General features: G+C 44.0%; 1 long non-coding RNA gene across 1 annotated transcript; it reads right to left on the reverse strand.

The window, feature by feature from the left end:
* Positions 1–45,952: 45,952 nt before the first annotated feature.
* Positions 45,953–53,057, reverse strand: LOC309523843. Its single transcript, XR_014215663.1, has 3 exons — positions 52,943–53,057; positions 49,590–49,665; positions 45,953–46,057 (listed from the first exon to the last, which is right to left on the reverse strand). It is a non-coding gene; the product is annotated as an uncharacterized lncRNA (long non-coding RNA).
* Between the last annotated feature and the right edge of the window lie 19,032 nt (positions 53,058–72,089).

A 72,089-nucleotide genomic window follows, 5' to 3' on the forward strand; every position in this document is an offset into this window, starting at 1 on the left:
AGCAGGAGTCCACAGAGCTGGGAGCTTGCATTTCCCACCATTTTCTTAAAAAGGCGGGAATGCCATTTTGTTTTAGCAACTCAGGAGGCCCCAACAGCTCCTAGAGACGTGATCACTGCACCTCTTGGTCTAGTGGCTTTCACACTCGCTATGTTCTCTCCCTGCCTTGATTGGCTGCATTACCGCTGCACCTTTGGGTTCCAGCACTAACTGGGAGTTTGAGCAGCGACTGCAGTATGCTCAGTCACATTCCTTTCCTGCCTTTGCACTGCATCAGCAGGGCAGCCGCTCTCCTCACAATGTGTGCACGATGGAGGAGGCCTATACATTTGGAGACCCCAGGCAAGTGGCCTTTCGTGATTCTCCAGGTTCTCTGCCAGAAGAGGCGAGGGTGAGTATGGGGAACTCCCCTCTGGTTCTGAGGCCTTCCTTATTTCAAAATATTTCCTCAGAGATTCCCTCAAGCAGTGTTTATGTGAGCTGTAGAGATGGAATCACATGCAGACATTCCCAAGTTTATTAAGGATACCTTCAGCATTGGCTGCAGATTCTTCCATGGACACTCTACAATTAATGCATGGTTCTTAGCTACTTCTACAGTGGCCTGCAGGACTATCTGGTTACAGAAGTGGGATTTTGACACCACCCTGCCCACTGGGCCAGGTGGAAATGGGCCTTGCAACAGGGAGCAGGTATTCCTTCCAGCACTCATGGTAGCAGCAACCAACCCCAACCCAACAAAACAGATAAACCAAAATTCAAAGCCCTACAAATTACGGTAAAAACAATTTAAAACATTTTAGCCAATTGCCTCAACCCAAGAGTTGTTCCAGCATTGTCCCTCCAGCTGTTCAGGGTGAGTGTGGGCCCCACCCCATAGGCCAGGTGGAAAAGGGCCTTGCAGCAAGGAGCAGGTCTTCCTTCCAGACTCACAGCAGAAGCCCGAGGTGAGTGATGGACAGAAGAGAATCAACAGCTTTTCTCCATGTTCACAACAAACCCGAGCCAATCCAGCCAGAAGAGAATAAGAATCATAGACTGATAACAGCAATCCTGAGACGGAGACCTCACCAGGATAACATCCAGATGAGGATGGATGCAGATTCAGTTCGCTCTTAAGAATATGACATGAACCCCCCAGTACCTTGGTAAAAACCTGCAGGAAGTGGTGGTGAGCCTTCCTGATTATGAAGATAAACCTCCGAGAGGTTGAGAGAGGTCATCCAATCTCCCCTCTTGAGAGCAGAGACAATGGTGTTTCCATTTGAAGTGTTTTTTTCAGGAGTCATTTGTTTAACTCCTTGAGGTCCAGAATGGCTCTGGACTTGGCGTTCCTTGGGGAGGGGGGCACCAGGAAAAAGACTGAGTAAACCCCTGACTTCCTCTGCAAGTGACCCACTGGTGTGATTGCTCTTATTCTCAACAAATGACCTATTGCCAGTAGGAATATCTGGTTTTTCTCTTGATGCCTTAAGCGAGGAGAGAGGATGAAGATATCTCATGGACCAGAAGAGCATAATCCTTCAGTACAATCTCCAGCACCCCCTGTCTATGGTAACCTCCTTCCATCAGTGAACAAAGGCTGGCAGTCTTGCACCCACTGGGAAAACAAATGGACTTGGGGCCAAGTTAGGTAGAACAATTTTCCTTCCCTCTTTTTGGGGCCTTGAGAAGGAAGACTCTCCTGATCTGAAGAAGGAGGGGTGAGTAGCACCCCTATCCTGCTGTTCCGAATGGAAGAGAAGGATCGAGACTTGGAGAGTTGTTGGGTAGTATGAAAAAACTGAGTTTGGCATGACTTTTTCTCAGGCTTGTTGGAAGAAGGTAGGGCATTCTTCATATCCCTAGTCTCTACCAGGTAGGACCGGGATGGGGTCCAAACTCACCTTGAACAGCTAAAAGAGGCTCCTAGAAGGCTGGAGGTACATTGCTGGAACAACTATTGGGTTGGGGCAGCTGGCTAAAATGTTTTAAAATGTTATAAACGGTTCTAATTTTGGTTCCTTTGTTTTGTTTTTGTTGGATTGGTGTTGGTTAAATGTTTAGTTGGGGTTGTTGGCACTGGTGGAGGAACGGGGGGTGGCGGGGGGAGTGCATCGCCGCTGGGACCATCTGGGAGGGGGTACCATCATGGCTGGCCCCCACAGACACAAGCCGCACACCCACCCAACGTGTCAGGCACCAAGCCCCCATAAGCGGTGCACCACGCCCCCAGGACACATGCCACACCCCTGTGGGCGGTGTGCCATGCCCCTGGGAGCACGCTACACCCCTGGGTGGCATGCCATGCCCCCACAAACACTGTGTCATGCCCCCGGGACATGCACCCCCCCCAGGATATGTGCCGACCACACCCCCGCCTGCTCTCCGCCTCTGGTGCCAGAGCATGCAGCTTCACCACTGGTTGGCAGTTATTTTAATTTGGGTATAATTGCAAACTATTTATTATTGTTGTTACTATTGTTATTGGTTTCTGTTTGTTTGTTTGTTTGTTGCTTATATAGGATGTTATGTTTTAAAATGTTTGATGTTTTGTTGTGTTTTATATATGTTGTAAGCCACCTAGAGTGGCTGTGGAAACCCAGCCAGATGTGCCAGATGTATGGGTTATAAATTATTATTATTATTATTATTATTATTATTATTATTATTATTATTATTATTCATGCCTCACACCCTTACCACCTGCAAATAGGATAGAGAACTTTGGTAGACTAAAAGCACTTAGACCTGATTAGGCCATCTTAAACCTGGAAGTGTCTTTTAAGCTGCGGTCATCTACACAGGTTAATCTGACCCTGATACAGAGAGAGTGTCTGAGATAACCGAGCAGCAAGGAATTATGCCCAGAAAACAAGCTCATGAACAGGAACTAATATGCATTAGTTTAGAGGCTCTCCTTCCCCAGAGGAGACATATGTTCTGATAGGAATCTATGTTAGCATTTTCTGTCTCTCAGAAAAAAATCCTATAAAACATACATAGGGCCCATTCAAGAGGGATCATGCTAACAATGTAATCAAAATGATATTATGCGCATAAGCAAAAAGCACTTCTGATATCAGCCTGCCTCATGCTTTGCAAAAAAGAAGGGTGTCTCCTCTATGCAGCACCACATGGCAATTTTCTCATACAAGGTTTCTGTCATCAAGAACAAAACCAAAAAAGAAGAAACTGTGAGAGGGGGATTAAAAAAAAAAAAACCTCTCTCTCTCTCTCTCTCTCTCTCTCTCTCTCTCTCTCTCTCATCGAACCCGCATTTTTGTCCTGTGAAAAATATCTTAATTTTCACTTATATTGCTCGCCTGTAGCTAAAGGCTATTAAAACTAATAAGACTAAATCATTTGTGACAGATCTTAGAAAACAGTTTCTGCTTCATGCTACACTCTCGAATGCTCATTAGAAAGAGTGGTTCTCTTTTCAGCAGAATGCACGGCGAATACTTAAAAACGTGTTCCCTCTAACTTTTTTGACAAGTGGCATAGGCTTCTCAGGGCGGGTGGGGAGAGAGAGAGAGATTGGCCCAATTGCCATATCAAATATGCCTGGGGAGGGGGTGGGGAGGAAGCATCAAAGCAAAAAGCATTAAGATGAAATGTGGTGGTAAGAAGAAAATCAACACATTTTGTTTCTGATTTGTTAAACTCTTTCCTGGCATTGGTGTAAACAAGCAATTTGCATGTGTTTGGAGGTTGGATTTGTTACTTCCACAAATTAGCATGAAATTCAGCTCCTCTTCCAACAGTCCTTCCAAAAGTGCTAGGAACATTGTGGGAAAGCGTGACTTATCTTAACACTGCCTGAGGGTTGGGGCAGCAAAGTGGCGTAGCAAGGGGGGCTGAGGGAGCCATCACCCCAGGTGCCATGGGGGGGGTGCACATCACAGCACCCTGCCCCATCATGAACAGTTGCATCCTTCTCAGTGCCCTTAGCTTAAGGGCAGCTGAGAAGGACACAACAGGTATGCACCCTGGCCCTGTGAGCCCAGCGCTGCTCCAATTAGAGGGTGCCGTTAGAAGGACACAACAGCTCAGAGCGCCCTCCCTACGAGCCCAATGTTGCTCACAATAGTAGCGCTTAATTTGCAGGGCAACCTCCTGCTCATGGCACCCCCCAAACCCATTGTCATTTTTGCAGGTCTTACAAAGCGACTCTGGGCTCGCAGAACACCATGAGCATATCCCGCTTTGCAGCAGTGGGCAGGGGTTGCTCCTGCAGTGCACCCCACCCACATCCATGTCTCCACGGTGCACCCTGTGTGCACCCTGGTGAATGCCCACCCTGTATACAAGCAGAAAATGCTATACCACTGGGGCTGCATTATGAGTCAAGCTTTCAACATTCTCTGTCCACCAGCACAAGGCCTCTTGCCCTAGCACAAGGGCAAGCTTTTATTAATTCATATTTGCATTCATTTAAACATTGATAAACTGCAGTTTCATTAAAAATACCACAAGGCAGTGTACTGACTAAAAAGACAGTACAGTGGTACCTCAGGTTAAGAATTTAATTCGTTCTGGAGGTCCGTTCTTAACCTGAAACTGTTCTTAACCTGAAACACCACTTTAGCTAATGGGGCCTCCTGCTGCCACCGTGCCGCCGGAGCACGATTTCTGTTCTCATCCTGAAGCAAAGTTCTTAACCCAAGGTACTATTTCTGGCTTAGCGGAGTCTGTAACCTGAAGCATATGTAACCCGAGGTACCACTGTATTACAATAAAAACATCAGACACATCAATAAAAGTTAGTTGGCAAAGAATCTCAGGTTTCTGATAACATTTTTTATTAGTTTTCAATTACAATCCAATAATAGCCTCATTATAACAATACTAATTTATCATACAATTACTAATACCAATCATTCAAATACCGAATTATATAATTTAGGTGGCCCACCATGTGCTAGAATTGATGGCTTGATGATTTTCTTTGTTTCTGCGTTCCAAAATCTTATTAATTTCAATTACATTCCGATCATAATAATAATCTTATACAACAACTGCAATATTAATAACTTCTATTTGTGTTGACACATTAAATGATTTATAGAACTACAAGTGAGGTACTCAAACTATATCCTCATTCTTCCTATGTGTGGTAATTATTCTGTCTGTAGTATTTCTTCCTGTCCTAGTAAGATGTTATGTCTTTCTTTCCCCTGGTTGTTGCTGTTATTCATCATGACTTGGGCAGAGCTGATATTCCATTGTTGTTCTAGAAATTTCTCCCTCACTCTGTCCTGTGCTTCATTGTTTTGTAACTTTAACAACAGCTGCAAAAATCACTCTGTCCCAATAAATAACCTGTTTTCACCATTTTTCCTCTCAGCCTGGGAAGAAGAGTCGAACTGCAGATGCCTCAGTAATGAACCTTATCAGTTCCTTAGCAAGTTCACAGACTCCTTTCATCCTTCTGTCCACCTGAATATATATGAGCAATTATACTTCCCTTCTCACTTGTACATATATCATTTGAACTAACATTCAAAGGAAGGTTGCCAAATCATAAATGTAGAGAAGAAAACTTTATATAAAGAAACACTAGGCTCCCCTCCCCCTGCACTGTCTTTTGCACTGAATGAAGTCTTCTCTCAAGTTCAAACCTTAATGACCTTGCAGCTGGTTCTGTTCCGCAGTTTGTAATCTCATCTCTTCTAGTATGCACCTGTATTTTAAGAAATTAAGCTCTAATTAACAAGAGAACCTTTGCTTCTTAATGGCGGCGTAGGAGAGTTTTCGGCAGGCGAAGTGCTTTTGCACTCAGCCCTGCCTTCCATATTCCATGCCGGAGTGAGAGCCAGGTACCGAGATGAACTGCAAGTGAAGCCCATTTCTCCTTGTCCCTGAGGGGAATTTACAAGGATGATTACAACAAATCATCCTTGTTTCTCCTTTGCCAACTATCTCCTGCTGTCATGGGAGCTGCTTCCATTAAGGCAAACTGTAACCGGAAGCCAAGAATCTCAGGTTTGAAAGGCCTAGTGCCATTTGTAGAAGACATCTAAATGAACAGAGATGGCTCCCATCAAACCTTTATTTGCAATGAGTTCCACTTTTTTTTTTAAAAAAGGAATCCAATGCAACATCTGCACCACTAGAAATTTGTTGCACAACACATTGGTCACCGTGCTAGAGGTGTGCAAGGGCAGCAGCCCATATGGTCGCCATGTGAACAGTGCCCATACTGACTGCGAGCACCCTTGGCCACTGTACAGCTGGGGGGAGGCAGGGACCATCTTGTCACCCCCCCAGAGTGGCACCTGGGCTGCTCTGCCCCTTCTGCCCCCCACTTTGTACGCCCCTGCTTGGGCTAGTCACACTTCTCTGAAGTCTCTCAGCCCCACTCACCTCACAGAGAGTTTGTTGTGGGGGAGGAAGGGAAAGGAGAATGTTAGCCGCTTTGAGACCCCAGGTCAGGGGTGTCCAAACTTTTTTCAAAGAGGGCCAGTTTTGATGAAGTGAACATGTGTGAGGGCCTACCAAAGTTGTTGACCTTTTTTAAGGATTGAAATTGTTGAGCTTTTCTTGCAATTTTACCCCAAAGTTGTCACGCTTTTTATATGATTGAAGTTGTTGAGCTTTTTAAAGATTCAAGTTGTTGACCTTTTAAGCATGCTTAAGGGGAGTGGAAGGCAGGATATCAAATCCAAACTCCTCCGCCGCCTCCTGCCCCTCCTCCTCCTTCTTCCTCCTCCTCCTCTACTTCAAGATACATACCCTCCAAGCACCCTGATTTTCCAGGGAAAGTCCTGGAACTACGAAAGCTTCTGATTTGATCCAAGTATGCCCCTATTTCCTCTGCCAGCATTGCCACCACTAAGCTCAGGGAGGAGGATAAGCCAGTACTTGTCCTGAATGACAGCGTCAGCAGCAATGATGAGGGAACATGCGGTTGCTTCTCCATGGCCACCACTGCCAGCCTCCTTCCTTGGGCAGCTTGTAGTGGCTGCTGGAGAGCAGGAAAGGAAGAGTAGAGGCTGTCTCTGTGGAGGCTGAGCCCCATGTGACACACTGGCTCTAAGGGGCAGGCAGAGCGCAGGGCTGTCCTGGGAGGGAAGAAAGGGAGAGCACAGCAGTCTCAATGTATTTATTTTGTGCATCTGATCAAATCTTGCCCCTTTCTAAAATGTATTTATTGGTATGTGTTGTTGTTGTTGTTGTTTGTAAGTCTACCAAAGAATAAAATAAAATAGGGAATAGATTATGGGTTTTTCTCAGGACGGTGTGCTGTGTCCCATTGGCGTGGTGATGGTGGCACTTGCCCTTCCTCTGATAGGAAATGATCTACGGGGATGGGGAACAAAAATCGGGGGCAAGGGGGTCATTTTGGGGACAGCAAGAAATGTCCCTATTTTCATCTGAGGAATGTTGGAGGGTATGGAGATATAGTGATAACCACCAGTTTGGGTAGCTTCTTCCCCTTCTATTTGCCAGAAGGTGATGGGACCAGTGGCCATGATCTTTTTTTTTTTATGTTGAGCCTCAGACCATATTTTACACTCTCCTCTTTCACTTATATATGTTATTTTCACTAATACACACATTTCTGCACACATTCTTTGGTTGAAGAATATCTGTGACATTCAGAGATGTACACATTTCCAAGGTGAGAGGTATTTTGCTATCTGTATAGGTTCAGGAGAAGAGACATCACCTTGCCAACAAAGGTCTGTATAGCTAAAGCTATGGTTTTCCCAGTAGTGATGTATGGAAGTGAGAGCTGGACCATAAAGAAGGCTGATCGCCAAAGAATTGATGCTTTTGAATTATGGTGCTGGAGGAGACTATTGACTGGAGGAGACTCCCATGGACTGCAAGGGGATCAAACCTCTCCATTCTTAAGGAAATCAGCCCCGAGTGCTCACTGGAAGGGCAGATCTTGAAGCTGAGACTCCAATACTTGGCCACCACATGAGAAGAGAAGACTCCCTGGAAAAGACCCTGATGTTGGGAAAGATGGAGGGCACAAGGAGAAGGGGACGACAGAGGTTGAGATGGTTGGACAGTGTTCTCGAAGCTACAAACATGAGTCTGACCAAACTGAGGGAGGCAGTGGAAGACAGGAGTGCCTGGCGTGCTCTGGTCCAGGGGGTCACGAAGAGTTGGACACGACTAAACAACTAAACAACAAAATTGGTTCAGGAAGTGCAAACTTGGGGTGTTCACACTGAAATTCCCCATCCGTAACAGACACTGACCTGCAACTGCCCACTTTATTGTTTTCTGCTGGAAGCAGCCCAGAGTGACTGGGGAAACCCAGCCAGATGGGTGGGGTATAAATAATAAAATTATTTATTTATTTACTTATTTATTTCAACTTTATATTCCACTTAACACAAAAGGGGTAATATATATATATATATATTTGCAAACTGAGGGCCACATTCCCTTCTCGGCAACCTTCCAGGGGCCACATGCCTGTGTGGCGTAGGGCCAGAGATAAAAGTAGGCGGAGTCACTAATGTAAATTTTACCTTTCTACAATAGGCTAGTTTATACAAATGTACACACCGCCTATCATCCATCCAGAAAAGCAAGATGCATTACTAGAGTTCAAGGGCACATTCCAGCCAGGGAAAAGCATTCAGTTGCCAGAAGGAAGGATATAGCCCAGGGTGATATCCAGTTAAAGAGAACCTGAGGACAGTGGCGTAGCGTGGGTTGTCAGCACCCGGGGCAAGGCAAGTAATTTGCGCCCCCTAACCCGTGGATTTGCACCCCTAACCCCCAGATGTTGCGCCCGGTGCGGCCGGCCCCCCCTGCACCCTCCACGCTACGCCACTGCCTGAGGATCCCCATTGTTGGAGAAAAGCAAATAGATTTCCTTCTTTTGAGTTTCTAGTTAATGCATTCATTACATTAAACCACATGAAGGTGCTGTTTGTCTAGTGATCTAGCTACCCCTTGCTCATAGTCTCCCTAAGTTAACTCCACCCCTTAAAACCTGAGCCATTTTGTTGCTCTCTCCCAACTTCTGATAAGGTAACTGCTGTTTCTCTCTCTCATTACTAATCATCCTGTAAATAGTTCCTTCTAAGATAGCCCTGTTCCTGCACAAATAAAGCCTTTGAACTCCCGAAACTGTAAGTGATTATTCCAATTGAATTCACCCAAGCTGCAGAAGATACAATGATGATGATGCCATTGGGAGGTTACAGCACCTACTGTGGCCTTACAGACTGATATGGGAGAGAATACTTTGTTGCAGCTGGGTCAGATAAAGGTGTCCAGTTGTGTTGCTGCAGATGCACCATGGCATTTTTTCTCTCTGCACTCCTTCCAGAGGTCATTCCTCTTCTGGTCACTTGTTTGGAATGCATGACATTACTGTCTCTTGACAGTGTAGTCACCTGCAAGGGATTCCTACATGGTGAGGTTGATGTTGCCAGCCTTCATGTCATGTTTGCAGACATCTTTGTAATGCACAGTTGTCAACTCTCTGTAGAGCAGGTTCTTGGAGATCCTGCCACCTTCCATGCTGTGGACATGACCAAGCTTCTTCTTCTTCTTTGGTGATCACTCGTAGCCAAGTAGACTGTTTTAACAATGAGTCCGTAAGTGACTGTGGAGGCCAATTCTGGATCCACACTTCCTTCCACAGTGGGGACGTTGGTTTCTGGGTGGGAGTTGATCACAGTGTGGATTTGCTAAGTGTGCCTTCCTCTTAGCACATTTCTCCCTTGCGTCCTGAGTTTGAGTGTCTTCAAAGCCTATGACACCTTTGGTAAAAGCTGTTCTCCAATTGGAGCGCTCGCAGGCAAGTGTTTCCCAATTGTTGGTGTTTATACTACATTTTTAAAAAAATTGCCTTGAAACAGTCTTTAAACCTCTTTTGTTGACCACCAACATTACACTTTCCATTTTAAAGTTCAGGATGGAGTAGTTGCTTTGGAAGAGCAGGTCTGGGAAAATCCAGACATATGGAACCCTAGTTTCTTTCTCTTGCTTTTATCTAGATCTCAGCTGAGGAAAGTGGGGGCTTTTTTTAAAATCCAGAAATGGGTGGAACTCTCGGGTGGGTTCCAGCACCTTTCAAGTGGGTGCCATTGCCATTCTAAGAGAACATGGGAGGTATTCATGGTGAGTTCCGACACCCCTTTTTCTAGAAAAATAGTATTGACAAAGGTAATTGTTTGCTTTAAATACCACTGGCAGAAAAGGAGTGGGAAAGAGAGCAGTTGGTGAGATTCCTTGGTGGGTTAGTTAGAAGCATGCTTCGTTAATCTTACAAGGCAATTTAGTTAAATAAATTTTGAAGTGTGTTTTGGATTCCATCTGCCCTGATCCAACAAGAGGGATGCACAGTATCTCCTGTGAAAGAATTTGGCAAACATCATCACATAAAAATTATACCACGGAAAAAGAGATATCAGCTGGAGTTGTTTCCAAAAATTATTCTAAACTAAAATCCCCCTCATAAGTTTTAAATGTTCTGTAGTACTTGGCATTTGCATAACAATAACAACCTTGTTGGGTAGGATAGAGCAAGAGATAGGGATTAGCAAACCTGATGCTGGAGATTTGAACCCAGGTCATCCTGGTTATAGTCTCAAGGACAGAGAATCTGGATCCCTCCATATATTGTTGGACTCCAACTCCCACTATCCCTGTCCATTGGCCATATTGGCTGACAGCTGATGAGAATTAGTACCCAACAACACCTGGAGGATCATAGGATCCCCATTCCTGCCTCAAATGGTTTAGGAAATGAACCTGCTCACTTCTTAAGATTGTCTTCAACCATGTAGCTGATTCTGTTGACAATGTCTCAGTTCGTATCTCAGTTTAACAGGGCTCTTAGGTTGTTGAGGGGATAAAACTGGGAGGCAAGGGGAGAGAAGAATTATGTATTCCACTCTGGGAGGAAAGGTGAGATATATTTTAACAATAATAATAATGACAGAGTTGTTCCAAAATAATTCTGGTGGCTCATAGAGACAGATGCAAACCCTAATAGAAGCCAATTTATCTCCTGATTTTAAGCTGTGGAAGTTGTTTGTTCCCAGGCCTCTCACCCCAGCTGCCCATCCATATTTTATTCCCTTCTGCTTTCTCCTTGCCTCACAGTCCCTTGTGAGCTCTTAATCAGTTTGTTTCATGGTCACTGAAGTCATGAGGGTGATTTGTTCAGGCTAAAACAGGAAATTGAAATAGAGCAGGAGCATGGACACATTTTCTGCTCCCCTTCTCCCTGACTAACTTTCTTGTCCACTTCAGCTGTTCCTTTCTCTTCTTTTCTTTCGTGGGCATGAGTTGAAATAAATTAAACTTCCCAGAGGCAAAACGACTCTGAGATAAAATTGGAATATATTGATTAGGCTCTTTGAGGCTGATGGATTGGCCTCTTCTGTTTTATAAGCACATTTACCTACATAGCGCTAAAAAATAGTTACTTAGGATCTGGCAACCAATTGTGTTTGTTTACATCAGTGACACTGGCATACACCTGTAGTTGTGTGCTAAGGCCCCATGACTTGCAGTTCCCTAGTGATTAATAAACACGGACACAAGTGTTTTGGATTATGGACTAAAACAGGCCACAGCTCTATTGGTTACAGATGTGAGTGGTTTGACTTAGGCATTGGGTTAAACCAGGCTATATCTCAACTCCTGCCCATCTACAGGGAGTCCATGGAAGGGTAAACCACCAGTAGGGGGAGCCCTATGACTTACATCAAATAGGGGCACCCAAGAGGTCCCCTTTGGGGTTGTGGCATGGTCCTAGCCTATGTCTGGGCATTACACAGGATCCCCACACCCGGATCTCTTTAACAGGATACCCTTAATGGGGATGGAGGTGGAGGCTGCAACCTTCCATTCATCACACAAAGGCTTACCCAGTGCCTAACTGCCCCTCAAGTACAAACAGCTTGTCGCCAACACCATCACATTTGCAAACAATCTCTGATGATCTCTGCAATGCCATTTAACCAGACATCGTTGCCAACATTGGAAATATGTACCCTGTCATTATGAAACAAGGCCTCCTGGTCGAAGGTGATGGCTGCGTGATGTATCACATGGCCTTTCAAATGTTGCACCTTTTGCACAACTGCACAATTAGCTTTCTTTATAGCTCTCTTAATGGCAACTGGGTCAGGGCAATCATGCCAGCAACACCTCTCCAATAGCTGGGACCAGATTATGGTTAGATCAGAGTACAGGGCAGCAAGCTTATCAAAGCCCTCTTTAATGTTCCAGGTTAGGTCAATGCCCTTCCTTAGAGCCAAGTTGTTTTTGCCCAGCTAAATGACCAACGCATAAGCCCAACAGCCAAATCACACAATAAAATGAACAGAAAACAGTGAAGCCTGTCCTGTGTTACACAAGCAAAGCAGCCAAATCAAACACACACACACACATTTAAAAATCATGCACAACCACGCACACCTGAGAGCCAGGCAACCACCAAGGAGGAAAGTCGATACCAGGGGGAAAGCCACCGACTCCCCAAGCTGTAATAAAAAATTCACAACTGAAAGCTAACACACACTGCTTTACAATATTTTTAAGAAGCTAAGATAATCAGGGGAAGCCTAGTGGGTGGCCGTAGCACAGCTGATCAGTGTTCCAATCACAGCTCACAACCCAGCTGCTGCCAAAAGCATATGAAAAAAACACACCCACCCACCAGGCAGTCCCAAAAAATAAATAGGAACCAAATCACTGACAAGCGGTTTCACCCCAACCGACCACGCCCACACACTCCCTTGTCTTTGAGGCTGCAGGCACTGCATAGACGTCCACTGCACAGCTGATGAGGGAGTCCTCGGCTGCCCTGCGTTGAACCGACTCTTCAGTGGCTGCAAAGGGAGAGCCCTTGATGATTCTGCTAGACAAAACCATACAGCTAGGGAAGGAATCAGCGACTGAAGAGATCTGGTACAGGGGCGAAAGAGGAGAGCCCCCTGGCTGCGCTGTGGTTTAAATTTCCCATGGCCATGCCCTCTTCTGGTGCTGATTGGCCAGCCGAGACACACTGGGCATGACACACCTGGGGTTGGCACGAGGGGGGCATCAACTTCCCACCCTCAAGCCAGATCGTTGCAGGGACACAGATGCCTGGCCGCTGCATTGTCCAACGAGAAAGATGAACGGACTTTCCATGCTGTCCAGTCTCATGCAGCTGCTTGATTGATGAGATCAAGGTGAGGCCATCTTGTTTTGTGGCAACCAGAAGATGGTCCCCCAAGGTTAGTGGATAGATAGCATCCATTGGGAAACATCTGGACTGATGTGTGAATATCTGATTTGTGGGGGTTGCCCTAGAGATAGGATGGGGGCAGTGAAAGGGAAAGATTTGCAAGTGCTTGTGATGACAATGATTGGAACGGCAGTGGCGGCGGAGGTGTCTATGTGGCAGGTGGTGTAAAATAAGTCAGAAAACTAATACATTTCATATGTGTCATAATTAATAAATGGGCGTACTTAGTGGCCAGATGGATCCAGAAACAGGCATTCAGATGAGTATATAATGCAATGAAATATGGATTCAGTGTAGGACAACTTGGAAAGGAAGCATAAGAGGGACTGAATGATCTATATATCTGCAAGTTAACAGTACACCAGGGCATAGTTCTTCTCTGGTTCTAGTGTCTGATTAAACCACGTGCAGGCCCCTAGGCAATCAAAATCTCACCCCCACCCCCACCAACCACTGTGCATGAGCTCTAGTGGGATAATATTGAACTAAGAAAGCTTGATTGTAATTTTCTTTCAAAATCATATCAATATCATTTTGATCTGTTGTTTGATCTAAAAGGCATGGGACCCATAGACCAGTGCCTACTCTGCCTATTTGGTAATCTGACATTGTCTGCACACCAGGCCACACCTCTCACCTTGACCCATACAAAATGGATCTTGAGAAGTGTGCATGTTGCTCCTCTGCATTTCATCACAATCACCTATCAATGTAGCCCAGGCTAAGATGGAGTGAGGAAACTTTATCACCCTAAGGGCAACCTTCTGGGGCAGGGCGAGGGGCACTAGCTAGAGGCAAAAGTGGGCAAATGTGAATTTTAACTTCGTACATCCATAAAAGGGGTGCTAACTTGAATAAAATATTGGGGGGGGGGCAGTAAGGCCCACCCCACATAATCAGTCACAAGGTGTGGCACATGAACACAGTTTGAATGGCAATGCCCAGCAACCTTTTTTGGGGGGAAACCCCTCATATATTTAAGGCGGGGGGGCATAGGGACCTCAGCCCCTAGGAGCTGGCTCCTATGCTCAGAGGTATGCTGCCTCCAAAGAATGTAGGCAGGAAGTAGCCATCAGCACTAGTAGCCATTAGCTTTATTCTCTATGAATTTTCCAAATCCTTTAAAAAAGCCATGGCTGGCACTACTATCTTGTGGGAGCAAATTCCACAGTTTTAACCACTGTGGTGTCAAGAAGTACTTTACTTTGCCTGTCCAGAATCTCCCAACATTCAGCTTCATTGACTGTCCCCAAGTTCTACTGTTTTGAGAGAGGGAGGAGGGGGTTAATTTCTCAAGAATAGAAACCTGCAAATAGGGCTGGCCTCTGAAACATGGGGGTAATTGCACTGTATATTAAACCAGCACCAAAACATGTGCCCAATAGCTAATTGTCAGCCAGTTCAATTATTTCAGCAGCAGAATAACATGATGGTGATATTTTGCCCTGGTGAGCGGTTGAACTGCTGAGCTTTGTACTTGCTGCAGCTTCCAGGCCAAGCTCAGTGGTGGCCTGACATGGACCATATGGCTTTACTTTTTATTTGCAAGCAGCTCAGCAAATCTTCACTATTGAATGGTTCATAAATGAGGTAAACAAACAAATAAATGGTGCTGGCGAGGATAGGACATGGACAGTGATCTGCAACATGAGAATAAGGATATTATAGTGATATCCCTAGCGTCATCAGTGAAACACTTGAGAGATGCTGTGGGATCCCTGCTCCCATCACACCCAGTCAGTATGGCCAGAGATCGGGGACTATGTCAGTTGCAGTCCAGCAATACGCAGTAGGGCTGCGTGCTGGAATTGGCCAGTGCCTGAACCGAATCTGATTTGGGTAAAGTGATGTTTTGGACACGTTGGATGGAAACAGACCAGGGTCAGGGTTTCTGGAGCAATCTGTGGCTGTCCAGGAGCAGTGCTTTAGGTGGGAAGAAGGAAGAAGAAGAAGAAGAAGAGTTTGGATTTGATATCCCGCCTTTCACTCCCTTTAAGGAGTCTCAAAGCAGCTCACAATCTCCTTTCCCTTCCTCCCCCACAACAAACACTCTGTGAGGTGAGTGGGGCTGAGAGACTGCAGAGAAGTGTGACTGGCCCAAGGTCACCCAGCCAGGGAACACATTCACAGCATCAAACTGAGCAGAACTGAACCCTCTGCTCACTAGCTAGTGAGTGGAGCCTTGAATCCTACTGGCTGCAGGGAGCACACTGGCAAAACAGCACCCAGAATAATTAACCCTACTGCTTTCTGCGGTGGAGTCAAAAGAGGGGGAGGAGATGTAGTGGTGTCTCCTTGCTTCTCCCCACTGTATGTTTATTTAGGGTTTTGAAAACCCCAGTTAAGCATTAGCCTTGTCAGCCCATTCCCCAACAGTTATTCAAAGCTAGATCCAGATGAGGTATCACCTGGCTTAGTGCTGATCAGGGCCCACAGAAAGACCAGGCAGGGAACAGCCCTAACATTCAGAGGCCACAGGTTCCCTTCCCCTTCCTATATATGAACAGAGTGGATATAAGTTTCTCACACCATATTTGATGTGGGGGAAGGGAAGTTTGCTTTTGATTTTGGTCCCTAAAATCAGTTCAGATAGCCTCCAGCCAAATGTCACAGCTGAAGCACAATAGCCTTTTAAATGTGGGCAAAAAGCATAGACGAGGATATTTGTTTTACGCTTGGGTTCCAGTTGCCAAGAGAACAATATGAACTCTCTTCATGCTGGTACTGTTCCACATTATTTTCATTTGTGCATTGCAAGGTTTCTTAGATATATTATTGTGTGGTGTATTTGTGTGTTACATATAAGAGGCACTGTTAGTGTCTTTCTGCAGATCTGAGGCTTGGAAATATGGAGGCATGGAGAAAAAGACAAAAGTGTTAACGTTTTGCGACTCTGATCACACTGCCCAAAAGCCTTGATTGCCATGGAAACAGCCCTAAGCTTCATCGTATCTAATGTTGATTTCCCACAACAAGTCCTTAAAACCCCCTTTGTTTCTTTCAAGGAAGGAAGGAAGGAGGCACAGGACAACCTGCAAAGGGCCAGATGCCAATCATGGCTCTGACCAGAGGCAAAAGTAGGTGGAGACGTGGATGTAAATGTTACCTTTGTACTGTACATTAGTCACAAACCTATCTCTATCATCCGTTCAAGCAAGCAAGAGGCATTATCAAAGTTCAAGGCACATTCCAGCCAGGCAAAAGCACTCAGTGAGGGTGCAATGAAGGTCTGTTGTGGTGTGTGGCTGGGGAAAGAGGATGTGACCTGGGAAAAATTTCAAGGGCCCAAAAGAAAGACATGGAGAATCACAAGTGAGCCCCTAAGCATCACATTCCCTACACATGGACTAGTGGATTTATGAGCCTTTATTAGCCGGGGGGGGGGGGAACCTTCGTAGATTACATGTCAGGGGTGGCTGTGACCAAAAGTGCAATGTGCCCCCCCATGCATGCAAAAATACTAGGAGGTGGTCACCCGGTGGGGTAATAGCCTTCCAGCAGTCACTACCACTTATTGGAAGGGGCAAGGGGGCAGCAAGGTGAGGGCAGGGCATAAGAGAAGAAGTCCTAGGATTGACTCTGCCAGTGCATCTGTGCTCTCCTCACCTTGCTGCCCCCTTGCCCCTTCCAATAAGTGGTAGTGACTTCTTATCAGGAAGCCATTGCTGCCACTTTGCCCTGGCAGGTAAGCCTCTCTTGAGACATGGAGGATGGAGGGTTATTGCTCCATCTTTTTTTTTTTAATTAACCAAAACCATGAATTAAGTTGGTGTGTGTTGTTGTGGACATTCCACCCAATGTACATTTTTTACATACAGTTTCATATGTCCCTTTTGCACAGTGGTGGCTGGTGTCCATTGGGACTGGTCATGCAGGAGGCAGGGAGACCAGCTGTAGGTGGAGATAGGGAGCTAATAATAGGCAGAGACAACTAATTCTAGTTATGTACCCATCTTCCTCTCAACTAAGTTCTACAAAGCCAACACTCAGTGGCACCCCCTATGCAAGTTTTAAGTAAAAGGGCAAGCTGGTGGAGGGGCTAGCCATGGGCAGAATGAGGTTGGTAGGTCAGTTCCCCATTCACCCTAACCAACCAGCCTCCTCTGCATTTGTTTATACATTTTTGCAAACAATTCTCATAACCTAATGCATTTTTAAAATGCATGCTTTGTGTGTGTATATGCACTGTTCTCTGATGTACATTCCTTTTTAGATGTGCTTTATCTCACCTGATGGACTGCAAATTTGGAAGGATAACTAAGGCTCATTTCACATATCTGTTTGAGAAACACAAATTAGGTAGGCACACATCAAAATGTTCACTGAACCCACTCTCAACCCCCATATCCCTGGCAGGAACTGCTTCTCTCTCTTTTTTATTTTTTAGGTTTGGGAGGTTCACTTAAGTTAATTGTTGTACATGAGTTAGAAAGAGGGAAGGAAAGAATAGAGGGAATTCGTATAATGCAGGTGGCTGTTAGAGAATAATGGTCCCAGTGAGTGGCATGTGCAAGTCCTTCCATTTAGTGGGCAAAGGAAGCAGCGGTGTTGGACTGATATGTTTAACACACAGGCAGCTAATGAGCAAGCAAGCATCACATTTATCCACCAAAACCTGATTTCCCCCCTCCTTTGCACGGTAGGAGTGATTGCATTATGAAGGGCTTCAGCTCCATAGTTTCTAATTTAAGAATAAATGACCTAATTAGGATTGTTGCAGAGAATCAGAGTGAGAGGGAGCTGATTGTGCACCGGGTATCATCCACATACAATGTGCAATGTTCAGTTTCACTTTGAAAAGCTGGTGCAATTTTCAGATGGGAGATATTACCCCAGGATTTGGGGGGCAAGGTGGAAACAGTCTCTCACACTGCTTCAGAGTTTCTCCCCCTTGACATTTCCTGCTGAATTTGCAGGTTTTAATTACCTACTGCCTGGTACCTACTAAAAAGGGGAGAAAGGAGCTTCATGGAATGATAAGCTTCATTTCACCCCTTTTAGTTTAATCTAGAGCTAGAGGTTTCTAACCTCCTACCTGAGAGTCCAGGATCCATCTCATCCCAGGGACTATTCAAGCAGCTAATATACATTGGGAATGTCCAACTAAGTCCTAGTTAAAGTAGACCCACTGAAATTGATAGACCTATCAATGGGTCTGTTCTGAGTAGGACTGATATTGGCTGCAGACCATGTTAAACTTCCCTATACTGGACTCTCATATATCCTTGGGGGATCTCAGCCGTAGACCATCTGCTTTTGCATACAGATGTTCCCAGGTTCAATCCTAGGCATCTCTAGGAAGAGCTGGGAATGTTCTCTGCCTGAGGTCCTGGAGAGCCACTCCCAGTTCACATAGACAATGTCAGATGGACCAGTGGTCTGACTCAGCTTAAGGCAGCTTCTTATGTTCCTATGACTCCCCTTCTATGCTCCAGTTGTTCCTTCTAGTTTCACCTCTCAACTTTGACTGAGCTGACACTAGTTCCCCACTGAATCGGTCACCTGGATCCTCCTAGTTTCAGTCCAAAATGGAGTTCCTCTTACTGCCCTTGGTCTCCAGTGTGGTAGTGCTCTTTATCGCCAAAGCCCCTGTTCCTAATCCTGTCCTTCCTCCAGTGCAGTTTCTGGCTTGAAACTGCTGCTTTCTGTCTGCCACTGTCTGCACCCACTCTTTGTATGGCCACAGTGTGGATAAGAGTGTGACAGGCATACAGCTGCTACCACACAGCCCCAGCATACTGGTCTATTCTTCTGGTGGTGCTGGAAGATACAGAACATGGAGAATGGCACCACCAAGTGGAACCATCCATGGCTCCCCTTTTCATTTTCTGAATGTTGCAGCAGCCACTGCGCATGCCCAGTCTGCTACACCTTTCCATCCATCCATACTGATACGTATTTGCAATAATGATAGATCAAACACTGCAAAAAACAAAAACACACAGAGAGAGAGAGGTTTCAAGGCCTGGTCTGACACTTTGGAGCAGCTGCGATCCAATCCAGAATTACCTGGGGCTGACCCGACACCAGCGGCAGAGGAAGCCACTCAGGCGCCTGGGGCAGTGCGACCAGGGGCGGGGCGAACCACCCATAGGGGCGGGATGCACCGCGGGGCCTCCAGAGTCTGCCCGCCTCCTCCCACTCAGCCGCCCTACAGCTGGGGGGGGAGGCAGCAGGAGAAACCCGTGGCTCGGGTGCGCTGCAGGCCCGTAAGTGCTGCCTGGCATTTTGTCACCCCCCTCAGTGGTGACACCCAGGGCAGCCTGCACCCACCACACACCCCTTCCTCCGCCCCAGGCCGAAACATATCTGGGCCCTGAACTGATTCAGTTAAAACATAATAACTTAATATTTGCCAACAAAAGTTTTTAATGCCAAGCCAATTCTGAATCAAGTCCATCACTAAAGAGAATGGGTGATTTTATATATGTGGAGATTAAAGTGGGGGAGTGGGAAGGAAGCTGGGAAGTCTCCAGTGCCTGCTCTCTCTTGTTTTCTGGACATCTATTTTATACCATACATATACTCAATAAGCAGGAAAGTCAATTCCGTGAGTACAGTGGTACCTCGGGTTACAAACACCTCGGGTTACAAACACTTCAGGTTACAAACTCCACTAACCCGGAAGTAGTACAGTGGTGCCTTGCAAGACGAAATTAATCCGTTCCGCGAGTCTCTTCATCTTGCGGTTTTTTCGTCTTGCAAAGCACGCCTATTAGCGGCTTAGCGGCTTAGCGGCTATTAACGGCTTAGCGGCTGTAAGAAAAAGGAAACAAACTCGCAAGAACTCGCAAGATGTTTCGTCTTGCGGAATGACTCAAAAAACGGAAAACTCTTTCGTCTAGCGAGTTTTTCGTCTTGCGAGGCATTCGTCTTGTGGGGCACCACTGTACCTCAAGCTAAGAACTTTGCCCTAGGATGAGAACAAAAATCATGCAGTGGCGGCAGTGGGAGGCCCTATTAGCTAAAGTTATACCTCAGGTTAAGAACGGTTTCAGGTTAAGAACGGACCTCTGGAATGAATTAAGTTCGTAACCCGAGGTACCACTGTACCAATCTCTCTATCACCAAAACACCATTCACCCCAGTTTGTAGGAGACAGAAAATCTTTAAGAGGGGGTACCTAATGGTGTGTGTGTGATTGAGATTGGTGGGGCAGTGCCTCACCAGCCCCAATGGACCAGTCTTCACTGCTGATGGATAATGTGGGGGTCGAGAGTCAGAATGGAACATCTTGAACAAAAGCACTCTACACTGTGAATGTTGTTACAGTTCCCACTTGTCCAAAATTGAACTTTCCAAAATAGAAGTTTCCAATCCCTACGTTCCAAAGAGGGCTGTATTCAATGTTAGTCCTGTCAGAATAGAACCAATAAGATAGAGGGACATAACCAACTTAGGTACGTTACTTTCATTGGGTCTACTCTGATTACAACTTAATTGGATACAACCCTCAAGTTGCCTTCTCAGTGGGATCTTTTGTTTTTCATTGTGTGTGAATATGCATACACACATGCAAACATGTGCTCACATGCACACATACCACATAGATCTTATTGTGAGGCACAGAAACAGGAAGCATGAGGTACATCCACTTCCTGGCTTCACCCACAGCTCTGACTGTGAAACACTTGCTACAGCAGAGATACAGATTTATTTATGTATTAAAAAACCCTTTTTGTAAGCATTTAGCTAATCAATGTTGAAACATGCTTCAGGTTTTATGCAAAAAAGAAAGAAAGAAAGTGCCAAATCTCCCCAACTTCTTGTATTCATAGCCTGGCACTATCTGATATTGGAGGAGGAGGAAGTAGATAAAAGGGCTTATCAAATGAATGTTTATGAGAACCAAACTTGAAAGAAAATAATAATAATAATAACAATCTGAAGACAGATTGAAAAGAAAGCCAAGCTCCCTGTTGTGTTTTGTTTAATGTTTTTCCAATTTTGATCCATTCATTTGGCAAATGGCCTGAACTCACCGTGAATTAAAGAACTATGTGTGCTGTGCCAAATGTTTGAAGATTCCAGACTGCCATGGGGAGAGGAGAGTGGGCCTCTTATGTGTGGATTTGTGTTCCAGATGAAATTGCCTGGTTCCGTGGGGTTTGGGTGAAGGACACTGCGAAGGTTGAGGGCTCTTCTTCATTGGAAGTTTTTAAGCAAAGGTTGGTTGGCCATCCTTCACGGATATTTTAGTTGAGATTCCTGTGTGGCAGGGGGTTGGACTAGATAACCCTTGAGGTCTATGATTCTATGGTCTATTTTCTAGGTGTTCTGTACAATAATGAGAACCAGTGTGGTGTAGTGGTTTATCAAATGTGTTGAACTAGGACCTGGGAAGCCATGGTTCAAATCCCTGCTCAGCTGTGAAGCTTACTGGATGACCTTGGGCCAGTCACTATCTCTGAGTTTAGCCATCGCCACCACCCCAGGTTGTTGTTGGAATTAAATGAGGAGAGAGAGAACCATGTATACCACACTGGGGTCCTTGGAGAAAAAGTTGGTATATTAATGTAATAAGTAAATAAATATGAAGTTGATACATGTGTGCTGCTGTGCCACTGGAAATCATATTTGTATACCAGCCATGGTACAGAGCTGCTTGAAGATCCATTTGTGCAATGAACACTGCCTAGGGTTTGTCTTTGCAGGGGAGGGTGTGGAGCAATCCAAGTGATTTTTATGGAGAACAAGGGGTGAACAGCACAGGACTGTTATTTTCTTGCATGCACCCACAAAGCAGTCTAGTTAACCCAAGAACAGACTGTACATGTACAAAATATCAGTTCACATCCTGAACTGGAAAACAACCTGTAGGGGAAATGAACTAGAAGGCTCTGTGGCATTAGACTTCTAGATTAATGCTAGATCATTCAAAGTTTGTGGGTTCAAGTTCCAGCAGGGCCATGGTTGGGAGTGGGCCATGGCTTAATGGTAGAGTTTCTGCTTTGCATGCATAAGACTCCTGGTTTAATCTCTAGGTAGGGTTTGGGAGATAACATTCTCTGAAACAGCTGGAGAGCTGCTGGTGGTCAGTGTAAAGACTACTGAACCTAAATTGGGCCAGTGGTGTGACTCAATTTAAGGCTGCTTCTTATGTTGCTACAGCACAACCACTAAGTTTTGTTTGAAGATTTTTGGGAATGGCTGTAGCTCAGTGATAGAGTATTTGCTTTGCTTGCTGGAGGCCCCAGATTCAATCCCTGGCATTTCTAGGTTGGGCTGGGAGAGAACCTTGACTGAAATCCTGGGGAATCTTCTGCCCATCAGGCAATGCACTGCCAGCTGATCCAATGGCCTGACTTCCAATAAGGCAGCTTCCTATGATCCTATGATGTTTGATTAGCAATACCCTGAGCATTACAATCTGAATAAACTCTGAACAAGGCGATTATGAGCATTGGCAGCATTTCTTAGTAGTCTTTCCAACATTGCAGCGACAGAGCTACTGGCAAAGGTTAGGGGAAAGCAACTGAGTGCTATGGGATAGCTTAGTCAGTGAAACCAACTGCCACTCTTCCACTTATACAAACATCTTGGAGACTTTTGAACAAAACTGAACCGGGCAGGTGCATTTCTTCATATGCAGACATTTATGATGAAGTGAGCAAAAGATTCCTTTTATTAACCAGCCACAATCCCTGCTCTGGGTGTGAGAAATGTCTCATTCTTTCTTTGTAGCCTGGAGGGTAGATTTAGCTGCTGACAACAGGCGCATACAGAGACAACCCCTCCTCTGCGCTGCTTCTCCAAGCTCTTTACCACACACAAAAACCACTGACATCTTAGGTGGCATTGTGATTCCTTGTTCATTGCTCCTGCCAAAACCAGCTGTGCTGCCCCATTGCCTGTGGCAGGTGAAACAAGGCAGTGAGGTGAGAGACAGCACACCTAGAGACAACCATGCAACTGTCACTGCATTAGCTCTTTCCTCTTCACAAGCTAAAGACTGGGTCTTTGGGAAAACTAATGCCAGAACAGGAGACATTTTTTGCTTGCAGCCCAAACCTAGGAACATTGGACTCTTATACTGTGACAGACCATCCATCCCTCAAGCTCAGTGTTGTCCACACTGACTGTCATCAGCAACCCAGGGTTCTTTCCCAGTCTTACTTGGAGATGCCGGGAACTGAACGTGGGAACTTCTACATGCAAGACATGTGCTCTACCCCTGGAGAACCTCCTAAAGGACACACAAAGGCCAGGTTCCTCTAGGCCTCTCCATCTGGCTCTTGGCATTCTGCCCAGGACATGCCTCTTCCCCCAGGTCACACTCCTCAATGGGCTTGCTCTGAATCTTAATCCAGTGTGGTGTAGTGGTTAAGAGCGGTAGTCACGTAATCTGGGAAACCGGGTTCGCGTCTCCGCTCCTCCACATGCAGCTGCTGGGTGACCTTGGGCCAGTCACACTTCTGTGAAGTCTCTCAGCCCCACTCACCTCACAGAGTGTTTGTTGTGGGGGAGGAAGGGAAAGGAGAATGTTAGCCGCTTTGAGACTCCTGAAGGGGAGTGAAAGGCGGGATATCAAATCCAAACTCTTCTTCTTCTTCTTCAGTGTTTTTTTTTACCTAGCTGGAATGTGTACTGTGCTAATACACCTTCACTTGCCTGGATGAAGAGTGAAGTGTTGTCTGGCCACACCCAGTTTTGCCCTGGCGGCACATGGCCCCAAAGAGGTTGCCCACAAGGTACTGTGGCCCTTAGACTGAAAAAGCTCCTAACCCAGGATGAAGAGGACACTACTGGTAGAATCAATGCTTCTACCACAGTCAACCAAAGTTGTTGGGATCTGGCCTATAATATGATTGACTGATTTCCATTTGACAGCTAGCTAATCTCCTCTTGGATTCCGGGAGTGCTTGCAATAATCAATAATAGGAAAGTCCATGTCCTCAAGTTTACAATTTAAATGACACGACACAATCTGGCACCATCTGTTGCCCAGAAAAGGAACAACTGCAGTGATCTTCCTGTGAAATGCCCTGAGTATAGGGCGGTATATACATTCAAATCATCATCATCATCTCCCCACCACCACCATCCTGTATGATAATAAACACTTATAAGAACATTGTAATGAAGTAGTGCCTTGGTTTACTTTTTTCCTTCTCTATCTCAATTATTTTATCCTTTTGTATTGTGTCATTCCCCTTCATGGATCACTGCCTTGCCGTGGCGAAGGGGCTTGAATAACTCAGAGAAGCTATGAGCTATGCCGTGCAGGGCCACCCAAGATGAACAGGTCATAGTGGAGAGTTTTGACCAAACGTGATCCACCTGGAGCAGGAACCGGCAAGCCACTCCAGTATCCCTGCCAAGAAAACTCCATGGACAAAGACAACAGGCATATAAATGGAAGACAGAAGTGCCTGGCGTGCTCTGGTCCATGGGGTCATGAAGAGTCGGACATGACTAAACGACTAAACAACAACAATTGTGACATTTAAATTGTGAGGACTTGCCTATTATTGATCATTGTAAGCATTCTGGAAGCCCCCTCTTCTTTTGGCCAAAGAAATGCTTTAAGCAAATAAATAAACACACTTCATGCCTATCATGGTCTGGGATATTGAAAGGGTTTCAGAAGCCTTCCAAGGGATAAATAAAACCATCTGTTACTCTTCATTTTGCCTGCTGTCCCTCAATTACATCAGGATCTGAGTCATGATTTGCTATCCTATTGGGTCCAGAGAATGAGCAACACCTGACTTTTAATAAACTGTGACAATCTGCTATCAGCTGTAGGCACTGTAGATCAACCTTGTGTGGATAAGTGACTCAGTTTCTGGGAGTGATGAATCACGAGGGGAGCAAAGATATGAAAATCCTTTCAGTCCATACAAATAAAAATAAGATGTGATTTTAAAAATGCTATGTTTGGGATGTATGAGCCACACTCCCATAATCCATCACCCAAAATAAACCAGTTTTATTTAGCATCTGCGTGACAGCAAAAGAGGACCAATATATATGTGTGTATTTATACACAGTGCACAGTGGCGTGTCTCACTCACTCTATTCTTCCTCTTCAATTTTCTTTTGGATTGGGAGGGTAGTTTTCTGTTCATAACCCCCATATCACGATGGAATGAACACAGAGACTAAACTGAATTAGAAGGGGTGCATGGCTTTTGTAACTTGGCCTTGAACAGAAGTTCTTATTGACCCAGGCCTCTTAATTTTAGTTTTGATCTGTCTCCTTCTATCCACAGCTATGTATCTACCCTTTACTCACAGTTGCTCTCCCTCTTTTTCTGATCTGGGATAACCTTCAGTAACCCATGCACCATAAACAGGGAGACTTGGTTTCTTATTCTCTTTGAATAAACTCCTTATATAAGTTTGGCCCCGTTTCCTTTTCCCATGAACCTTATGGGGACACTCCACTCTCTAGAGCAAAGTTCCTAGCTTACTCAAAATGTGCTCCTGCTGAGTTGGCAAAAGTGTTAGATTCTAAGGCAGCTCTACTGGACCAGCAGGAATAGAATCTAGTTCTGCAGAGAGGAGATGCCCCAATAACCTGCTCTTTCTGAAGGGCTTACTCCCCAAACATTGCTATGTTCTAACTTAATTATCAGAGGCAGTATGTCTCTGAATACCAGTTGCTGGGAATCACAAGTGAGGAGCATTGTTTCATTCAGGTTCTTCTTGCAGGCTACCCAAAGGCATCTGGTTAGCCAATGTGAGAAGAGTGCACTGGGCAATATGGCCCTTTCACCTAATCTAACAGGGATCTTCTTATGTTCTTAATATGGAAGTTGGTTTGACTATTTGTTTGAGATACAAGTGCCAAGCAAATGTGACAATGATGCTCTGCTTGTGGGCTTCCTGGAGGCCATCTGGCTGACCAACAGGATACCAGACTAGATGGACCTTTGGTCTGATCCAGCAGGGTTCTTCATCTGTTCTCCTTAGAGTCAGGGCACAGAAAGGAAAGTACTTCTAATGGTGCCAGATGGATTTTTCTATGCACAGAGCTGTTGTTGCTGTTCCTTCGGCAATTATCAGCTCTTTGGCAGCATGGAGTAACAATGCTAGAAGCAAGAAAAATATCTCCCTTTTCAAGTAATGCTATGCAAAGATCATCTGTTTTATTTGGGTGTAATAATACAGTTCTTCTGATCTTTTAAGGCCCTTTGAAACTGCACACCTCAAGGAATGTGTTTCCCAACCCCACCAGCCCACTGCTTTATAAGATAAGGGAAGCAGAATATCTTCCCCCAACCCAACTGCTTTAGGAGAACCTAAGTGTTTCTCTCTATCTCCACTAGATGGCATCAGAGAATCTCTTTCTGTCCCCTGCCTCTTTGCCCTCCCCCACAAGGAAATAACATATGTATACCATACAAAACCCATTTTTTGCCTCCAGAAAAGTACCTATTGTGCTGTCCTCACAATTGATTTCTGCTGAATTGATAAATTGTTGCTCTCTGAGGATTTGGGACAGGGTGGTGGGGCATAGAGGATGAAAGAGAAAATGTCACCACTATTTCAAGTTCCTCTTGAAGGGGGGGGGGGAATCAGTCCTTGAACCCAACCATGAATTGCATCTATTAATCAGATTGCAGTAGAAAATCTTGCACTACCCAGTGCACATCTATCCTGTAGCCCATCACTGAAAATTTTCCATGATGCACCTGTAATCATGTTCAGGAGGTGCCAATCTACAGCCTTTGGCTATGTTGTTAAGCATAGTTACCCACTCAATTACCCCAGAGGCCAGAAGACCATCTGGGAACTAACCATGCAGTATTGGTGGTTCTGGCAGATGCCGTCTACATTAACATACAGTATTTACAGATGAGCAGATTTCAGTGTGATCTAGCTGCTTGAGTGTTGGACAAAGGAGAACATGGTCTGCAATGATGAACACTCTGCAATGTTGCTACATAGGTGACCTTGGGCAAGTCACCCTCTCTCAGTCTAACCTACCACATATGTTTTTTGTCAGGTAAAATGGGTGTATGAACCTTGTGAACTACCCTGGGCTCATTTGATGAAAAGTGGGATGAATATCCTGCCTTTCATAAGATCATAGAATTGTAGAATTGGAAGGGACATTGAGGGTGATCTAGTTCAACCAGCCACAAATCCACCCAACAGTTACCTCCTTCAGCCCACATTTGTTTCCCATTTTTTTCTTGTTGTGGTGGCAACTTTTGTGGTTTGCTTTTATCCTGCCAGTTGAGAGAAGATAAGAGCTGAAGGTAAGAGCTGTAAGAGCTGTTCGACAGTGGAATTTGCTGCCAAGGAGTGTGGTGGAGTCTCCTTCTTTGGAGGTCTTTAAGCAGAGGCTTGACAACCATATGTCAGGAGTGCTCTGATGGTGTTTCCTGCTTGGCAGGGGGTTGGACTCGATGGCCCTTGTGGTCTCTTCCAGCTCTATGATTCTATGATTCTATGATTCTATGATATTGATGTGGTTGAGGACAAGCATTAGCATTAAATTTATGTTGTGAATTAAAAAGCAGGGACATAAAGTAGCAAGAATTTTGCTTCTTCTGGGGTTTCAGAGAGGTAGTGTTACTATGCCAGCTCCATGAAAAGTGCCAGGAATGTGCCCCAGTAATGGCTGTGCTGTATATCACAGGGAGTGTTTAATGCAAAGAAGAAAAAAGGTGTGGGGATAAATGAGACTATATTAGAGTCAATAAAACAGAACCCAGTTAAGAGGCAGTCTTTCTTGCAAAGAGTTGACTGGAGAAGTGGCAGATTAGAGCAGAATCCAAGGAGTTAATGTCATACAACGATGAGGGAAGACCTTGCTTCATAGGTACATAAATGTAGGATGTTGGCTTATGCAGGATCAGACTGCTGGTCCAAGTAGCTCAAGGATGGGGAAACTATGGCCCTCTAGATGCTGTTGTACTCCCATCTGTCCCAGCAAGCATGACCAAGGGTCATGGATGATTGGAATTGTAATCTAGCATCATCCAGAGGACCATATGTTTCTTAAACCTCACCTAGCTGAAAAAAATGTCTACATTAATTGGCAGTGAATCTCCAAGATTTCAGGCAGGGGATATTCTTAGCCCCTACCAGGAGTTGCCAGGGATTGAACCTTGCTCCTTCTGTATATAAAATATGTCCTTCACCACACAGGTGTAGCCCTTCCCTTTATAACACAGGAATATGCCTTATAGTGAATCTGACTGTTTACCCATTGTGGGCTTCCAGTTCCCATCATGCTGCCTGAACCTGATGGGAGCTGTAATCCAAAGCACTTGGAGGGCATCAGTTTGGGGAGGGCTGGTCTATTTCAAGTGGCAGTAGCTTTCCAAGGTTTCAGACAGGAGTCTTTCTCCACTCTACCTGGAACTGCCAGGGATGGAGCAGGGGACCTTTTGTATGCAAAACACCAGCTCTATCACCAAACTACGGCCCTTCCTCACAATGACATAGGAAAATAGGAAGCTGCATAACACCAAGTCAGACAATTGGTCCATCTACCTCAGTATTAGCTACACTGCCTGGCAGTGGCTCTTCAGAGTTTCAGACTGGGTTTTTCCCCAGCCCTACTTGGAATTGCAAAGGAGTGAACCTGGGATCTTCCACATGCAAAGCAAAAGCTCCATCACTGTGCCACAGCCCTTTCCTTGATTATTCTGGGATGTTGAGGTGCACTAAGAACTCGTGTCTTGGGTTAACTGGGAAATATAATATAGTTGGGATGTTGCAGATGCCTGCAGGAAGCCTGCAAACAGGATCTTTCCTGGGAGAGTGGTTTCAGATCAAACAGAAATGAGGCTAGGCAATTTTCAGGCATCTTGAGTAGCAAGTTGCACAGACTGAAGAAACCAGCCTGTGGACCAACAGTTATATCCAGCCAATAAGGTGCCTACTAGTTCCATAGATTACCTGGCATGTCTGGGCTGATAATCATCAGACCTATAAGGTGATGTCACAGCACAACCAACATCAAGTCACTAACTCTTTCACTAAGAGCATAAGAAGAGACCGATGGGGTCAAGCCAAAGACCCATCTAGTCCAGCATCCTGTTCTCACATTGGCCAACCAGATGCTTCCAGGAAGCCCCCAAAATAGGACCTGTGTGCAACAGAGCTCTCCTCATTTGTGATTCTCAGCTGCTGGCACCCACAGGGATACCACTTCTGACTGTGGACGTAGAATATAACAATTGTGGCTAGCAAGCAATGGTAGCTTTATCCTTCATGAAGTTGACAAATCTTCAGCTTAGATCTGTGCTTTCCCATGTTCTCATCTGATACATCCTCATCATATACCGCTACAGACTATATGAATATTGGAGCTTTGATGTCAGTGGAGCTAGTGTGAAGTTTCCAAGGTGGTGAGGAGGGACTTTACGAAGTTGTGTCTCCCTCTCTGAGGGCAGAACTCTCACTCTGGCTTTGGAGAGGAAGAGCCAAAAGATTCTATGGTTCTTAGGAGCCTATCCCAGGGACGACAGAATTTCTGGGTTAGTGCGCTATTTCACTCTGCCCAACAGGCTCATCTATGATATAGCAAAGGTGGTAATTGATTATTTTCTCCCCCACCCCTTTAAAAAATATTTTTAAGATAAAAGAATTGTTCTAGAATTCTTGTTGTAAGGTGGCCATCTTTTTTGTTGCTTTTATTTTCAACTTTATTTCAGTCTAAAATAATATTTAATCCTCCCACAAAACAAAGTATGGGGATATAAATACAATTAATGAACTGATAAAATATTCCATGGGTTCTATACATCTCAGGAGGCTGATGGTCTTCACAGATGGGACAATGTGGAAATGTATAATCACATTTCAGATAATAAAGGTGATGGAGCGTAGAAGGATGGAGCATTATTCCATAAACATTGCCCTTTGAAGCTAATGAGGAGACCAGACCTGCTTCCACATTTAAACACTTTAGGACAAGGCAATCAATTCCTGGGTCTGAAACAGTTCAACAGGATGGTAGGACAAAGTACAACAACTAACAAAAGAAACTATATTCATTATAACCTGCTTTGATTTCTGTAGGCTGGAGGGTGGTCAATGCTGTCTCCATATTTCTTTAAAAGCTACGGCAAACGATCAAGGAATTAGATCAGCTGCCAAAGCTGAACTTCAATGGCCTGAAAGATAATAGGGAAATTGTTGAATCCATTGAGTTGTGTTGCCCTCAGACACTCAGGTCAACCAGCAGGAGGTCTCCCACAGTAAATTGCTAGGCTTTTGGAGCAGGCTTTGTTTGAAATCATTACAACAAATGGATAAAGGTGGACCAGTGGATGTGATTTATTTAGATTTCCTTTCAATAAGCTTTTGATAAAGTACCTCCTAAGAACCTGTTAAGGAAAGCCTAGCTGATTGCTAAGCTGCAAGAGGTGAAAGGACATATATATATATAATTATATGGCAGGGGTGACGAAGCAATACTAAATGTCCAGTTCTCAGCATGGAAAAATAGTGAATAGATAGCTGAGAATCATTTATTCAGTGGAATGGCCAATGGACAGCCATTGGTGGAATGCCAACCTTTGTTCAACAACTTTTGAAGTTAACTTAAAGGAGTGGTGGGCATGTTGGGGGGAGCCAGTGATGGAAGTGAGCCAGGCTTATAAAAAGTACAGAATAATACCCTTTGTGTGGATTTAAAATGGAAGGTTCTAAATTATATGTAACTTTTCCCCAAAGGGGCGGTGGGAAAAGGGAGGGAGAGGATAATAGAGTCATAGAATTGTAGAGTTGGAAGGTTCCCAAAGGGTCATCTAGTCCAACATCCTGCAAATGCAGGAATCACAGGAAAGGAGAGGGAGGGATGGAGGAATATTTTTATATAAGTGGATACATTTTCCCAACAAGTACCGTTTGTCAAAGGACAGAAAAAAAGCACCCAACTTTAGGTAAGTAGAGCCTAAGGAAGAAGAAAGGAGTTATTAAATGGTGACATTTATAGAAATCAATGGTCTGGCTTCTGCATGCAGTCTGTGCCTTCTTATGCGCATTGCCCTCAAAAGGTCTGACAGAACAAACCAAATGTGTTCAGAGTGAGGTAATAACACTAATTAGGAGGATGATGGATCTGGGGGAAGGTGATGCTTTTTCATTGCAGGTTTTGTTCAGGGTGTGGAATAATGGGCTCAGTGAGAAGACTGGGCTTCATCAAAATATTTCTTGAACTGTATTCATGATGAGAGCAGATTACATGGGCAAGGGAAGGTTGCAAAGGGGAGGAAAAATGAGAACGAGCTATAATTGGAGCTGGGGAATCTGTCAGTAACCAACCTGCAGTCTTTGGATTAGTTGAAAAGGAGTCTGAATGCGACAGGGCCCAGTTTGATTAAGGGTGAGCAGATTTCTTCTGTTCTGCTATTTTACAGTGCTGTGAATTTGCTATGCTTTTATCTGAAAAACAACCACAAAATGGAGAAATTGCTACTGGCTGGGGGGGGGGGAGAGGTGGATTATTGTGTTTGAGATGAAATTTATTTTGGGTTTGGCATATTTCGGCATTGGTTCGGCATGGGTTTGGCGTATTTTGGCATTCCCTGCAGGGCGAGGGTGGTATTGATGGCAGTGCTCATCAAATGCTTGGCACACTGGAATGACTTCTATGTTTCAGGTGTAATTGTAGTATTTGTCTGTTTGTTTGTTTATTCATTTAGATTGATTGATTGATTGATTTCTACCCTGCCTTTCCTCCCAGAGGTATTATTTTTGTTGTTCTTTGTGGTGGTATTACTACTATTATTATTACTGCAACTCCCATCATCCTTGATCTTTGGCTATGCTGGTTGCAGCTGATGGGATATAGACAACATTTGGATGATGAAAGGTTCCTGTGCTAGGAAACTTTTTCCCAGGGGAAAATATGAGGTATGCATATGGTGTGTTGGGGGAAAAGAAGCATGGTGGGAGAGAGCGAGAGAGAGACTAAAAGCCATAAGTGGATTCAAAGAAAGAAGGGAGTAGAACTTACCAAGTCCAGGAATGTTTGTGGTGTTCTGATACAAGGCTCTGGCAGCCAGCCAGCTAGCTTTACATGGATCTGGAAAATGCAAAAGTAGTGGTGAGGAGCTTATGGTCCTCTAGGTGTTGTTGGACTACAACTCCCATCATCCCTCACCATTGGCCATGCTGGGAGTTGAAGTCAGTGATGGCCTTGCTACTAGGCAGAGTGGCAGTCTCCTTAAGTGGCAAGTGTTTGAGGTGAGAGTGATGGGAAGTAGTGGCAGCTTATCACAGCAATTCCTCCTGATCCCTCCAACCATTACCCTCAGTGAGATCAGAGCTACCTGTACCACAGGTCTACCATACACCCTCTGGGCTAACTCACTGCCCTTAGGTTCACTAGAGGACATTGCCCCAATTGCTAGTGTTGAAGTAAGATTCACCTGCCTGTCTAGACATTTTCTCTACATTGAATGAAGGATACCAACTTGTCCTCTAAAATGCTCTGAAATCTGCCATTAGGGAGAGAGAAGGAGCTGCTTCAGGGAGTAGATGTTGGTTTCCAGTTGTGTGACCTGAGCAATAAAGAAGGGGCTGGTCTGTGATAGTTGAAGATCAGAAAGGAGTATCATGCAATTTGAAGAATTGACTCCTTTAAGGTTGCCTAAAATGGATATAAAGTCACCACCAGGATAACTTAGTGACTGCTCCCATCATGCCTTGCCCCATATGCTGCCACGTTATGATCATTGTTCCCACCTAGCCTGACAGACAGCATGCCTTGGCAGTGAGGAACTGTGCAAATCCTGTACAAAGTATGGCAAACAGGATGTGTTTGAGGGAATTCAACTTTGAGGGGAAGTTCTGTGACTTGTGGTGTATGTGGGCACTACAGGGTGAAGCTGTGCAAGTGTGTACTGTAAAATAGTAGTAGGGAGGATGCAACCCTCCATATGTTGTTGGACTCCAACTCCCACCAGCCCTAGCCAGCATCAGGGATGAAGGGTATTAAGAGTTCAACAACATCTGAAGGGCCACGGGCTCCCTGTGCAAAAGGAATGAAGGAAATGGAAGGACAGAGGTGAAGAGACATAACCTGCATCATCCTTTATTTGCAACTCCTTGGAACTTAATTGACTCACAAAGTGATTCCCATGTTGCCTCAGTGCTCCTTGGAGTTTGCTGCAGCAACATTTTAAGAATTTCAATCCAACACAGCAAGCCATGCATGACGACTGCTTTCAAAGCCCAATTTCCTTGTATCCTCTCTCTAAGAGAAGAAAGAGAAGACAGAGCATTGGCAGGGATGTGTCAGCAGTAATTTTCAGTTCTGCCTGTGTCATCTGTTATGTCACTCTGATAGGCAGGCGGCCTGGAGGAAGTGCTCCTGGTCTGTTGGACCAAGGTTGCTTTTGTGCCCTCCATTGCCTTCCCCTGTCAATCTGGGGATGGCTGCTAATCTACCCTTTCTCTGCACGTCAGCCAAAGCTGAGTCTCCTTGTGGGCATCACCCTTCCCAAGGAAATCAAACTGAATTAAGGAGACGAGGACATAGAGAGGTGCTCTATGCTACTTTCTGTGCATGCAGAATATTTTCCTAAGAATATTGCACTTGCCCTAAGATAATGCTGGGGGGCATATAAGAAAAAAAAATCTAAGCAACTATGCATCTTTAAACATGAATTTGTTATACCTGTGGTCAGGGGTGCCAACTTGAATAAAATATTTGGTGTGCCCAGGTAAGCCCTGCCCCGCATAACTGATCACATGATGCGGTGCATGCACACCATTTGAATGGCAATGCCCAGCCCCCTCAAATATTTTATTGGGGGGGAACCTCTCGGCCCCTAGGAGTTGACTGCTATGCCTGTGGTGGGGAACCTCAGGGGCCAAATGCAATCCTCTAGGTCTCTCTAGCCCTCCCCAGGATGAACTCTTGCTTCACATCATCCTTGAGCGCTTTTTCCTGACTGGAATATGTCCTTGAATTCTGATAACGACTTGCATGTCTGGATGCATGTCAGGGACTGGCTGGATGATGAGGAGTAGTAGGAGGCACCAGCTGGGACCCCCCCCCAAGGGAAGTCCCAGAAGAAGTCTCATAGCCCGGGACTGGTGGTGGGACAGAGGGTGAAGGTGGGGAGGAATGGTTGGATGCTGAAGAGGCAACAGGCTTTAGTGAGCAAATGGAGTCAGATGCAGAAAGCAGTTCAGACTCAGAAGATGAAGCAGAGGAGAAGGGGTCAGAGGTTGCAGAAGCAACCACTGAGCTTGCCTCCAAGGACATGAAGAGCTATGTTTGTAGCAGAACAAATAGCACAGGTTCTTCCCTCCCCTGACGTAGTTTAAGGCTACTTAGGAAACATTTGGCTGAGGAAGAGGAGTCTTAGGGGGAAGTAGGAGACAGGAATAATCAGTCCTAGCAACAGTTTCATATGGGCCAGTTCTGTGAGGAGGCATTGTTGCCTTGTATGCTGGTTCCTTGAATAAAGAGTTAACTTTTCTGCTTGTCTCTGTGTTTTGAGTGCTGACCTGCATCTGAATCAGCCTTGACAATGAAGAATAGAGAAGGGCATGGGAGTGCATGCTGGAAGTAGTATTCTGTACAAAGATAAATTTTGTATTACAGTGGTACCTCTGGATGCGAACGGGATCCGTTCCGGAGCCCCATTCACATCCTGAAGTGAACGCAACCCATGTCCGTGCATCTGGGCATGCGCAGGTTGCGATTTGCCACTTCTGTGCATGTGCGTGACATCATTTTGAGCATCTGTGCATGCGTTAGCAGCGAAACCCGGAAGTAACGCACTCCATTACTTCTGGATCGCCGCAGAGCGCAACCCGAAAATGCTTCACCAGAAGCTACTTCAACCCAAGGTATGACTGTAGTTCCTCCACCCACCTTCGCCTCTGGACTGGCCAACCATTGGAATATAACTCTCTTAAGGGAATGCATCCCTTAGGCTAAAAAAGTTTTCCTACAACTGTTCTACACAGTTCTTCCACACATGTGGCTTTCCCCATGAAGCACTGGTTGGATTTTGTGAATGAGAAATACAAATTATTGGTGCCTCATCTATGTCTAGTGATTTTACTTTAATGCCAATGTCAACTGAGATCTATTGTCCAATGTTTGTTTGGAACTATAGACGATTGCCCAATAAAAACTGCATAAAGAGCCATATAACATCTTGGCCAAGCTCATATCTTGGCCAAGAAAGCATAAGTACTGACAAAGCCTGTAACCTTCTATCATTCATGGTCTATTGAATTGATCCAATGAGACAGGATAGGGTCAGGAATTCTGTTGGCTGTGACACTTTGCCAATTACATAGTGTTCCACTTGGGAAGGAAAACGGAAACACTCAGTGTGCCAATATCTTTCAAGATAACATTGAATGGGAAATCCAAATGAACAGTTCTGTCCGTAGTGCTGAAATGGTGTTCTAGCAGTAGGGGAACCAATGTCTTCACAATCCATGAATTTTAGGAGCATCTCATGACTGGACATCTTAAAAAAAACTAATGAGCAACTTTAAATCAGCTTCTAATTTTACAAGGAACATGGCCAATCCATCTTGATCACTCTATTATGTGTTGTTTGTTTGTTTGTTTGTTTGTTTGTTTGTTTGTTTGTTTATGCATTACCATCACAACTTTGTGAGGTAGGTCAGGTTGTGAGATGAATTTCATGACCAAGTGAGGATTTAAACCCCTGGTCTGCCAGATCCTAGTCCAACATTTTAACTTCTACACTACACTGATTGCATCAAAACCACAGTTGGCCACACTTGCGAAAAGAGTAAAGGTATCTGTATTTTCCCTCACTAGGGCTAATACCAGCTTCTGATGGGCGCACAATTAAGGTAGAAGGGGGGAGTTTAAACAACAATTCCACTAATCCACCATAAAGTTTGTGTGTTGTATCCAATGTTAGTCTTGGCCATTGAAATTGATCGGTGTGACTAACTTAGGTTCATTCATTTCAGTAGTTCTACTCTGAGTAGAACTTCGTTGGATAGACCCCCCCCCCCTTTTAGGTAAGGTGATCCAGTGATGAATTTCCTTCAACACACATAATTTGACCAAAACTTCCTAGATATAAGGCTTTCTTTCTTTTTTTGCAACCTGTGTCCTTCTGTATCTTGAAATTATTAGTAATGATGCAGAATCATGTAATTTTCTTTTGCATATAAATAACAAGCAAACAGTATATTTTGCAAGGTTAAAATCAAATGAGAGATTGTCCAGGTAGTAAACAGTATATGAATGTACCCATTAATGCTTGGGACTTTTTTATTATCCAGGGGGAAATACAAACATAAGATGCAAACGGGAATCATAAGTGGACTGGCCAAACAGAACTAGGACAACTTAAGCAAAATGTCCCATCCGAGATTTTTCCTATAGGAAAAATAAAAAGGTAAAGGTAAAGGGCCCCTGACAGTTAAGTCCAGTCGCAAACGACTCTGGGGTTGTGCTGCTCATCTTGCTTTACAGGCCGAGGGAACCGACGTTTGTCACAGACAGTTTTCCCGGGTCATGTGTCCAGCATGACTAAGCTGCTTCTGGCGCAACCAGAGCAGTGCACAGAAACACCGTTTACTTTCCCGCCAGAGCGGTGCCTATTTATCTACTTGCACTTTTTGGCGTGCTTTTGAACTGCTAGGTTGGCAGGAGCAGGGACCGAACAACAGAAGCTCACCCCGTCACGGGGATTCAAACCGCCAACCTTCTGATCGGCAAGCCCAAGAGGCTCAGTGGTTTAGACCACAGTGCCACCTGCATCCTTTATATGCAATATAGATTGTCAATAATAGTATCTTGAGCTGTGACTACAGTGTTTTGCACGTTTTCATTTAGAAGGACAGTGAGAGCAAGTGGGTGAACACACAATCTTTCTTTCTTTCTTTCTTTCTTTCTTTCTTTCTTTCTTTCTTTCTTTCTTTCTTTCTTTCTCTCTCTCTCTCTCTCTCACACACACACACACACACACACAGAGTTTTAAACGTCAAAGCCTAGGTGGAAGTTCATTGAGCACAGACAAATGGGGGCAGACATTTTACACCTCCCCTTACACTGAAATATGCATCCTGTCCCTAGATTTAGAGCACAGTTGGGGAACCTTAGGCCAAAGCACTGAATGTGGCTCTCCAGGCCTCTTTATCTGGCCCTCAGCACTCTTCCTAGCAACACGTTTACAGGCCTTACCCCCCTTTCCTCCGACTACACCTTTCAGCATCCTTGTCCTGCACCTTCTTAGAGTGCTTTTGCCTAGCCAGGGGTGCCAATAAAACATTGTGGGGGCCCAGGTAAGCCCCACCCCGCATAATCAATCACATGACACAGTGCACACACACCATTTGAATGGGAATACCCATCAACTTTGTGGGGGCCTGACCCTCTCAAATATTTTACCATGGGGGTGGAAGCCCCCACAGTCCTTAGGAATTGGCTCCTATGTGTGTAGCTGGAATGTGTTATTGAACTGTGACAGTGTTCTGTGGTTATCAGGATGAGGTAGGGAAGAGAGTGGTAAATATTTGGCAATGTAGCCTATTTTACAAAGATAAAGCTCCTATCTATTGCTCTGCCTTCTTTTGCTTCTGGCCCTGTCCACCACTGGCACGTGCCTTTTGGAAGGGTGTGCAGTCCTTGGGTTGAAAAATACTCCTTACCCCTGATATAAGGTAGGTATAGAAGGCCTGCTCTGTGTGTGCCTGTTGTGATGGTGCATGTACTGTAAAGCAATCCTAGAGAATCAACAGGAAGACTTTTAGCTCTTTGGAAAATGCCATACCTCAATGGCAGAGCACCTGCTTTTCTTACAGAATGTCCTTAGGTTCATATCTTAATGGAAGATTATATGCCTATACAGACATACCTCTTGTTACGTTTGCTTCAGGTTACATCTTTTCAGGTTGTGCTCCACAGTGACCTGGAAGTACCAGAAAGGGTTACTTCCAGGTTTCGCTGCTTGTCGCAGGCATGTGCAGAAGCGTTGAATCGCAACCTGTGCAGACGCTGGTTGCATTCTGCTCATGTTGCAAATTGGGCTCTGGAACAGATCCCGTTCACAACCAGAGGTACCAATGTATATATGAGGACTGAGGCTGAATCCTACAGCTCCACTTCTTGACAATGTTTGGGTCCCTAAAGGCTATCACTCCAACAGCTGTTCTCCCATGAAACACAATGTCACATCAGAATCAATCCTCCTCCTCCTCCTCTCTCTTTCTTACTTTTTAAAAAAGTTGCATATCTCTTTTAAAAAGAAGCAATGTGTCATTGAGCAAGAGGGAAGGAACACACACATGCACACAAGTTTTACAGGCATTTTTTTGCGAGGGAGAATTAAGAAATAGGATGAATGGAAAGAGAGGCAGTTCCCTGCTGAGAGCAATTTCCATGTATGCCGAGATACTCAGCTCAATTGCTAGGCAAGATGATTGCATGAATTAAGACCAATTTTACCAAAAGAGGGGGAAATCTCTCTGTTTTGCATGTTATTCCAGCTAGTTGCATTCTGCCCTCTCTCCCAAACCACCATCCAAAGGATCCATGTTGTCTTGGAGATCTACTTTCAGGTGTGCCAACTTGAATAAAATATTGGGGGGGGGCAGGTAAGCCCCGCCCCACATAATCGATTACATGATGTGGTGAACGCACACTATTTGAATTGGAATGCCCATCAATTCTTTGGGAGGGCTGCCCCCTCAAATATTTTATTGGGGGAGCAAAGCCCCCTTGGCTCCTAGGAGGTGGCTCACCTCTATTCAAGGAAGTAAATGAGTATGCATTTGCTATACCAATACGTTTTGGCAACTCTGTTCCTATTGCCATCCCCAGAAGACTAGAGCTTCCAGGACTCTAACTCAGGTCCCTCAAAAGATCAATGGGAAGTGTTGCCTCCACCACGACCCAATCCTTCACTTCCATGGTCTCCCTCAGGCCACTCCAGGCCGACACTGTATAGCCTGGTTTTAAAACAGCCTGCATCCTCTCTACCAGCAGCTCATACTTCAGCTCTTCATCCATGTGCTTCCTATGTGTGTCTCTGTGTGAGTACATGTGCAAGCTGGTAACACTCACCGTCATTTTAAGTGTTTGTACTAAAAACAAAACAAACAAAAAAACCTAGTAATTTCCAGGTTTTGCAGGGTCCTTCATAGAATAATAGAATTGTAGAGTTGGGAACCTGAGCATCATCTAGTCCAACCACTTGCACAATCACAGCAAAAGAATCCCTGGCAGGTCACCATCCAAGGAAGGGGAGTCCACCACTTTCTAAGGGAGTCCACTCCACTGTAAAACAGCACATTCCACGGGCTTTCCTGCCCCCCTCCATCAGAAAAATCTACTACCTAGGGATGGTCTGATCTGATAATTTCAGTTTATCTCAATTTCTCATTTTTTAAAAAAATAGTTCCTCACATTTCTACACCAGTTTGTACTTTTTTATGTATTCAGAAAACACCATCAGCATTTTAGTGCAGGTTTCCCCTAATAAATATATTTCTGCAAGCAATTTCCCCAATATTGTTCATGCATTTCTGTATCATATGGTCATGAACATATGCCTTTTCATGCACACTTCCCCTGAGACAAATATCTGGTTGGAGAAGTGCATTGCAAAATTCAGAAAAGTGTGAATTTCTTTTTTAAAAAAAATAAATTTCTATTGAAGGTTTCAAAAGTTTTTTTATCACAACAAAAACAAAACAAAACTATACAATAAACAAAACAAACATAAAGACATAAAAACACATATAATTTCGACCCTTAATTTCTTGTATCTTACTTTCTCGACTTCCTCATACCTCCCCTTTCTGTATTCCAATTTCTAATTAATTGTTCAGCAAATCCTTACTTATTTTTGTCTTAATTTCAATCTTACTATTTCTCTTTAACATATCCATTACCGCTTATAACCATATATTTTCAAATCCAGCATCATTTTAACATTCATTGATTTTGCAATATTTCTTTAAATAGTCCTTAAATTTTTTCCAATCTTCTTCCGCTATTTCTCTTCCCTGGTTTCGGATTCTGCTCGTCATCTCTGCCAAGCCCATATAGTCTATCACCTTCATCTGCCATTCTTCCAAGGTGGGTAATTCTTGTGTCTTCCAGTACTTTGCGATGAGTATTCTTGCCGCTGTTGTCGCATACATAAAAAATGTTCTGTCCTTCTTTAACACCCCTTGGCAACAATACCCAAGAGAAAGGCCTCTGGTTTCTTCAGGAAGGTATATTTAAATACCTTTTTCAATTCATTATAGATCATTTCCCAGAACACCTTAATCTTTGGGCACGTCCACCAAAGGTGAAAGAATGTACCTTCATTTTCTTTGCATTTCCAACATTTGTTATCAGGCAGGTGATAAATTTTTGCAAGCTTGACTGGGGTCCTGTACCACCTATAAATCATTTTCATAATATTTTCTCTTAAGGCATTACATGCCGTAAATTTCATCCCGGTGGTCCACAACTTTTCCCAGTCAGCAAACATAATATTATGACCAATATCCTGAACCCACTTAATCATTGCTGATTTAACCGTTTCATCTTGTGTGTTCCATTTCAACAGCAAGTTATACATTTTTGACATATTTTTGGTACTGGATTCTAACAGTTCCGTTTCCAACTTTGATTTTTCCACCTGGAAGCCAATTTTCCTGTCCATCTTAAAAACCTCCATTATTTGATAATAATGAAGCCAATCTCTCACTTTTCCTTTTAATTTCTCAAAACTTTGCATTTTCAGTTTGTCCCCTTCTTGTTCTAAAATTTCCCAATATCTCGGCCATTTAGACTCCATATTAAGTTTTTTAACAGCTTTTGCCTCCATTGGCGACAACCACCTTGGAGTTTTGTTTTCCAACAAATCTTTATATCTAATCCAGACATTATATAGTGCTTTCCTGACAATATGATTTTTAAAACCTTTATGAGCTTTAACCTTGTCATACCACAAATATGCATGCCCAGAAAAGTGTGAATTTCAAAGGATAGCCATGTTTTGGTTTTGTGCTGTTTCAAGAATGGTAATTAAAATGTGGAGCCCCTTTTTTCTGCATTGCTATGCATTTAAGGGAAGGCCCAGTGTTCAGTGATAGAGCATCTGCTTTGCATGCAGAAGTTCCCAGGCTTGGGAATATATCCAGCCTCAAACCCTTGGAGACCTGCTATCCATCACTGTAGATAATACTGAACTAGGTGGACCAAAGTTCTGACTCAGAATGAGTCCTATTGTTCCTATGGAGTGCAACAGCTCTGATGTATAGGATTGTGGACCCTGGAGATATATCTTTCTCTAATATGTGGTGATCTCTTGTTTTGTCTGCCATATACAGATTGGCAGAGGTCCAACTGCTCCTTTTTATTTATATAGATAGAATTGTGTTACTGAAGTAGAAAAAAAGAGAGAATCCGGTCAGTGAAACCTCTCTAGGAAATGGATTTTGTCTTCCCTCCAACCAGAAGTTGATTAGCTTTTTGTCCCTTTCGTATTACAGAAATTCAATTTTATCTTTGCAAGGGTAGAGTTTGCACAACACTATAGCAGCAGATGGTAGGGAATTTCTCTTTCTGTTGCTACCTGAGCATACATTTTCCTTTTCTCCAAAGCAACACAGGGCAAGGACAGGGGAATTAATGGCGCATTACCAGAGGATGGCAAACAGAGGATCAAGGCTAGGGATTCCAGCGAGGCAGCCGGCACATGTGACATTTGAAATGGGCCATAAAGTCTGTGAAAGTGGCAGAAACAATGTAGGAAGCCATTTTATACTTTGGCCATTTGGATAATCTAGCTCAGTATTATATACAGTGATTGGCAGTGGCTCTGCTGGATTTCAGGCTGGGGTCTCTTCCACACCTACGTGGAGATGCTTGGGATTGAAACTGGGACCTTCTGCATACAGTGTGGTGTAGTGGTTAAGAGCAGTAGTCTCGTAATCTGGTGAACCGGGTTCGATTCCCCGCTCCTCCACATGCAGCTGCTGGGTGACCTTGGTCCAGTCACACTTCTCTGAAGTCTCTCAGCCTCACCTACCTCACAGAGTGTTTGTTGTGGGGGAGGAAGGGAAAGGAGAATGTTAGCTGCTTTGAGACTCCTTAGGGTAGTGATAAAGCGGGATATCAAATCCAAACTCAAATCCAAACTCTTCTACAAAGTTGGGGCTCTACCACTGAGCCATGGCTCTTACCCAAGATGTGGACCCAGCAAATGTACTTGAAGAATGTAAGAAGATTGTATCTATCAATTGGACCATTGGTACATCTGAGTATTATCTACACTGGCTCTCCAGCATTTTAAGGCTGGGGACACTCCTAGCCCTACCTGGAGATGCCATAGGATGAACCTGTAGTCTTCTGTGTTAAAAGATGATGCTCATCCTATGAGCTCTGAGGTGGCAGAGAAGTGTTTCTAGCAGTTTCTGGATGGCTAAAAGGGGAACATTTTCAAGGGTGTGTGTTAATCTGGTTAATATGAGTTATGTTGTTTCAGTTAATACTGAGTACAACTGTACTGCCACTTCATATTGATAGATGCAAAGGCCAATGTGCTAGGATAGGATAATTGGAAGGTCAGGAGCTCTCTCTATCTCCAGATACAAAACTGCACCTCTTCAATCATAGAATCATAGAACTGTAGAGATGGAAGGGACCCTGGGGCCCACTGCAATGCATGAATCACATCAAAAGAATCCCTCACATATTGTCATCTAGCTGCTACTTAAAAACCTTCAATGGTAGGAGAGTCCACCACCGTTTGAGGGAGTCTGTTCCCCTGCTGAACAGCTTTTACTGCCAGAAAGTTCTTCCTGACATTTAGTCCGAATCTCATTTCTTGTAACTTGAATCCATGAATTATCTCCTACCCTTTGGAGCAGCAGAAAACAAGCTTGCTCCATCTTCTGTGAGGCAGCCCTTTAGGTATATGAAGATGGCTTCCCCATCTCCTCTCAAGTCTTCTGTTATCCAGGCTCCCTCAACTCTTCCTCATATAAGGCTTGGTTTCCAGACCCTTTGTCATTTTTGTCACCCTCCTCTGCACACCTTCCAGCTTGTCAGTATAGAGCCAATCTGCCTTTGAGCATGGGAATAAACAAGGAAGAACATTATTTTTACTAAAGAAACTTCCAGTTGAGCACCATTTTTTTAAAAGCATGGAAGGAACTGAAGAAAATGTGTCTTGTATATTTGTAACCTGTTTGGGCTTTGCTGGGACTGAGTAGCCGTCATCTGCACATGTTCTAGCCTGCTAAAACTAGGAAACCCTGGTTTTGTTTGTGTGGATTTGTGTGTCTGGGTAAAGAGGGAGTGAAGTGGCATTGCAATTCCAATTGGAAATTGCAAGGCTACAGAGAGCCAGGGCAAAGCCAGTTGCTGGCCCGCTGGCCCACCATCAAGCCCATGGACTGTCTGCCATCACAGTTCTCTGGGGATCCCCTTTGAGACATTGCTTTCACCAGCAAATGAAAACCAGTAATTCCACTATGGCACACATGTTCTCTAGAAGGCAGCTTTTGTGAGAGAGGGAGGAAGCGGAGGCCTTACCCAGAAATGAATGCAATAAATTTTTAGGCAATGGTCAAGGGATGCCAGATGGAAAGTTTTGAATTGGTCTATCCCAGTTGCCTGTTTTGTGGGCTTTGGGAGGAGGAGTTGAAAGATGAAGAGGTAACAGGGCTTGGTGAGAAGGGAGAGTCTGTGGCAGAGAGTCAAGAGGCAGAGTGGAGGCAAGCTGCTGAAGAAGCCAGGGAATCTACCCTCCTGCTGACTCTTCCTGACTCCGCCTCCTGACAGGAGAGTTCCTACTCCAGAACTTTAACCACTAATATCACATTCATTGAGATAAGACTGAACACACCACAACATAGTGCCTCTAGCTCACATCCGAGTCAGTCCAAGTGTTGTTGTTATATCACAAATCTCAACATGGGGCTCATCTGGATCGGAACCATAACATACAACAAAGGATTAAATCATCCCATCCCCTTTGTGTGTGTGTTCAATCAAAATTGGCAATTAAGAGCCAGGGTGGTGTAACATTTAAAGTGTTGGACTAGGACCTGGGAGAGAAGCGTTCTAAACCTAAGTCAGTAATGACACTCACTGGGTGGTCTTGGGCCAGTCAACATTTCTCAGCCTAACCATCCTCACAGAGTGGTTTTGATAATAAAATGAGGATTAGGATAACCGCATACACCAGTTTGAGATCCTTGGAATGAATGTGACATTCATGGCTAGCTGGCTGCATTATTTTCTGTCTCAGATACATTCCAATCTGTAGGCGATTCTCTCTTTTGTCTTATTCATCATTGCTAGCCAAAAATTTATCTCGGGCAGTCCTTCACCTTGCAAACACCTGTAAGTAGCATAGGTTACAATGCTGGCACATGGGGATTTGATAGGATGGAGGATTACACTTTCCTTCCCCCACCTATGTCCCCCTGATATGCTGGGTAGCAATGTGCCAAGGTCCAAAGCCCAAGTTCTCTTGGCAGATGCAGATCTTCCAAGTACTATTGCGATTGCATTCCAAATAAAAACTTTGGAGAGTTCACCTATCTGCGCCCTGTAGTGTCAATTTTTAAAATGTGGAAGTTCCTTGTTTTGGTTCTCATTTTTCTGTACAGTGCTATTCACATTGGTTAACTAAATAAAAAAATAATACTTTAAGAGATAGAAATCAATAGCTTACAATACAGGAAGATAGAAAGCTTCCACATACCAAGGCAGACCATTGGTTCATTTAACTCAGTTAATGGGGTGCACTGGGTGTTAGTGGAGAGGTAGGTGGGAGACACGTCATGCACCTTCAGGGATACTTTGTCCACCTTTGGTCTCCACCCTGCACTCAGCTCTCGCTTGTGGCTCTGAAAAGCTGCCAGCGTGTGACAGCAACCACACCCCAGGAAATGGCTTTGACCTGCCACCTAAACCAAGTGAAGGTAGCTGATGGGTCTCAAACCCTTGATGAGTTAGGGACTCATCAATGACAGGCTCAGGTGGATTGAGTGGAGAAGACCAATGGTGGGGCAAGAAGGCGGTTTCTTCATGTGCTGTAGGGGGGCAGATGGGGCTCCTCAACCTGGGAAGGTAGCTCATCTAGAAGAAGGAAGACTGATCCTAAACCTCTACTGCCTTGTGGATATCTTCAGAAGAAGAAAAGGCTAAGGAGTAAATCCTACACAAGTCTAAAGTTGAGTCCCTAAGATGGTTGGATGGAGCCTAGTACACCTCCTTCTGGCAACTCCTGCAGCCAAGCCAATTCTAAACATCTTGCTTTGCTCTCCTTTGGACCACATCAGCAAGACTGAGAGAGGGGGTCTTGCCACCAGGGAAGCCCAGGACCTCCATACACACTACCCAGGCTTGTGCCCCAGAGAGGTCACTTCAGAGCTGCTAACACTATGGTTTGAATTCATCCCCAGAGGCGCACTGATGGATGCCTACAACATCAACATCTACACAAGAGATGGAGAACTTGGGACCCTCCAAGTGTTGTTGGGTTTCAATTCCCATTAGTCCCAGCTCCAAACCATATTTAGGGATGATGGGCCAGTAGATGAGCAACATTAGGAGGAACACAGGTTCACCTCTGGTCTACCTTGACTGGTTTTGTCTCTCCAGGGATTCACATAGAGTCTTTCTCACTCCCAGCCATATCTGGAGATACACTTAGAACTTTTGCATGCTAAGCAGACACTCTACTATTGAGCTACAGCCCTTCCCCCAAAAAACATAGGAAACTGCCTTACATTGGTTCATCTAGCTTAGGAACTAACTGGCAGCTGCTCTCCAAGGTATCACATGGGGCTCTCTCAGTATCCTACCTGAAAATGCCAAGGATATAGTCCACGTTGATGTGAGATGGATATCCCCTTTCTGTTTTACCCACTCCATCACCTGGATCCCATCTGGCAAGATGTCTCAAAGCTCTGGGATGAGAACAACACAGGTTGTATTGATCTAAAATATCAGCTTCACTCTCTTGTTGCATACCGTCTCCTACCACAGTATTAATTGCCAAGCCTCTGGCCCAGCATGTCATTTGTTATCCAAATATAGCCGCACTACAGACTGTCATGAGGGATCCATTTTTCATTAACTCGAGTGACCAATCCCTTGATAAGCTGCCTTCAAGCTTTGGGATGACGTTCAGTTAAACACTGTCTCGTAGATCGTAAATCATTGCCGTGTTATAGAAAAATATCCTTCTCAGAGCTGCGGGGAGCAAAGCTCTGGCTGAAGGTTTTTAATTGAATAAAACAAACACAGATGAAACCCTCTTTAGATACTCTCAAGCCATTTCTGCTGGATTATATTGAACTGAAGCCACAGAGGCCAAACTGAAGGAAATGTATTGCAACATGTTTTCCCTCCTGTTTCCATTTCCCTACCTGCAGAATGGTTACAGCAACACCATGAGGATATAAGATTAGCCCCTCAGGATCAGACCAAAAGCCTATCTCAAGTCCAGTAATCTGTTTCCTATAGTGCCCAACCAGATGCCTCTAGAAAGCCCATAAGCAGGACACAAAAGCAACAGTCCTTTCCAGACCCTCCAAGTGTCCCTGTGTTCCCTGATTTAGAGAAGCCATCCAGGTTTCTTATTTGATCCTGAAATGTCCCACTTTTCCTTAATATGTCCCTACGTGAATTAGAGAAATGTTGGAGGGTACGGCGTTTGCAGACAATTCTCTATAGAGAAGCTTTTTATTGTTTAATTATGTTTTTATATATGTTGGAAGCTGCCCAGGGTAGCTGGGGCAACCCAATAAGTTGTGTGGGGTGTAAATAGTAAAAATATCATTATGGAAAGGGAAAGGGACATTTCATCAGAGAAATGTTGGAGGGGATGCCTTTCTTGCTGTCTTTCCCCAGCAACTGGTGTTCAGGGTCTTCTGCCTCTGATGCTGGAAGTAATTTGGCCATCATGAATAGCAGCCACTGATCTGCTCCGTTAATTTGTGCAGTCTCCTGTTAAAGTCATGCAAGGGCTCTGTCTGATGTGGCTTTATGGAGTGGTAGAGCCACTGCTATGTCCAGAGTTCTACTGCTCATGGGGCAGGCAAAAATCACTATGTTTCAGGGACTGGCTGGATGAGGAGGAGTGATGGCAGCCAGCTGTGTGTTAAGATCCCCAGGAGCTTCCCAATAATAAAGACACAATCGACATGGAATTTAGTTTTAGGTTATTGGCATAATTTTGGTCACAACTTTATTGATATAGTGAGTGGTTTGTTTAGGCATTGGTTCCCGACTAGCTGCACCTGACCTCAGCAGGACAGCACTGACGACTGGGCCCCACCATATCGTCAGTACAGGTAAACATCGTGGGGGAGCATTGGTAAGGTCACGTGACTCAAGCTCACCCCAAAATGCTCCCAGGAACTCTTGTGTGGCCCTACCCCCCGAAAGGGGTCGGCAAAAGCATGGAAAGTCCCTGGATTCCTTTAACGGAGTACCTGTTGCACATTGGAGGGGCCAGGTTCTCTGACCTCCCCTTCAGACTACCTTGAACCAATGCCTAACTGCCAAACCTTACAAAGTTGTGATGATTTGCTACACAGCAGGCGAAACCCAAGTGGCACCAGCCAATCAGGCAAATGGGAAAATTCCTTCCAGGCCCCTGCCCCAACAGCAGATGACCCATGACGGCATAGATAGGTCATAGCAAGACCCTAAATATAGGGAGGGTGGGCGGGTGATCTGGTGCACGAAGTGAAAAGAGGAAGCTCTACGCAATGTGCAACGGTATATATAAAGGTCCCTCGGTTAATACACAAAAAATCCTATTGGCCAGATCTGCCCAGCAACTGAGGGACCACCAATCGGGTTGTTGTGGCTATCCAATCGCTCCCACACACACAACAATGAGGTCAGTCCTGATGTTCTCACCACAACATGTGCCCTCTGTGAGGAGGACCCGATTTGCCAAGGAGGTGCCTGAGTGACACTAGGAAAGAAGATTTTGAACCTGATTCAGACTGGTGGGACAGGAAGGAGCCATCGACAGAGGGAGCCAGCAGGGAAGCATTGCCGCCAGAGAGTGTGGGTGCAGATTCTGACAGGGAAAGAGCAGGGGCTGCATCTTCTGCTCTGCAAGACAGTCCTGTTCTGGGCCCCTACCCTCCCACTTTCACAGCTCAAGAAACAGAGGGCAGAAAAAAGAGCAAAGCAATTGAGGAGGGCTGAGTCACAGCAGAAGAATGCTGGGAGGGAAACATAAACGAGGGGAGATGGGGCTAGAAACCTAGCTCCTACAACTCACTTATCTAAACCGTGTTTGTGTGTGCTGGCTCTCTGAGTGTTAGGCAATAAAAGTTGATTGCCATCAAGTCACTTGCCCGCTTCTGATTTACAGCATCAGACAATGGTCAGCAGGGCTATTCTGGCAGCCTGACACTATGCTGGCATTCAGAGGGCACAGCAGCTGGATTGAAATTGGCCCAATGCTGTCACATAGTGGCAGTGGAGCTGGATCAGCTCCTCCCCATCCCCAGAATGCCCCAGTAGTGATACTCTAGTGGCTGGAATGAGGACCTCTGGCAGCACTCTGCAGGCAAAGGCCAGCTGGGCAGAGCAGAAGGACATCTCTGTCCAATCCAGTCCCCCAGTCTGGCACAAAGCAGGTTTAGATTACACCCTAGGCAGGTGCAGGGGCATAGCATGGAAGGGGCAGGGGGGCCATGGCCCCAGGGGTGGATTTCCAAGGGGGGGTGAAATAGGCACCCGCATGCAAGTGCCCCCAGTGCAGTGCAGCCCAGCGCTCTTCTCCCAGGGTTGGCTGGCCGGGCTCCCCCCTGTGGGAATGGGCAGGCAGCGCAGTTCAACCCTTCTTGGCTCCGGTAAGAGGCAGGGTCATTGTTAGAGGTGAGGACTGGCATGCCAAGGGGGTCTCCTTCACCCTCTGCATTCCCCAAGTGCACAACCTCCAGAGCACCTTCCCTACTCCCTAGTACATGTGTGTCATTAGCTCACACAACGCCACTTGGCTGGTGGCCTTCCCATATGTTGCAGAAATGGATTCCATAGTTTAACAAAACACACTGTGAAGAAGTCATTCCCTTGGTTTGTTTTGAAACATCTAGAATCCAGTTTCATTGGATGACTCCAGGTTTTAGCAGTAAAATCAGCAGCAGGTTGGAAACAACCCCTGTTTTGTATCATTATGCTTTTTATATTCACCATGGTATAGCCAGTTTCCAAAGGGCTGCGTTGTCCCGTTTGAAAGGGCAGCATATCAGAGCACAAAAATAGGTTGGCTGGTGAACCTTCGGAGTAAACTAAGGAGGGATAAATAACCAATGCCACCCAAGAGAAATAAACTAATTTGCATAATGATGCATTAAAATTGACCTCTACAGAGTTTTTTTTATTTACTGTATATTTATTTTAAAGGTTTAGATACCATTTGATTGTAAAAACAAACCCTCAAAGCAGTTTACAAAACAGATTTAGCAGTACCTGATTCAAAGCCATCCATTTGGAATCGTCCTATTCATCTGAGCCACAAACCAGCTCTAAGCATGTTCCTATGAATCTGAATTCAGACGAAGAGACTTATTTATTTATTTAAAAGCATTTTTAAATTGCTAATTTTATTTTTTTAAATATTCAAGGAGTGTACAAAAATGCAAAGTGAAAAATAATAAAACAGTATGATAAAAACAGAGATTACAACCTAAAAAATACTACTGGGGAGGCCAAAACAGATTAAAAACAGGCATTCAGTAATAATAAATCAGTCTTATGGCATGGCTTATAATTGCTAATTTCATTTAGATGGCTATTAGGACACATGGGCTGCTTATATTAATTTATAAGTTTACATTTGAATTGATGGAATATTTTTACTGCCAATGTGAGGCAATGTTCCTTCCTTCCTTCCTTCCTTCCTTCCTTCCTTCCTTCCTTCCTTCCTTCCACAATCTCTCTCTCTCTCTGTTTGTGTGTGTGTGTAAAAGGTAAAAGGGATGTGTGTGGCGCTGTGGTCCAAACCACTGAGCCTCATGGGCTTGCCAATCGGAAGGTTGGTGGTTCGAATCCCTGCAACGGTGGTGAGCTCCCATTGCTCTGTCCCAGCTTCTGCTAACCTAGCAGTTTGAAAGCACACCAGTGCAAGTAGATAAATAAGTACCACTGTGGTGGGAAGGTAAACGGCCTTTCTATGTGCTCTAGCTTCCATCACGCTGTTCTGTTGCACCAGAAGCAGCTTAGTCATGCTGACCACATGACCTGGAAAGCTATCTGTAGACAAACAGGAGCTCCCTTGGCCTGAAAGCAGGGTGAGTGCCACACCCTCCTTTGACTCGACTTAACAACCCAGGGGTCCTTTACCTTTAACATATACACACTAATAGTAGTAGTAATAGTAGTAACAACAACTCCCATCATCCCCAATAATGGAGGCTGATCCATTTGGGCAAGTGGGACACTGCCCCACCAAACTTGGGGTGCTCACAGCAAGCCCCCACCTTCCAGCTCTCTTACTTAAAACCAATTCAGACTGGTAGCACTGCCTATCTGCTTTCTCCTCCTTAGTCTTAGCATTGTCTCTTGTAGAACTAAGCAGGCGAAAAGTTGGGGCTAAAACTTGAATTAGTAGGCTCAGTCTGTCCTTGGCTCTGGCTCCAACTACTATTGGGCTCCCTGTCTTATCCCCTACCATTCCCAATGGCCTCTAGTCACAACTGATCCCTAATCACTGGCTACACTAACTGGAGATGATGTTCATATGAGAGCCAGTGTGGTGTAGTGGTTAAGAGCAGTAGACTCGTAATCTGGGGAACCGGGTTCGTGTCTCCGCTCCTCCACATGCAGCTGCTGGGTGACCTTGGGCCAGTCACACTTCTTTGAAGTCTCTCAGCCCCACTCACCTCACAGAGTGTTTGTTGTGGGGGAGGAAGGGAAAGGAGAATGTTAGCCGCTTTGAGACTCCTTAAAGGGAGTGAAAGGCGGGATATCAAATCCAAACTCTTCTTCTTCTTCTTCTTCTTCTTCTTCTTCTTCTTCTTCTTCTTCTTATTTCTGGGTTTCTAAAATCTGAGTCACTCTGATAGTTCTTGGTTCATACTTTACTCTGAGCTGCTTTCTTCAATCAGAAGAATGATCTAAGAGATCATGGGGTCCTGAGCTGACACCATTCATGAACTCTGAAATAACCAAAATGTAACAGTGAGGTCTCCACTAGTGAATACAGAGTCACTTGGGAACGGAGTATGGCAATTAAATCTAAATTTTGTCTCAAATATGAGATTGTGAAATACTGCAGATGAGTGTTGACCTGGTATGGTCAAATTAAAGGAGAGATATGTCCCCTTACCCTTTTGCTTCCTAGTCTTCAGAAACAATAGCTAGTTTTAGAAGGCTGGAGTGGGGATAATAATTCCTACTTCCAGTCTGCATATTTTCCAATGTATCTTCACTTCAACATGCATATTTCACTTCACTAAGTATACCTGAAGGAGCATCTACCCCATCATTCAGCCTGGACACTGAGGTCCAGCTTTGAGGGCCTTCTGGTGGTTCCCTCACTCCGAGAAGTGAGGTTACAGGGAACCAGACAGAGGGCCTTCTCAGTAGTGGCGCCCGCCCTGTGGAACGTCCTCCCATCAAATGCCAAGAAAATAAACAACTATCTGACTTTTAGAAGACATCTAAAGGCAGCCCTGTTTAGGGAGGTTTTTAATGTTTGATGTTTTATCGTGTTTTTAATATTCTGTTGGGAGCCACCCAGAGTGGCTGGGGAAACCAAGCCAGATGGTGGGATGTGTGGAGAGATCAGAAGTATCCAGTATAATGGTTTAATTGACATAGAAGTTTAAAATGGTATAATGTATATTTTAGAAGGTTTAACATGTTTTTTTTTTCCATGAGCCTATACTGAAAGCAAGGAGAGCAGTTTGAGCTCTTGCTAAGTTAATGACTAACTAACTGATTGTTGTTCTCTGGTAGCTAACATGTGAGAGCTGTAACCTTGGATCATGTGAGAGGTATTGGGTTGCAAAATCTCCATTTTGAAGGGAGTTGCCTTTGGGTCTTTCCCCCCAAATTCAATGGAGTGAAGATGTAAAAAGGAGCTCTCCTGAAGGGAGAGCTAACAGCCTGGAGGCTTGGAGCAGGCTAGAGAGAAAGAGAGACCTTTGCTTTTATGTCTATTTGGATCATTCCATATTTTTTTAAGATGCTGAGTCTGTGCTGGGCAGCACAAGAGATTGTACTGATATTTTGGATGTATCATTTGATGTATTCTATTTTATTTTTAACAGTTCTGTCAGTAAAAGTTTGGACAATGATTTATTCCAAAAGGAGTCAATTCTTATGCTTCCAGTTGCTTCAAAGTGCAGAATATTAATATCTGCAACAAGACGATGGTTCAGCCTTGCCTCATTTCACCTGGCTCAGTTTGCCTTCTAGTCAGCAAAGTGCTGCATTGATGCGTTCATTTGGAAGCATCTGCTTCTGGATTCCGAGCGGCCATAGATTCTTGCTTTTCTCCTCCTTGCTTCCTCCAAAGACAAATAAAAACCCCATCTGTCTCCTCTTTGCCATAATCAAAGCCTGTATCTCTGAGTGGGAAAAATGGAAGCCATGGCTGAGAACAGCGGTCTCCCTTCTGAAGTGCCATTCAGCAGCCAAAGTAAGCTACGGCTGGCTGTTGTGACAGCTTCTTTCTTGCACGATATACAAACAGTTTGCACAGACACATCTCTGTGTAGATCACGGGGGGGGGGGGGGAGAGAAAGATCAATGGCAGGAATTTTCCAAAAGGAAAAGAAAGTCACAGGTTTGCTTCTCCCCTCTCTTAAGTGGCTCACCTGCCTGCTCAATCACCACTAACCGAACTTGCTTGGAAGGTAGAAGGTGGAACCTCATGATTTCTGCTCTTCTTTCAGTGCACGTGCATGCATTTCAGGGCATGCTCTTCCCATTCTTGCCAAAACAAGCCGCCCTTTCATTCTCCAGTGGGGACACATGTGATTAGTAGCTTTGGCTAGAGACTCAGGGAACACAGCAGGTGATGTGTTGTGACAGATGCCTTTTGTGGCGGTGCTTGTTCAACACAATGCCCTGTCTGCCTGGCTGTGTTTTCCCGAATCTGCTTGCAGGATCTCAAGACCTAGGCAGAAGGCAAGGCTGGTGATGGGGGTGGGTGACAAATAAAACCAGCAGGGCTGCAGAGAGGACAGTTGCTAGCAGGAGCACCAAGTGTGGAGGGCCATGGGGGCCAAGGCTCCCACAAATTTCTAAAACAGAGGGCTTTCCCCCAACTTCTGTGGCATGCTGCAGAGCATGTGCAAGTGATGTCAGCACACTGCCAGGTGTGCACATTTGACATCAGTACACCCCACACCATGCATAAGCGATGTTACCATGTCCTGCAGCATGTGCGTGCAATGTCAGCATGCCCCAGGGTTGTGCACATGTTGTAAGGCATGCACACACAGTGCACTGACATCACACAGCTCTGGGACCCCTCTATCATGGGGGCAAGGTGACACACATAATTGCTATTCTCCCCACCAGCTCTTTCTGGGGAGGGCCAACATTGGGGAAGATCCATAAGCTTAGAGGTAGAGCTCATGCTTTGCATTATGGGTTGACAGGTCAGCCAATCTCCATTTTCTGTCAATTTTGGATGTGCTCAGCTATATCTCATCTATTTATTTATTGTGTGTGTGTGTGTGTAAAATACCAAAACATGTGTTTAAATTGTATGCATTGTTGTATGCCCTGTTGCTTAAAATACACATTTTTTTACACATTTTACCCCCAAATATGCATTTATGTGTGCTTTCTCCCTGAAATACATATTTTATATGCATTTCCCCCATAAATCTCCCATAAATTCCCCCCTTTTTGAAGTGAAACCAAAATTTGTAGTATTTTCACATTTATATACTGAACCAGTTTGATGCAGTGTTTAGACCAGGGTTCAAATCTTTGCTCAGCCCTGAAATTCACTGGGTGGTGAACTTGGGCCTGTCACAATTTCTCAGCCTAACCTGCCCCAAAGGGTTGTGAGGATAAAATGGGTTGGAAGAGAACCATGTATGCTGCCGAGCTCATTGGAGGAAAGTTGGAATATAAATGTGATAAATTTAAAAGAATTCTTGCTTGCAACCTTGCATAATATGCATACATTTGCAAGCAATTTCTCCTAGTGTAATGCACTTTTGCATGTTATTTGCACAAATATATCTATTTTATGCACACTTTATAAGCACAGTTTTGTGCATATTGTTGGGTTGGAGAACTGTGCCACAAAATTTGGAGAAGTGCAGATTTCAAAGCATAGCTGTATTACGGGTTGATGTTCACATTAAATAGGTTGATGTTCACATTAAAAATGTGAGTTAAATTAATTTCTCCCCTGCTCCTACCTCAGAGGTATCTCTCGTTTTAAATACTGACTGACTTGCTCCAAACCTTGAAATATACGAAGGAACAAAGAAAGAGGGATGAAACGACTAGAGCTGATAAGCCAGCCATGTACCTTTCCCGCCTCTCATCCTCCCAACCCCTGGCCACCTCCTACTTTAAGGTTCAGCATATGCTGGGAACAAGCCCCCAGGGCAGATGAAAGCCAAGCATTCCTGTGCTTGTTGGCACCATGGAACAGATGGTAATAGTAAAATGAAGTGTGTTAATTAGTGCTGTTATTTTGAATGGAAACATATTGCACGTGGTGTGGCTTTTGTGAGCAGCCTGGCCCCCACAGAGTGAGTGTGAAGTTCCCTAACTAGTTGGGAGACAGGAGGAACTGGCTGGGGGATCAAAATGCAAGAGTGGGGCTTCTCAGGTTGAACACAGTCACAGAACCCCACAATACAAGAATGCAATGAGGTTGACTTCCAGACCTAAGGCAGACTCCTCCATCATCTGTGTTTGGTGGGGAATGTGCCATAATAGGCAAACTGCTGCAGTGGAATAGAATCCCATAAAGGGCTTCTTCCCAGAACATTCTCTGACACATGAGACACATACTCCTAGGGATCAGTTAGACAGTGTCACTGAAGGAATGCGCAGCTAGAATAGGAAACTTCCTGACAAGGATACAATGGCCAGGTAGTGTGCTGGGGTCAATTTGGAAGAAACTGCAGTTCAGTGATTCATCACATGGGACAGCTTTACACAGATCTAGCAGTGGCTCTCCAAATGTTGTTTGTCTCCAGTCCCCATCAGCACCAGCCAGTATGGACAATGGTAAGGGATGGTGGCAGTTGTAGTCCAGTAGCATCCAGTAGACCACAGGTTATCCATCTCAAGTCCACTGTTTAGGACAGGAGCTCTTCACCACCTGCTACCTGAGATGCTTTGTAACTGAAGTGACAAGGGACTGAACTCAGGACATGCAAAGGTGGTGCTTTACCACTGAGCTATAGCCCTTCCTACTAGAAAACACAATCAAAGCAGAGTTTTGGAGGTACTTCACTAACTGCCAGTGAGTAACTGCGCAGAAGCTCCAATATAACAACTAGAGAGACAGCAAGACAGCAACTTGCTTGAGGTAAAGCTCTGTATGCAGAAGACCTTCGCTGAATTAATCAGAATAGTCATGAGCAGCTCCTGCAAAAAAACATGATAATAATAATAATAATAATAATAATAATAATAATAATAATAATAATTCATTGAGCATATTACTCAAAGCAACCCGAGTAATGCGTTCATCAGATTCTGCTCAATGACCTCTGGTGGCTTATTTCTGTTTTCTCATCTAATTTCCTCAACCGGAAGTCTGCCAAAAATGGTAAATGATGCTATTAAATAAAGGAGACCAAGGTGTCAGTGGGGCTGTAGCCAAATGGCTGAAGATTCTTGACAACACAGCCACTTAGCGGTAACTTAAGTCAAGGGCTGGTTTTGTTTCTGGGTTTTTTTTTGGGGGGGGGTTCAGTTTAGGGAGTGATGGGTTTTGATTGGACTGGGGAAATGGGGTGGAGAGATGTATTTGGCAAAAGGTGGGAATAGACTCAGAGGTGGCTTCATTAAGATGGATGGATGGGAGGTGGCAGCTCCTCTATGCTGAGCTATTCAAAGTGAAATGGGATAATTGCCACCGTTGCAACGAGGCTGATCAAGCTGAGAGAAACAAGGTTTAAATTGTACCAATCACTCCTAATCCGGCAGAGTTATTAACAGAGTTCTACCCTGGTGAGACTGCATCTGCTAACTTGAGATAATGATTTATATCACAATTTATGAAAGTTCCAATTTATCCTAATTCAATAAGTGAAGAGGCAGCAAGCTCTGGGGAGCCACAGATGCCGATTCAATCACGGCCTTTCTCCCCTACCTCCAATGACTTTCTCCAGCAAGGAGGAGGAGGGGGAAGAAGCAGCACTTCCTTCACATTACATCTTTCCTCTTGGTAAACCCATGAACAACCAAGTATTTGGAAAAGGATGCATTTCTAGGGTTTGGATGTGGGTTGTTTTAGGGTAAATGTTTTGGCATAGGAACATACGATCCATCCTGCTGGATCAGGTCAGAGGTCCATTTAGTCTCACAGTGGCCAACCAGATGCTTATGGGAATTATACAAGCAGGAGCTGAGTTCAACAAGGAGAGAATGCAAATTTCAACTAGTAGAAACGCTATTCGGCTTACATTATTTTTATGATTTAAGAATAAGGATGGAGAATCAATGGCTGTGTGTGCATGTGTGCGATGAGGAACCTGTGGTGACCCTCCATCAGACCTGATCAACAGGCCTTAGAAGGCTGGCTGATAAGAATTAGGGCCCAACAACTTCTGGAGAGCCACAGGTTACGTATTTCTGGTTTTAGAATGTAAGGTTCATTATGTTGGATGTTAGCATCCAAAATGCACATGTAAAGGGTTGGAGAACCCTGTGATGTCATACACTTTGTGAAAGTTATTTCAGTTGGTTCAGTTATCAACAGTTTTATGAGTCTTGACAGTCAAAGCAGCAGGAATGTTGTGTTGTGCTGCTGTCTGCCTCAAAGTCAGAGTATGTCAGTTTGTAAATATAAAAAAAAATTCCTTCCAGTAGCACCTTAAAGACCAACTAAGTTAGTTCTTGGTATGAGCTTTCATGTGCATGCACACTTCTTCAGATACACTGAAACAGAAGTCCCCTAGACCCTTATATATAGTGAGAGGGTGGGGAGGGATGTTACTTAGAAGGGTGATGGGAATGGGTGATTGGCTGATAGGTGTGGTAAACCTGTTGAGGACTGTTAATGACTGCAATTGGTCTTACAGGAAAAAGCAAGGGGTGAGATGGCTAAAAATAGCTTTATCATGTATAATGGGATAAGAATCCAAGGTCTCTATTCAGACCAGGTCTCTCCATGGTTTTAAGTTTGGTAATAAGTTGCAATTCAGCAACTTCTCTTTCCAGTCTATTTCTGAAATTCTTTTGTAATAAGACAGCTACTTTGAGATCTTGTACAGAATGTCCTGGGAGATTGAAGTGTTCTCCTACTGGTTTCTCTGTCTTATGATTCCTGATATCCAGATTTATGTCCATTTATCCTTTGGCGTAGGGTTTGGCCTGTTTGTTCAATACAGTGAGCTGAAGGGCACTCTTTCAATTTGTAAATGTTAGTTAGTCTGTAACAGTTTAATCTATGTAAAATACTTTAGCAACTAAAAGAAACATCCACCTGCATTGTATATGTATTTAATCTGAAAGTGCAAGTATATTAAGTAAAAGTTATATGTTCTTTAAACTTTACACGAGAGTGTCTTGCGTAGTTTTTATAGGAGGGAAAAAACTAAAAGGTCAAACAACCCAGGGCTGCCTTCTGCATACTCTGCAGATGGGAACTACAGTCTAATTTCCACACACTATCCATTATGCATTGTCACATTTCTCCTAAATAAAGGAATTTGGGTAGTTTAGTCTGGAAAGGACTATAAGAGTTCTTTGATAGCCCTTTGCAAATGGCTATCACGTGAGGGAGAAAATTTGTTTTCGCTTACTCTGTAGGGAAGGTTCCAAACAAGAAAAGGATGTTTATCAAATCAGTAGGATGAACTTTCTGATGGTACAAGCTGTTTAGACAGCAGAGCAGTCTTTCGGTTCTGCTGACAGGAGTGTCAGCAGTTGGTGATTAGTCTGCCATTTCCCTCCCAGGAAGCCCCTCTAGATGTTTTGTATGATGACTTCTACCAGCCCCAGCAAGATTTTACTTGCTCATCTTACTTACATTTGGGATTTGTAATTGAGCAGTATATTCAAATGGGGTTTAGGAGTCCACCGCCTACATCATTTTTGTGCTGTGTTGAATGTGGAAAACAAAACTGAATGTTATTGGTGTCGAAATGGAATGCTGATTTAAAGAAACAGTCACATTTTTCTGGAAGCAGAGACTGTCAAGAGGGAGTATAATAAAACCCAAGATTGCAGAAACACCGCTGAATATCTCTTTGATTGCCGGTATTATGTAAAAATTACTAGACAAGCAGTTGATAGAATTAAGAGCTGGGATATGTGGCATGTTAAAGGAGATTGGGTCAGAGAAATATCAGACTGAAGAATGCACAGGACCTGTGGAAAAGGATGGTGATCCAGGACTGCTTGAACCTGAAAAGGTAAAGTCAAATGCACAGCAGCAGATGTTGGAATGGAGTGGACATCCACATAGCTGTCTGGAGGATTTGATCAGACAAAGGATGCCGTTGTGCTGGAAGAGAAACAACCCGAGATGGCAGAACACATAAATGATGGTGTTGTGCCTCTGGAAGAAATGAATGGAATTATAACCAGAAACATTAATAAACAACTATAAATGGCAAGGCTGAGAGAGAAATGCCCTTGTGTACAAGCTAAAGTAAACACAGAAGATGCTCCCAAAATTTTGGTGATTGACTTGGGGAAATAATTGAAAAAAAATGGGAGGAAAGTGACTTTTTCTTTTCTCTTTAAACCAGAATACAGAGTCATGGCCAACAGCAAATCGGACTGGAATATATGGAATTGGGTATGAATCAATGAAGAGAGAACAAATAACTATGGACTATCATACTGTTGGGATTTGTTTGAACCCTTGGAGAGAAACTCATCATACTGGATTGGAAAATGACTATGATTTAATGATAATAAAAATTGAAGAGCTTCGATTGGACTTTTTGGGGGGGAAGGGTGAATGCGAGAGGACTGGTAATGAAGACTGAAAAAAAATCATCTAGCAGATGGAGAAATAGCTGGACAGTAGTACAGCCAGATGTTATCCTGGAGTGCATAGTCTGAATATTTTGAATAACTGTTACATACGTAATTGGCAGACAGAGAACTGGAAGCCCTTCTTACTTCTTTTTCTTTAGTTCCTTTATATCTTGCTTTTCTATGACTTTCCTTTTTCATTATTTATATTTACATTTTGTTTTCTAATTTGAAGTTCTCTATCTTGGATTAAGGAAGATACACATAGGAAAGTGCTAGATCACAGGTAGGTAAACTAAGGCCTGGAGCCTGGATCTGGCCCAATCACCTTCAAATTCCGGCCCGTGGGAGGTCTGGGAATCAGTGTGTTTTACATGACTGGAATGTGCCCTTTTATTTAAAATGCATCTCTGGGTTATTTGTGGGGCATAGGAATTCGTTCACTTCCCCCCCCAAAAATATAGTCCGGCCCCCCACAAGGTGCGAGGGACAGTGGACCGGCCCCCTGCTGAAAAGGTTTGCTGACCCCTGTGCTAGATTGAAGATGAAAGCCCCTGTGTGAGGGGCAGGGCGGAGAGGATCTCCTAGAGTGGGAGGTTAAGGGGAAGAGGGGGAAGCTCCCAAGTGGGAGCTGGGAAGGTTCACTCTTCTGTGTGCGGAATAAGATTTCGTTTTAATAAATCTGATAGAGAGCTTTATAATTTCCTTTTATTCTTCTCTTATTTTCTTCTTCATTTCATTTCATTTCCCTATTCCTTCTTTTTATCTTTATTTTCCAGATTAGTGTGACTTTTATTGTATTTTATGTTGAAACTGTTAGTAAAAAAGTATTGGAAAAGCAAAACGAAACATCTGAAGGGCAGCAGGCTATCAAAGGCTGGACAAGAGAAATAAAGAATTGTTTGAAACAACTTTATTTTTGAGAACCTCTCAGGAAAAATTGTGAAAAAACTTCTAGGTTTAGGGAATAACCTGGATCGTGTGTCTTTAAGGCAAGCTGTAAAAATTACCAACTTCGTAATACTAAGGGAATCTCCAAATTAAAATTTTATATCATTACATGGATTAGATTATGCACTTTAATCCAGTATAGTTGAATAGCAGTCAAATAGTAGAATTCTACACAAGCCATTTAAATATTTTAAAAATTTATTTGTTTAAGGTGAGAGCTTTTTATTTTTCTGTTATTAGCAGCATTGGCAGCAGAATCACACCACTGAACTAGTGTGCTGTTTTGCAAATGAATAAAAATAAAAATAAAACAAACTCTTGTTTCATAATTTTTTTTGTAAAATATTCCAAAGAACTGTTTCTTGTTCTACGCCACCATGATATGAGCAGGAAACAATTTCAGAAGCACAGAATCAACAACATCTAGGTGGAATCCTCCAGTGGAAGAGGATTCTGTTACTAATTTTTTTCTGTATCTAATTTTTTCCCTGTAAGTTGCCCCAATGGCAGGGATGCGCAGGAGCCTGAGGAGTGGACAGGTTGTGGGCAGAGGAGACAGGTTGGGAGGAGGGTGTTTTGGAAAAGGGGCCAGTAATTTGTGGAGTTCTGTGCCACCTGTACAGCAGCTGCCAGTAGAGGAGAAATGGGGTTAGGAGCAGGAGACCGGGTGGCCAGAGACAGTGGGAAGGAAACAAGAGAAGAACTGTAGGATGTTCCAGAGCCACAAAAGCATGCAGAACTCCAAGAGAGAGTCATGTCTGCGGAATCCCGTAGGTCACCCCCTCAATTGTTGCCTGGTGTTTGAGCGCATCATGTCAGTCAAGGGGGTCTGGAGTGGGTGGAGCTAGGGGGTTGCTCCATCAATCCAAGACAGTGGTGGAATGCTTTGTCACAAGAGACTAGGGCCCAGGGGACTTGACGTCTTTCCACAGGGCCTGCAAGACAGAGCTGTTCCACAGGCCTTTGGCCAAGGCACAGTCTGACCCCCTCCTTTGGTAACCCTCATAGAACTCTAGCCCAATGGTTACCATTAATTTGATTCTGAATTAATTTTAGAATGAATTGATTTTAGAATGCTGTGTTACTTTAATTGTTGTTAACCGGTCTGAGCCCGGCTTCAGCTAGGGAGGGCAGGATATAAATAAAATTTTATTATTATTATTATAGCACACAGGTCAGGTCAGAGGTTGCCTAGATAGCTAGTTATTGGGGAGTGATGTTGTATATTGGGAACTGATGTAACTGAGCACTTCACCAATAAAGAACTGGAAATCCAGTCACTTGTCCTGGTTAGTCTGGGTATGAATCTGAACACCCAGACACACAACTAAATACATTAAAAACCTAATTTGCTGGGTTGGCAGAAGGGATTGCCAAACCCTCTGTGATATGCAGATATTGAGCCTAGTTTTGCAGAAGTCCAGAACAGTTCCTAAAGATGTAAAATAGGGATAGAAACAGAGTATTCTGACTTATACAATATATTGTGGCCAAAAACAAAGGCAAAAGAAGCACCATCTTATGCTTTGTATATATCCTAACTGTTGAAATAAAAGAATCACACAATAATAGAATTGTAGAGTTGGAAGGGAACCCCAATGGTCATCTAGTTGATCCCCTGCAATGCAGGAATCACACCTAAAGAATCCCTGACAGGTGGTCACTCAACCTCTGTTTAAAAACCTCCAAAGAAGGAGAGTCCACCACTTTCCAAGGTAGTCAAACAACTCTTACTGGCAGAAAGATCTTCCTAACGTTCAGTCAGAATCTCCTTTCTTGTCATTTGAATCCACTGGTTTGAGACCTATTCTCAGGAACAGAGCACTACTATTCCTTCCCTTGATCTGGACACTACTTCTGTTAAAGCAGTCTACAATAGCATTGGCCTTTTTTGTTGCTGCATCACACTGCTGACTCACAATCACATTTGCTACTATGCTTGCTTTTATATCAGACCCTGGCCACCTCTAGAATGCAGCCCCTGAAAAGTTGTCTGCAGTGAATAGAGACATTGGCCTGAAAAGGTTTCTACAGTCCTGCCTTGGGGTTTCAGCCAGGAGTCTTTCCAAGACCTACCTGCACATTTTATGGACTGAACTTCGAACCTTTTGCATGCAAATCAGCTGTGCTGCCATACTACCAATGAGCTACAGCCCTGCATTGGGCAGAGCCAAGGCCTTAGTATCTTCTTCAATTTGAAAAAGCTTCACAGGCTCGCGCTCACTCTCAGATGCCTCCTCCCCTCCCTCCTCCTCCTCTCCCTTTCAATCCAAGTTTTGAAGTAATTGCTTTCAGCTCGTCGTGTGCCAGATGTCACCACCGTTAGACATTCAATCTGTAACAATGAGGGAGACATTAAAAAAAAAAAACCCCACCAGTGACTATTAAATATTTATCAAGATTATCTTGCTGACCTTTATTTTTATAACTGTTTGCACACTCACAAGGTGCTGGCAAGAGAGATAGAGAAGGAAATAGCTTCAAATGCACCCACGCTTGTTTTCTGCGCTCCATGGTCTCTTTTCCCTTTCCTCTTTCTGAATCCTCCTACTGTTGAGTATGGAAAAAATCCCACCAGGCTGACAACTTGGCAACATCAGAACAGGCTGTACACTAAATGGGAAAGAGCATTAATTACTACTATTACTTTTAGTGAGAACATATTGCAGTAGCAGAGGGAGGCGGCATCGTGTCAGAATTCTCTGTAGGCCTTGAAGAGGCAACATAGCGGTCAGCAAAGCAGGCAGAAGTTTCCTGATTCTCCCAGATGTTTGGTCCCCCCCTTGATGTGCCCTTGAAATAAAGCTCATCCTCCCACCCTATAGCAAAATCCTGCCCTGTTTAAATTGGGGCGCTCTGCCTCTCTTCTCCGTGCATTAAGACTTAAAACTGAGAGAGAACTGGAGAGATTTAAGTTGACCCCTCCCCCCGCTTCTTTCTGGTTTGACCGTCATACCTAATTGAATTGCTTTCAGTCACTGCCAGACTTTGATGACTGCCTTAAGAATAAGGCTGGCAAAGTAACAGAGAATGACAGCTGTTTTTTGCAGCTGGTTCTAAACTATGGAACAGGTCAATGGGCAAAAATGAACTGGAGCTTGAAAACAAGGAAAGCATAAATTTAACTCTTGGCTGTGCACTGCCTGACAGGAAACTTGCACAGTCTCTCTCTCTCTCTCTCTCTCTCTCTCTCTCTCTCACACACACACACACACACACACACACACCAGGAAATTCAGATGAGAGGGATTAGAGGAAGTCAAGTAATATGTTTATGAGGTTGGAAGTTTAATCAATTATTAATTTGTATTGTATTTATGTGTTTGTTTTTATATCTTTTGTTGTTATTTGCTTTATTTGTTTCATTTCTCTTTTTATTTTATTTTTTATTTGTTTTTCAGTAGGTCAAAGAAAGAAGGTAATGACAATTGAGGATTTGAGTATAATGAATTTGTTTTTAAATGTTCTTAAATGTGTGTGGTGTATTTTTGTTTTTTTCTGTTTTTTCCTCTCCCCCTTTTATCTTGAATTTGTATTCGAATTGTTGGAAGTGGCTTGTTTTTCTTTTTTTCTACTTTGTTAACCATTTTTACTTTGTATTTTCTTCTTTTTTGTTTTGTTTTTATTTCGTAATATTTTGAAAATCTCAATAAATATCTTTTAAAAAACAAAAAAAATTCCAATTATAGTCAAGTTTCTTAACTTTTCTTAACCTTCTAAATCTCATTTATTTAATTAAATCCTAATTTAATCCTAGGCCTAATTGATACTTTCAGGTAACTTCTAATTTTTAATGTTACAATATCTATTCAAATACTCTTTAAATTTCTTCCAATCTTCTTGATATTCCTCTTCTTTCTGGTCAGGATTCTTCCAGTGTGGTCAGCTAGCTCCTTGAAGTCCATCATCTTCATCTGCCATTCTTCCACAGTTGGTAATTCTTGTGTTTTCCATTTCTTGGCTATTAAAATTTGAGCAGCAGTTGTGGCATACAAAAATAATTTAACATCTTTCTTGGGCAATTCCAAACCTATTATTCCAAGAAGAAAGGCCTCTGGTTTCTTAATAAATGTATATTTCAACATTTTTTTCAGTTCATTATAAATCTTCTCCCAGAAGTCTTTCACCTTGGGACAAGTCCACCACATATGGAAAAAAGGTACCTTCTTTTTCTTTACATTTCCAACAAAGGTTAACACTTGTGATAAATCTTTGCTAGTTTTACGGGGGTTAAGTACCATCTATACATCATCTTCATAATATTTTCCTTTAACATCCATCCTTCCTTTCCAGACTGGATGATTTTAAGGAGAGGGCCCTCCTCTAAACCAGGCATCCCCAAACTCGGCCCTCCAGATGTTTTGGGACAACAACTCCCATCATCCCTAGCTTACAGGACCAGTGGTCAGGAATGATGGGAACTGTAGCCCCAAAACAGCTGGAGGGCTGAGTTTGCCTATGCCTGCTCTAAACCATCAATCTCACTCAGATTGTTGTAGCCAAGAAGCTCCATTCCAGCTGTGTGAATGCACTTCAATTTTAAATTTTAATGTTGTAAATTTGTTTTTATGTTGTAAACGCTGTGGGCTACATTGTATGATCTTAGAGGAAAATTTTCTTTTTATTCTGTGTTGTCCATTGTAAAGGCCTTTAGCTATATACAATAATACTGACCAGATCACTCAGATTGTGCTCACTATGTTAAACTTTCTAGTGGTGGGCCTTAAATGATTGAATACTTCTCCACAACCACAATTAAAAATACAATGAAAACTATACACTCTTCCAGCATGACATGGAGAAAGCTAACTGGATCCCTTCTCCCTAGCATGCTAGTGTCTACATGGAGGGATTTTTGTTGTTGTTGTAGTGTTCACTTTTGACAATACGAAGAAATGCGTTTGGTTGTATGCATGGAAGGTCACTTGACTTGAGAGCTCCATCCAAGATCAAGGTCAAGCTTGAGACTCACAGGGAAAATCCAGCAGTATTGGTTCAAGAGTTTAAAGACCCAGAGTGCTTGTAGGACCTTGGAAGTCTCCCAGGATTCTTCTATGATAATGTAAGCAGGTACCTAGCTCCAACTGAGGTCTTATATATTTTGGCAGGACTATAGTGCAGTAAGCCCCACCTCCTCAGAGGAGCTTGTTGGCTATTAAAGGCACCTTTGCCTTATTCTGCTTATTCTGAATCAGAGGAGAGAGGCAACACTATTCTGGTTCTGAGGGTTCTGAAAATGATCCTGACAGATCCTCCCCCAAGGATAGAACTGTAGCTTCATCCTCCTCTGAGTCAGTTACACAGTTCATGTTCTCTGGGTTGTATGCCATGACACTGGGACAGAAATCCCATGATAAATTTCTATCCTAAAGCCCGTGTTGAATGGGCACTCCAGTGCACAGATCCTAAAACACAAGGAGAAATGGGATGCAAACACACACTGTGTACAAGAATGTTGTGTGCTGCAGAAGTGGTTAGTGGTGGGTTAGAGGGCTAGGAATATAGAGAAAAAATAGTAGTAGGGGGTCAGTTCAAAAAAGTTTGAGAAATGATGAGTTAGGTGTTTGGTGCAAATGTTAAACATAGTGGGCCTGAGTCTTATTATTTGATGCAGCCATTTTTTCCTGTGCAGTGGCAGACCAGGAATCAGTAATCGAAAAAGGGCTGCTGCTGAAATCAATTGCAAAAGCCATTAAGCATATATATATATATACACACACAGCAAACTCTCCAGCTAACGCCATTCATTCCTTCTCCTCAACAGCTTGTTGTTCTATTGGCTCTGATTGTCTGGTTGGGACTCTATATCCGGAAGATCCATTGGCTGCACTCAGGCATGACAAAACCAGTCACCTGTTAAATTTAGATTTCTTGAATCTGCCAACAGCCTGACACATTGATAAACAGCCGCGGTTTTTAGAAAAGGTTGGGAAAGCTCGCTCACTCTCCGTTAATTGCTTTGTGGTACTGAACCATAAAAACAGCATTGACTCAGTTCTGAGCAATCTCCCCATAACACAGGGGAATGGTGGCTCCTCGTAACAAGACGAAGGGCTCTCCATCACTCTCCAGACGGTAGGGTCAGCTGACCCTTTGAAAAACAAAGGCAGTTCAAATTTACTGCCAGCACAGCTGCTGTGTCAAGAGAAAGGAGGAGCAATGGCCACCAGGCCACTGTTAACAAAGAAATAGACTTTCCAGATGGTGACTACCAGTCCATCCCATGATCCATGAGAAAGAAGAGGTGACTACAGGAAGTATTCACTACATTTATGAGATAGTTAGAAGGCAGATTAGGCTTTTGAGAGGCCTTATGGAGTGATGGGGTGATTCTAACTTTACAGGTAGAATCATAGAATCGTAGAGTTGGAAGAAGAAGAGTTTGGATTTGATCTCCTGCTTTATCACTACCTGAAGGAGTCTCAAAGCGGCTAACATTCTCCTTTCCCTTCCTCCCCCACAACAAAAACTCTGTGAGGTGAGTGGGGCTGAGAGACTTCAGAGAAGTGTGACTGGCCCAAGGTCACCCAACAGCTGCATGTGAAGGAGTGGAGATGCGAACCCGGTTCCCCAGTTTACAAGTCTATCGCTCTTAACCACACTGGCTCTACTTTGGGAAGGGACCCAAAGAGTCATCTATTCAAACTTCCTGCGGGAAATCTCAGCTAAAGCATCCATGGTAGATAGCCATCCAACCTTTGCTTAAAATCCTTCAAGGAAGGAGAGTACACAATCTCCTGAGGGAGACCATTCGCTGTCGAACAGCTCTTACTGCCAGAAAGTTTTTCCTGGTATATTTAGTCTTCTTCCTTGTAACTTGAAGCCATTGTTTTGAGTCCCACCCCCCAGAGCAGGAGAAAATAAGTTTGTTCCTTCTTTCATGTGACCACCCTTCAGATATTTGAAGATGGCTATCATATCTCCTCTCAGTCTCCTCTTTGTCAGACTAAACATACCCAGCTTCTTCAGTGACTCCTCTTAAGGCTTGGTTTCCAGACCCTTGATTATCTTGGTTGTCCTCCTTCGCACATGTTCCAAATTTTCAACATCCTTTTTAAATTCCTTCTGGGAATGGAGTTGAGAGACGACCTAACCTGGGGAGAGAACAGCAAAGACCTGGTGAAGAGAGCACAGCAGAGGTTATATTTTCTGAGAATTCTCCGGAAAAACAATCTCTCAAAATACCTGTTGATGGCATTTTACCATTGCACTGTGGAGAGCGTACTAACTTATAGTCTGTGTGTGTGGTTTGGGAGCTGCACGGCCAGGGAAAAAACAATGCTATCCAGGGTTGTAAAGACTGCAGAGTTATAATTATTGGGTGCACTCTTCCCACCTTAGATCAAATCTATGCTGCCAGGTGCCATAAGAAAGTGGCAGAGATAGCACATGATAGTACGCACCCCGGAAATGATCTCTTTCAGCTTCTGCCTTCTGGAAGAAGGTATAGGGTTATAAAGGCCAGGACTAGCCGCCTGAGAAACACTTTCTACGCTAATGTAATTCTGGTTCTAAATGCAGCATAAGGGGTCTCTGTAGTACTAAAAACATGGGGTTTTAGAGTTTTTAGGGGGTTTTGAATGTTTTATGTAGTTTTTATGCAGTTTTATGTAGTTTTGTGGTAGTTTTATGTAGTTTTTGAATTTCATTGTTCCGCAAGGGACAATGACAATAAAGATATCGTAATCGTAATTGTCGTGCCCAGAATTGGACACAATATTCCAGGTGTGGCCTAACCAAGGCATAACAGAGTGGTACTATTACTTCTTTGAAGGGATGTGGATGGTGCTGTGACCAAACCACTGAGCCTCTTGGGCTTGCGATCGAAAAGTCGGTAGTTTGAATCCGCGTGACAGGTGAGCTCCCATTGCTGTGTCCCAGCTTCTGCCAACCTAGCAGTTTGAAAGCACACCAGTGCAAGTAGATAAATAGGTACTGCTGTGGCAGGAAGGTAAATGGCATATCTGTGTGTTCTGGCTTCCGTCACAGTGTTTCGTTGTCAGTGGCGTAGCGTGGGTTGTCAGCACCCGGGGCAAGGCAAGTAATTTGTGCCCCCTAACCCGTGGATTTGCACCCTCTAACCCGTGGATTTGCGCCCCCTAACCCTAACCCCCAGATGTTGCGCCCGGTGCGGCCGGCCCCCCCTGCACCCCCCACGCTACGCCACTGTTCGTTGTGCCGGAAGTGATTTAGTCATGCTGACTACATGACCCAGAAAGCTGTCTGTGGACAAACGCAGGCTCCCTCGGCCTGAAACAAGATGAGTGTCTCACCGCAAAACCACCTTTGACTGGACTTAACTGTCCAAGGGTCATTTACCTTTTAAAAAATTTATTACATCCCTTGATCTAGATGCTATAGAATACTCCCCTAGAATACTCATATTAAGCTTGTGGTCTACTATGACCCCTAGATCCTTTTCACATGTACTGCTAGTAAGCAAAGTGTCCCTCATCTTATATTTGTGCATCTGCTTCTTCCTGCCTAAGTGCAGAACCTTACATTTGTCCCTATTGAGATTCATTTTATTAGCTTGTGCCCAATTCTCCAATCTGTTAAGGTCGTTTTGAATTCTGATTCTGTTTGGATAGGGAACAAGGGGGAAGTAGCTGGTGCCTCTAACAACACCTTTCTTGTCTGTTTGTCAATTAGGAAGACTTTACAATCTTCAACAAGATTGAACTATACATGCAGCAGAATGAGATGGTCTAATCCTGAGCAGGAAGGGTAGGCCATATCACTTCATATTGTTGGCCCGGAAGGCCTGGGAACATGGAACACTGTATTATACCCCTACCCACTGTATTATAATACCCTTCTGCAATTAAAAGTCAAACACACCAGAAAGTAATGCTATAGCCTAGAACCAGAAGTCTGTCTGACCACCTCATTCTTTTGCATACTCTCCCAGTGTCCATATTTTCCAGAGTCAGTCACAGAATTACGGAAGCCATCCCAGCTTCTGATCTGATAGTGGAATATCCCTATTTCCAACACCAGTGAGCTCAGGGAGGGGGATGAGCTAGCACTTGTCCTGAGCAGCAACATTTGTGGCAGTGGCAACTCTGAAGGAGCATCACATTGCCTCTCCATGGCTGCTGCTGCTGCTGCTGTTGGCCTCCTCCAATGGGCAGCTTGTAGCAGCTGCTAGAGAGCAGGTGAGGAGGAGGAGAGGCTGCCACCACCGAGAAGAGTCTCAGTTGCAGAGTGAAAAATGTCAATATTTTCATCTGACCAAAACTGCTGGGCATGTTGTTGCATGTGTAGATTAAGTCTCATAGCTTGGCTCGCTGATTTCTTCTGGAGATGGACTATGAGACTTGTTGCTTGTGAAGTCACAGAGGATGAGGGTGGAAACAATACAGTTTAATATTCTAATCCAGCTTGCTTGCATAGACAGTTGAGAAGTCTTGGGTTGATTAAGTTGGTCAGTCATGAAAATGTGCTGATGATAAAGCACAGCCTGAACCCAAATGGACCATTTATCAATGTGATACAGACTTTTTGCAAAAAGTGAACAAGTGACAAGGAGAGTGTACTTAGTGGCAACGCACTGATTCATTGCACCTTAGGGAGTTTGCCAAAGTTACCTGCTATTCAACAAAGAGATTCAAATGTTTTGAAGGCAGTTCGAGGGAGGTCTGTTGCTCAGTTGTAAAACATCTGCTTTGCATGCAGAACACCCCAGGCTAAATCCCTGGCATCTATAACTAGGGTTGGGAGAGACCCCTGCCTGGAATCCTGGAGAGCCACTGCCAGCATACACTAGGAATAGGAACTTCCGTCCCTTTAAATGTCACAGCACAACAATCCCCACCAGCCTCATCCAACACGCCCAATGGAAGTTGAAGTCCATCAACATCTAGTGGTCCACAGGATCCCCACCCATGTTGTAGACACCAGTGAGCAAGAGGGACCAATAATATGCTTCACTATAAAGCAGAATCCTATGCACCTAGTGGTAGATAAACAATCAGACCAAGGTGAGAGATAGTAATATCAAATGGTTATTGTTAGGGTTGATGCATACCTGAAAGCACATCACTCAGCATCTGATCACACCAAAACTTCCCACACATTGATTCACTGAGAGCAGGGGTGCCAATTTAAATAAAATATGGGGGGGCAAGTAAGCCCCATCCTGCAGAATGTGATGCACATATGCTATTTGAATGGCAATGCCCATGAGCTATTTAGCTGCAATTTTAACAGATGCAGGATTTGATTGCCTTAAGGGATGATGGTGTTGTCTCACATGGGCACTCCCAGTTATTGATGATATTGTGGTACTGTAGTATCAGCCTGTGTTGTCCTGCCCAATATTTGTGAGTTAAAGGGTCACTCACTGGGTGCCGTTGACTGTATAGTAACTGAAATTATTCCTTCCTCATATACAGAGGAGTATTGACCATGCTGAAACAGGACTGCAACAGGGTTCTGCAACATATTACTAGTAGTTCTGACTTCATACAATTTTCAGCAGATGATGCTCAGAAGGCACAAAATGCAGGAACCTTGCAGAAACTTCAGAGAATGGTAGGACTGAGCATTTGATGGGTCTCTTAAGTAGCCAAACAATGCACTGCATAGGACACTTTAGGAAGAGACTTTAGAAGACAATTCCCATTCTCCACGCCTCCTTCTTTTGTAGGTTAAGGAGGCCCAATGAGGATACCCCAGCAGGCCCTCACCCCATGCCAGCACAATATACAGCCCTTAATAATGCACTGGACTTACTACTCCAATTAAGAGCAAAAACATTTCAGCTTACCAATGCCTTATTTCTGTTCTTGCAAAAAGGATTGGTAACAGAAGCTGAAGTTTACTTAATTAATGCCTGAAATCTTAGTCTTCAGGCAGGATTTAAAAGTTGGTGAATTATTTGTATTGGTTGTTGTTTTTTAATTCTTGAAATAAAATCGATGTTTGGTTGTTCATATATGATGATACTACTGAAAATAATTTGAACTTTAAAGTGGTAAAAAAAATAACTTTGGGGACCCCAGCCATCTCAAATATTATATTGGTGGGGGCAAAGGGGCCTCAGTCCCCCAGAGCTGGCTCCTATGATGGAGAGATTTCATGGTTCAATGGCAGAGCACATGCTTTGCATACAGAAAGTGTGGTATAATTAACCTCATATAACCTACATTATAAAGTCAAATTGATGCCTCAAGGGGTTAATGCCATAGAGTAAGCTCTCCTGCAAGCCTTAGCTAGGTCACTCCCCCTCACCTGGCAAAAAAAGTAATCAAACATTTTGTTCCCCTCTTAGTCTACCTGAGAAGCTCAGTGTGTAAAGAGGTCTAAGCTGGTTGCTTCAAGCTTAGACTGCATGGCTCTTACAAGCCCTTATTGTGTGCTTATACCAATAATTTAGGAACTTTCATGACTATAACTAAGCCAAGTTTTACTGCCTGTGTTTTCTGACTGAAAAGCACATGAATCTGACCTTTGGAGAGTTTGTAAGCTACGGTAACCATTTTTTTAACTTACTAGATGTGTGGTATTTTTCTATGTTGGGGGAATAGGGAACTTCTGGAACTGACAATGACATATTTTAAAGGTCCAACAGCCTATATTTCCATGTTTTACCTTGCTGCATATTTTGTGATTTTTAAATCTCTGCTGGGATTTAATCTCTCACTAAAGAGTACTTGTCCCAAACCTGGATCTTGGCATTCAGGGAATTCTATTTTTATATACCCCCCCTTTGCCACCAAACAGCAATTCAGTGGGGAAGGGTCACCACACAGTGGGAATCTCATTTGCTTGCAGAAGGTTCCAGAGTCAACTCCCAGTATTACCAGATTGAGCTGGGAGTGTCCTTGGTCGATGTCCTTCAATGTCCTTGAGCATTAAAAGTTTGGTGGTCCC

This window comes from Podarcis vaucheri, assembly GCF_965113315.1.
Source record: "Podarcis vaucheri genome assembly, chromosome: Z".
Lineage (NCBI taxonomy): Eukaryota > Metazoa > Chordata > Lepidosauria > Squamata > Lacertidae > Podarcis > Podarcis vaucheri.